The 65,663-nt window shown below is 42.2% G+C and overlaps 2 protein-coding genes and 1 long non-coding RNA gene across 3 annotated transcripts in view; 1 reads left to right on the top strand and 2 right to left on the bottom strand.

Moving 5' to 3' along the window:
• Window positions 1-9,234: 9,234 nt before the first annotated feature.
• LOC111869575 (aminopeptidase N-like) lies at window positions 9,235-35,240 on the bottom strand. The gene is given in 17 exon segments (XM_023861208.2): window positions 9,235-9,879; window positions 12,594-12,675; window positions 14,161-14,304; window positions 16,231-16,401; window positions 18,541-18,740; window positions 19,679-19,962; window positions 20,772-20,812; window positions 20,815-20,948; window positions 21,712-21,901; window positions 22,378-22,459; window positions 24,102-24,258; window positions 24,838-25,021; window positions 27,800-28,138; window positions 30,327-30,482; window positions 32,666-33,017; window positions 34,041-34,440; window positions 35,047-35,240. Coding segments are annotated over 17 exon segments (3,096 nt in total). The 5' UTR covers window positions 35,074-35,240; the 3' UTR covers window positions 9,235-9,726.
• A 16,265-nt stretch (window positions 35,241-51,505) lies between these two features.
• LOC111869576 overlaps window positions 51,506-65,663 on the top strand; it is a 22,090-nt gene continuing 7,932 nt past the window's right edge. Inside the window, exon 1 of the long non-coding RNA XR_004513572.1 lies at window positions 51,506-51,831. This is a non-coding gene — a long non-coding RNA (uncharacterized LOC111869576). The remainder of the gene's footprint in view (window positions 51,832-65,663) is intronic.
• Window positions 58,656-65,663, bottom strand: part of LOC111869574 — a 10,372-nt gene continuing 3,364 nt past the window's right edge. Inside the window, exons 3-4 of the mRNA XM_023861207.2 lie at window positions 64,887-64,980; window positions 58,656-63,034 (exon numbers count right to left, since the gene is read on the bottom strand). Coding sequence (XP_023716975.1) covers window positions 58,782-63,034; window positions 64,887-64,980 — 4,347 coding nt within the window. The 3' untranslated portion in view covers window positions 58,656-58,781. The remainder of the gene's footprint in view (window positions 63,035-64,886; window positions 64,981-65,663) is intronic.

Below are 65,663 nucleotides of genomic sequence, written 5' to 3'. Positions count from 1 at the left end.
GTGTCTACAGCGCCCTCGCGGACGGAGGGGTGGCTTTGAGAGGAAGGAACGAAAGGAAGAAGAAGATTACACAGATAGGAGCTTTATAATTTGTATTGTGGACGCCTACAGGAAGGGCCGCAAAATAGGTGTCTGTCTTAGGAAAAAGACAAAAATTTCAGAAGAAAAAGGTAATGTACCAAAAATTAAAGAAGAAGATTGAAATTATTGCCAAAAGTCATAGTATTCTACATACTGGAGCTGGGATAGCGCAGAACCAAAATGTCGGAATTCGAGTTCCGGTAAGGAACAAGAATTTTCTCTTCTCCAAGTCGTCAAAACCGGTTCTGGGACCCAACCACCATACTATGCAATGAGTACAGAAGTGCTCTTTCCCCGGGGTAAAGCTGCCGGGGCGTGAAGCTAACCACTCAAATCCGGCTTGTGTCGAGGTCAAGAAAACATGGATATATACATCCACTCCTCCATACGCCTCCATGGCGTAGTGCTTAGTTAAGCACATTGATAACTTTACCTTTTTTTATTCTATCTACTGCAGGGTGATTAATAAAGATATCCATATAACGGCCTGAACATAAGTTTATAAGCTAATCCTCTGGCTATCCCCGCTGGAAGGAATCTTTTGTGAAATTAGACCCCCTGGACGGGTGATCAGCCCCTAGCAAGGCCGTTACGTACACAGAACAACACAGACAGAATAAACGCGGGCAGACATCATTGCCTCGAGCGGGATTCGAGCCGACGATCCCTGTACTCGAGTAGGCGAAGACGTTGGCTGCGCCAGTTTTGCTATTGACGAGGTATTCAGATGTTTGAAGGAAACATCACGTGTTTTAACGGGAATATCACTTGAGATGATGAAAATGATATTATTCGTAAATTTTATGTGGAAACGTGTATAAATATTATGACAGGCAGACCGCTTAGCAGAACACGGGATATGTTGTTTGTTTGTTTGTTTTTTCTTGTTGAGTGTTTCGATCCTTCTTTCAGCCCGGTTATTAATCTCCTGTTATTGAATTCTCTTGGAAATGTTAACAAAAAATCGTTATTATGCTACAGACTCAATTACAGAGAAACAGGGCTGTCAAAAGTTATGAAACGTGTCATTAATTATTGATTATTAAAGTGTTTATTGATCTGATCTCTGATCTGAGATGATTATGAATTGAGAATTTATAATAATTAGGAAGTAGGCATTCGTGGACTACTTCAAATATTCTTTCATTTTGTGTCAGCGGCCAGACTGTGTGGCGTCAAAGGTCGGATCGATTGATGAATTATAAATTCGAAGGAATCAGTCGTGACGTAATCGACGTACTATCCCAGAATTTGCTCGAGTGACTGAGGTAAACGCCGATAAATTTCCGCCAGGACACCCCGTGTCCCCGGGCAAGATACGAACAACGGACTTTTCGACTACAAGCCTATACAATTCCTGCTGCGCCACCTCATTCAGCTTGCTTAATTAAGCACCATTCAATCAAGATGTATAGGGGAGCGTAGGTATAGATCCATGTACTCTTTACCTCATCACTATATGGAGTTGAGTGTAGAACTTCACACTCCGGTCGCTTTGCCCCTGGCACATCTGAAATGGAAGGGCTCGGGTGTCCCAAGGGAGGGATATTTGTGCTGTCCTTGCTGAGGTAACAATCCTGATTCCTAGGTCGCCCAGCCCGGCGATCTAACAAACTCCGTGCATTTAGTCCGCAAGCGAACTATACTGACCGAGCAACCGCCGCTTGTCGGCGAAGATAGTACCAACTTTAGCGGACAGAGGGTGTCGTATGGTCAGCGCAACGAATCCCCACGGCCGTTACTTTCGGTTTTCTAGACCGGAGCCGCTATTTCTTTGAGGAGCCGCTATTTCTTTGAACTAGCTCCTCAATTATCCTGACGAGGCTGAGTGGACTCCGTTCCAGACACACTACTTCTCAGAAAAATATTTGGTAGTTCCGGGAATCGAACCCGGATCTCTGGATCTGTAGCCAGGAACGCTGACCACTAGACCACAGACGGTCCACGGCATCATATCACAGAATGAAATTAACATAGTCACCACTGCCTTAACTTCTTATCTCGTGTGTATTCTTATAAAGTGTGGAGTTTATATTGATTTAAGTTTTTGACAGCCCTGCTAATGTTTGTGATGGTAAATGGGTTGGCTTCGTTCACGATTGATGACCCAGTGTTCATTTATTTGCCGTTGTCAGCGCGGCTGAGGCACATTAGAGCGTCGTGAGGCTTCTTAGTAACTGTTTATTGATTAGCCTAAGTTCCTCTTAGCTACTGAAAATTATGGCAAGGCGAAGCCCGGATGTCGTGACGCTTAATCTAAAAAAAGGGCATAAAAACTTCTTTCATATATTAATAGAGGTTAGGTGCCTGTATGCATCGTTAGCTACGCCGGTATAGTGAATCAGGGGTTTCACAGTGTAGACTTGTAGCATGGAATACCACCTAGCTGGTTGGTGTAGCGTCATAGTTCTAGACTCGTATTTGCAGGCTGTCCCTTGCAATTTATGTTGTGAAACCGAGCGTTCTGACTGATTTCCCTCAGAACCTCAAGAAAATGTGTGAATATTTTTGAAATAGGTCACAACCGGTTCCATATATATTATTCCTAACTCTTCGTTCATCTGTTACGTTACCCTCCGATGCTGTATAACGCAGCTATTGACAACGTCGTTAAATAACCAATAAAGAAGTGTGGGACACCTTCATAGACTTCCTCCCTGTGGATAGCAAGATAGCTTGCATACATCCCCCATTCCATATCATCACATCTCCTTCTACGTCTAGTCAGTTACTGTCTACAAGCTTGTGGTGTTTAAAAGCGTAATTGAGTGACAGGTCTGGATCTACTGCCCTGCAACTGCGCCTGTCTTAGCCACCAAAAGGGAAACGGATAAACAAGGCGAGAATAAGGAAGAAACAGAGTACAAAAATATGAATGAAATAAAAGAAAATTAGGAAAAAGATCGCGTAATTGTGCAGGTCACGTCACTGAAGAAGGAAGAGCAGAGAAAGCGGAACAAGATTAAGAAGAATACAGTGAAACGACAGGGCGAGGAAAGAGATGAGTGAGCTAATTAGAAGATTACAAAAATGTAGTAGTAGCAGTAGTAGTAGTAGTAGTAGTAGTAGTAGTAGTAGTAGGACCGCCTCTGTGGTCTAGTGGTCAGACTTCCTGGCTACAAATCCAGAAGTCCCTGGTTCGATTCCCGGCTCTATCAGATTTTCTGAGAAGTAGTGGGTGTGGAACGGGGTCCACTCAGCCTCGTGAGGATAATTAAGGAACTATTTCAAAGAAATAGCGGCTCCGGTCTAGAGAACTGAGATTAACGGCCATGGGGATCTGTTGCGCTGACCAAGTGATACCCTCTATTCGCAAAACTTGACACTAACTTCGCCGACAAGCGGCGGTCGCTCGGTCGGTATAGTTCGCTTGCGGACTAAAATCACGGAGTTCTTGTAGTAATTGTGGTACTACTACTACTACTAGTAGTAGTAGTAGTAGTAGTAGTACTAGCAGCAGTAGTAGTAGTAGCAGTAGTAGTAGCAGTAGTCGTAGTAGTAGTAATAGTAGTAGTAGTAGTACATTAAGTATGAGATCCCATAAAATGAGGGGCAGTTTAAAATGGGCGGGGAAAATGAAAAGGGAAGATGGGAAAGAGGCGAAAAAAAAATACGTGTATGATTGGAAAAGATTAAGAGGAAATATAGAAGAAATGTGAGGATTAGAATTATGTAAAGAAGGTGATTATGAATAGGAAGAGGAGGGGGAATTAAAGAATTACTTGGATATGAAAGAGATTAAGAAAATGTCGCAAACCTGACAGTTCACTGAATTCGATGCCCGTTTAAGCAACATTGTTTACGTATTTCGTTTGTAACTTAAGTTGCTTATTGCTTTGAAATCAGGCGATTGACGGTTGGGTTAAACAACATTAAAACCCTGGATTAATGAAGGAACTAATTGATTCAAAAACTCATTTATAATAAATAATATCTTAACATTTATTATCTATTTTTTTATAATTACAACTGTGACATAAAATGAAAATATACACATTTGAGAACAACAAAATAGATATTTTTTTTCTCTCAATACTTCAGTCAGGATATCTTAACATACTTATATTGTGGGTAATTGGTCATATTTTAAATATGAAATGAAATTATATAATCTTAAAATGAACAAAGATGATCTTGAAGCAAATATTTGAATATATATTCATGTACACATTGAGTGATACTTTTATCTAGCAATGGATGGCAAATATCTGTAAGTTAACTGTGTTGGACTTTGTGTTCTCACAGGTGGAACTACGTGACGAAGAGTAGTCTGTTAGTTAGACATATCAGAGGAACATATCACCTCCATATTCAGCACAGAAGAGTATACCAAACAAGCAAACCGGCAAGTAACATATTTCATTTTATTTTTGTCAGATTTTACGGTGTCAGAATATAGTAATGTTTAGAAGTAAGTTAAAATCTGAGTATTACAGTATATAACATTGTTACATGGCCATCAACACAGAAAACTTGTACGAATTTGTTGTGTTGACAGTTCTGTAACGGTAATATAGAAATAGACAACAGGATGAAAAAAATGAAGAAATTGCAGTATAGACTGGTAGAACTCTACATACGTTTCAGAGAAATTTCTTTTCTGCATGTTAAATATATCCTGAAGATGGAGGCAAAACGGCCCTCCAACCTCATAAGGTAATAAGCGTCATAGTTACCGTTATGAAAACAGCAGATATCTTCAGTATAAGTTCTCTCTCTCTCTCTCTCTCTCTCTCTCTCAGTGTCTCTCACTTTCTTGCCTATACAGGATTCCATTTTGAATACAATACTCCCTTAATAGAAATATTGCCGCATAACACAGAATCACACAACATGTATTTGACGTTGCGTTGCACCTGATGTGGGACAAAATTTCAATTTCATCTTTCAGTTTCATTTCATTTAATTTCATACGCGTGTTCATGTGAAAGGTAATGTTATGCTGGTTTTTAATCAAATAATTGATTCTATATTATTGTCGGTGTTTCCGTGTCATATAAACAGAAATTCCGACAATAAATTAGAATCACTCTGTGTAATTGTATTATCCTTAATTTCAGCACCAGGTGCAACGTGTCTATTTCCATGTATTTGAAATATTTTATGAAACTTAATACATTTAGACCATCTTCTAAATTTTGTTCACTATGTTTATTTAAGCACCACTACATGAAGTGGTGTGGGAGTGTGGAGGGAGACCTCCACGCATTCGTAAACACTGTGCTTGATGCAGGTGGCTATATATTTTCACGCCCGTTTCCTTTACTACTTTGTAAAAGTCACCCAGTATATTTCGTATTGGGTGTTGGATAGGCCCGCACTTCCCGTCTGAACACTGTGTAGAAGTGAAAAATCTCTGGAATCGAAACCCGATTCCTTGGTCATTCAGTGAATAGTCTAATCGGTGTACAAAATAAATTATTCTTTTTTTTTAGTTATTTTGATATATGTTTTGTTCTCGTGACCATATTTAAATTTATATGTCATTATGTGTTTTAGATAAGAAAGCAACAATTTTATTTGATTTATTGAAACTAGACATTCAAACTATAGTTTTAAACAAAGTACAAAACATGTTACAACACTCCTCGAATTCGTGTCATCTAGTTTTATGTAATTATATATACAGTAATGCGCAGAATTTTGTCCTGATAGGAACAGTAACCAAAGGACAATTAAAGCTATTTAAAAATTGTTTGTAGCAGCGTTACTAGAACACAATCCAAGCTTTAACAAATTCACTTGAATAAAATAAACCATATAATATAAATTTGCAATTAGGACTGTTGTTTTTAAGATATATACACTTGCGAATTAGTTACTCGTAGTAATAATGTATATTTGTCAGATCCATTTATCTCTCAATACATTAGAAATAAAATTTGTGCGCTGCAAAATTAATACTGTACATGTGACTGTCGTTATTCTAGGTTTCGCATATCCGTGGTTTTAATTTAGTGTCATGACCAGGGCCCGGATTTTGCTGACCTGAAAATATTGAAAAATGACCGAAAAAATCCAGAAAAATGACCTAAAGGAGAAAAGAAAGAACACTTCGCTTCCATGTTATTCATACATTCATGTATTTCAGAAAACATATGAAGAAAAATTCCCTAAAATGGCCAAAAATGACAAGAAATACCCTTAAAAGTCCAAAAATTTACCAAAAAATTACCCCCAAAATGAAAAAAATGACCTTAAACCTAAGAATGTCAAAATATGACAAAAAATTACCTATAAAATTTACATTTCTGTAACCAGCAGCTCATATCCGAGATTTATATATTTAAGAGCATCGCATAGGATACAAGGAAAAAAAGATGACATGTCATCATAATCCGGGCCCTGGTCATGACGTAAATCGGTAATCTCTAATTTGTCTCTTTAGAAGCCGCCGCGCATGTCCAGTGAGTTGCGCGCGCACTTTCCGTGACTCGTCCAACCATTTTGATTCGGTTATGGCGTTTCCATCTCTTCCACAATGATAAGTATTCGTTGTGTTTCCCGTTTTACGCGTTTTCGATATACGCGGAAATATAACTGAATCATTAAATGTTTTAGTACCTCGAAATTCTTTTTTAATATCAATTAATTAACGTTTTGTTACTGTTAGTATTCTGTACTTCTAACCCTATCATGTTTCATTAATCTTATAGCTTCTTTATTTTCCAGATTTATTAATTCGCGTGTCGTAATATGCTCCTTCAATAAAATTAAAACTCTCGTGAATGTCTGTCCCAGGCACAAGTCCAGCACGGCTGCAGAACTACCTTGAAACAAAACGGTAATGCGGTGTCAGCATAGGGTGCAACATAACACGGTACACGCACGTCCAAATGCTTAACCCTTCCTGTTCTATAGCGTTCTGTGTTCTGGGGCATAAAACCTCGTAGCGTGGTGAAAGCCAACCGACGTTTCGGAAGTACCATTCTTGTTTATATTTAAAGATACTTTATTGCATTAATTTATTTTCATATTAATGTATATTTCACGTTGTTCATATGTTAGAATTAATTACACTTAAATTCCGAGAGCTGTCGGAACATATTTTTTTACCGATATTCTCGAAAACCAAGAAATAAAGACAAATATCTAGTAATTAAGCGAGATATATCGTGCGTGGAATAAAAAGAAGTAAAAAAAATGGCACTTACATGGCACGGAGCAACGAAATACAACGTAATCTCTCATTATAATCTGGCAAGTTTCTGTTTAAGTGCCTGGAGAAGAAAGCGTAAATTGTGGTTTTAAAAACGTTTCGAGCACCCTGTACAAAATAACTATTAACACTGCCTATAGAAAATAGAAAATATTAGTCTTAGTTTCATATCATGATTCTCATAACTGTAACCTGAACAGGGATGTGACACCGTGTAGTCTGGTAGAAGGATCCTAACATCTCTTCAGGGCTGAAAAAGAGGCCAACCACCTTTTATCTGTTTCTTGCTGGTTGTCTGCTTGGCTTATTCTTCGACCCTGAATATGCAGGCAGAACGTTCCTTAATAACATACTTGAACTATTAGACTGCACGGTGTCAACTCCCAGTAGGTAGTACTTTTCATAGTAACTGTTGTGAGAACATTAGATCAAAAATTAGAATAACAGCGTTAACATAGAAACAAGTAAGTTGTTCATGTACTTAACCAAGCACTAAGCCATGAAGGCGTATGGGGGAATGGATGTATGAATCCACGTATTCTTGACCTCGGCACTATTTGGAGGCGAGTGATCAGCTTCACTCCTCGGCCGATTTACACCCGGGGAAAAAGTTCTTGTTTTTAATTGGATAGGAGGTTGGGTGGGCCACAGAGCCCGTCTGAACAACGTGGAGAAAAGAAAATTCTTAATCCTACCGGGACTCGAATTCCGACCCCTCTGTCGTCCAGCCTGTGGCCAGTCGCTATACCGACTGAGCTCTCCCGGCTCTTACTGAAAAAAATTGGATGCTTTAATGTATAGCAATTATAAACTGACATCAAATTATAGATGCAACTCCAACTGGATTTGAGATTCAGCATAATGGGTTATGTACATTCGGATTATTCAGTTACATGAATGCATTTAATTAATGTAATTATGGGTGTAATAATCGTTCAGAATTAAAGGGGAAGCCCCATCATTTATTGTATAAGCTTTCGTACTATTAACATCCTATGCTCCCATATTCCTTTCCAGCCCCTACATGTTATCGGGTGATGCGTCGAGGCCGACGTTTAACGCAATCCCCAACGAATAACACGCACAACTACTCGTAAACCGTCTGCTTAATATGGTTTGTTACATTTGTCGCTCTATATCACAGTGTTACAAGTACTCACAGAATAGACACGATAAACTGAAAAAAAGTAGTTTCGCTCGTCCCCTTCTTACTACATAACTGACGTTCATGCAACATGTTAACGTTTGATAATTCGTTGCTTTCGTAACCTGAAATTGTATGCTTTCGGAGCATTCGTCTCATCATTACATATATAGTAAACCCTCGCTAATCCGGACTGATTGCAAGGGAAGTTATCCGGATTAAGTGATAACCCTAAAAGACAACAAAAGAAACTTAGAAAAAATAATTATACAGATAATGAAGATGAAAATAAATAAAAAAATATCGCTGCAGTAATTTCTTCCTCTGTCTNGAAGTTATCCGGATTAAGTGATAACCCTAAAAGACAACAAAAGAAAGTTAGAAAAAATAAATGGAAAAAATATCACTGCAGTAATTTCTTCCTCTGTCTGAAGCTGAAATCCAGGGTCTCCTTCATCCAGCTGAAGCCAATCTTGGATATTTTCTTCCATGGTTTCAGTCTCTCCAGCTGCCCTCAGCACAGTCTGAAACTCCTCTTTGCCCTACAAATCCCACGTGTCTTTTAAAGTACGTACTCAACCTTAACATAATTTTTATTTCTTTTTATTTTTCGATCCTGAATAACTGTAACAGGATTAGCGAGGGTTTAGTGTACATATAGAAGGATGTTACGATTAAACGTGTATAACTACATTACTATTTTATGATTTTATTTATGTGTTCCAATAGACGTAATTTTATGTTTAAGGTAATTACAGATATTCTTATAACTAAGTGCACATGCGAGTATGTGTATGCATACATAGAAAGCTCAGTATCGGTGAGCGGAAATACTTAAAATTATTAGCAGATATATACATTTTCCCACGCGCTTATATCCTGTATCGGACGTTGACCTTTGCACAGGGCTTTAAGTAGAACTATAACCATACCGTGCCGGGTCACAAACACGGAACTACTTTTAAAACACTAACATGAAAAGTAAATTTGCCATAACTTTAAGCGTATGGTCTTTTGGGCTGCAATACAGTATATATAGAAGAGAAACCAACGTTTCGGAGGAATATATAGCTTCCATCTTCAGGGTCGAAATGTAAGCTAACATGAAATAGAAGACGGCAGGATCACATCCACTTCTTAGTTATATATTTGCTTCAGAGCAAAATTCTTTTAAGTCGTTGTACAGCATTTGTGTGTAGAGTTTTAGGACTTACCATTCTTCATACGAAGTAATTTATTTGGGAAATTTACACCGACGTAAAAATGTCCGGTGTCTGGCAGGGTCACATGAATTGAAGTCGAATATAAGGCATATAAACCAGACTTGTTCATTGTGCCCTTGTTACTGGTCGTGGTATTTCTGGAGCCAGGATGCAACTGTGTTGTAGTTCTTGTGATGCCAGTCTACACGTAGTGTCAGTTCTTCCAGTTCCTGTTCCATCTTAAGTTCAGCGAAACTAAATTTCCCTTTGTTTGTCTCGTAAAACTCTTTGGCCTGAAACATATAATGAAACTATCATAAGGAAATATTCACTGTCCGAATTGCGTCTCCCTTTATATCTACTACTTTTTCTGTCACGTAATAACATCACGGTCATGTCCAGGGTCGGTCTAGAGTTTCTTGCACCTGCTGGGATTCGAGCCCCGATTGATCGGCTATCGAACCCCTCTCTATACCGATTGAGCCATAAACCGCGGAGTGCCAATAATTTATTGGAATTAGAAGCATCATTAAAGTTTATATCCAGATATTAGTTCCACCATCCACTTAACTTGCTCCCCTGCTTCTTAATATAATCCTTAATATTGGACTTAATGAGAATTCCTTCACGGTATGTTTGCTGCGTGACTAGATGGAGTGGAACGGGCGGACTAGAACTGACACGGCGGAAATAATACAGATGAATCTCATTACGCTCGTAATTACGTCCTTGAAAGCGTCTAAAACGGAAAAATCTCACCTCTCGAACAATTATAATATTGCAGAAGTATTAAGGAATAACATGAGTGAGTCAAAATAACAGGACAAGTCAACGGGTTTGCGCGCGCAGCTCAATGAGCCCGCGCGGTAGCTTCTACCATTGCTACGGATAGGATATTTATGTTCTCGTTACACTGAGATAACGAAAGCGGCTATAATGAGAGTTATCGGCACTTTGATAATTGTATTTTATTAGGTAAGCACATATATCGTATGCTTATCTGAGTCATAACGTAAATACAAAAAAAAAAAAATCCTGGTTGTACGGAGATACATGCTAAAGAATTTTTCTTATGGTAATTTTATATAATTAAACGCAAACTCAAGGCTTTGACTGTCATCCGAACGGAAACTCACTCATCCGAAAGCCCTTCCGAACAAAAATGAATACATTGGAAAGAAAACGGATACCATATGAACGCCGAGTCAGTTCGAAAGTACACTTTGCTTTTTATTTGTCTATGTTTTAAAACATTTTGCTACTTTTCAACGATTTTAACAAATTTGTTGCTATTTCTGTAGCGTAATATAGCTTATAGCATGGTATGTTCCATTTCAGGCAGTACAGTTGTCGATTTCTATTTTCTGAGTAATTTATTTTTGTCTTTTGCGAAAGTAGCCGCTAGTTAAAACGTTGCGACTGAAGATTCAGATTACAAAATTTTGTTTCACTAATTATTTCCGGGAACGTAAGTATTCCTAAGATCGGGGGTTGGCTGTAGAAGATCTATCCATTTCCAGAACTCACACTTAAGTTGAAATAGTTTTGCCACTCAGCAGATACTAAACATATGAAACTCAGTTTACCAGAGTTTGTTCCTGACAGATCCACTAACTGGTCAGTTGTGGCTTGCTGCTTACCTAAACGATGCCTAAGCAAGGGAACACTTGCAATTATTCCAGTCATTAAATACTTAAATGGCGTCGTGCATCTTAAGTAATCAAAGTTTTCATGATGGTGAATATTAAATTCACTCTCTTCTGAAATGTGAAGTGTACTTCTCTACCCTGAAGATGAAGACAGTATGTTCCTCCTAAGTTTGGTACCAAACGACATGTGATCACGTCCGTTCCAGAAAGCCGCAATTATTCATTTCTAATTGAAGGGACTGTATCATGAAATTAGTTTAGTAATCACGGCCATGCCATTTTGACAACAACGGTGCATGGAGGCACGCATTCAGTAGTCTGCATCGTAATATCTGTGATCCTCATTCCCCTGGGCTTTTCTATTGATCTAGGGCACCTGCCTTGTTCTGTACGGCAACATCTCTCTAGTGCTGAAATGGAGCAGCTACATAAGTCTTAAGTCGAGTTCTAAAGTGGAGCGTCTACCTAGTTTTGATGTGGATCACCTATGTTTTGTGAACTGGAGCGTGTACCTAGTTCTGGAGTAGATAGTCTGCCTAGTTTTGAAGTGGGGCTCTACCTAGTTCTGAAATGAAGCGTCTACCTAGCTCTGAAATGGAGCTCTACCTAGTTCTGGAGTAGAGTGTCTGCCTAGTTTTGAAGTGGATCATCTACTTTTTGTGAACTGAAGCGTCTATCTAGTTCTGAAGTGTGAGTCCTACCTTATTCTGAACTGGAGAGGCTACGTAGTTCTGAAGTGGAGCTCTACCTAGTTCTGAAGTGGAACGTCCATGTAGTTTCGAAGTGTAGAATCTACACACTTCTCTCTGAACTGGAGCATCTGCCTTGTTCTGAACTGGAGCTCTGCCTAGTTCTGGAGTGGAGCGTCCATATCATTTTGAAGTGGAACATCTACACAATTTTTTCTGAACTGGAACGTCTACCTAGTTCTGAAGTGGAGCTCTGCCTAGTTCTGAAGTGGATCTTTACCAAATTCTGAAGTGGAGCTTCTATCCCGTTTTGATGTGGATAATCTACTTTATTGTATACTGGAGCGTCTACCTAGTTCTGAAGTAGAGAGTCTGCCTAGTTTTGAAGTGAAGCTCTAACTAGTTCTGGACCGGATTATCTGCCTAGTTCTGAAATGAAGCGTCTACCTGGCTCTGAAATGGAGCGTCTATCTAGTTCTAAACTGGAACTTTTATTTAATTCACAAAACTTACCCCAAACCCTGAATTTAAGGTCTCAGTCACCGCATAAACATTTCCGGAAGCTGATAAAAATTGAAATTAAATCGTTGTTACAGCTTGTGTTGAGCTTGCGCCTCATTTGATCAGTTTCAAGCCCAAATTAATTTCCGAGAGACGTGTAATACTTACGTCTTTACTGTCGCGCTCTGTTGTGAGTCCGGATATTGATCCGTGAAGGATGTCGGCCATCAGGAACTCGTCTTTACCAAATCTGCGGAAAATATTTACAGTTTAGTGATATCAGCTGTTTATTATAGTTCCATGTTCTAGGATATTACACCGTGTAGTCAGTTGAAAGTTAACCAACATTTCGGAGGAACTTATTGCCTCCATCTTCATGATTCAAAACTAACTCAAGCAAGAGCCTTCATGTTCGTTTCTTACTTTGCTTACTCTTCAGCCCTGAAGATGGAGGCGATATATTTATCCGAAACGTTGGTTGACATTCAGCATACTACACGTCGTTATAGCCCAGAAGATAGAAATCTTAATAATGACCGTAGTGAAAACCTCAAATCCTACAAACATTCATTGATTAAATTTGAATGCTCTATCAAACAAAAAACACAATCTGTGACCTGTAGTCCGCAAGCGAACTATACCAACCGAGAGACCGCCGCTTGTCGGCGAAGTTAGTGCCAAATTTTGCTGATAGAGGGTGTCGCGTGGTCAGCGCAACCGATCCCCACGGCCGTTAATCTCGGTTTTCTAGACCGGAGCCGCTATTTCCTTGAAATAGCTCCTCAGTTATTCTCACAAGGCTGACTGGACCCCGTTCCTGACCCACTACTTCTCAGAAAGTCTGATAGCGCCTGGAATCGAACCAGGGACCTCTGAATCCGTAGCCAGGATCTCTGACCACTAGACCACAGAGGCGGTTACATGCTGTATTAGATGGTTTATTATTAAATTCAGCTTATGAAAGAATAACAATATCTGTAAAATTAAAGAATTAATCGATGTTAATTTTACTATATAGTGCAACTTAAATACCAAGACAAAGACAGACGCGTCCATAACAAGGGCTTACAGCGGGAGAGAGCTGTAAGTGGGGATGTCAGAGAACGTTTGGAAACAAAGAAGAGGACAGAATAAATTAGACAGTACCAAAGAAACTGGAAGGAGAATCCAGAACCTTACCATTACAAGGGACTTGCTCTAGTCATGCCGGAAGACACGAAATGAGACGAACTAGGAAGAGATAGAAGGACAGGAAGAAATTTATCGTCGGAACGGGTAAAAGGTAAAGTTGTACCTGTGCTTATCTAATTAAGCACTAAATCATTAAGGCGTATGGGGGAGTGGATGTATAGACCCATATTTTCTTGACCTCGGTACTAGTTGGAGGTGAGTAGTCAGCTTCACGCACCGGCCGCTTTACCCCCGGGGAAAAGGGCCCCCAGTATGTATTGGATAAAGGTTGGGTGGACACCAGAGCTGGTCTGAACGACATGCAGAAGAGAAAATTCATGGCCCTACTGGGACTCGAACTCCGACCTCTTCCAGTCACTATACCGACTGACTTATTCCGGCTATTCGGAACGGGAATTAAGCCAAATATGTGAGACGGTCTAATAAGAAGTAAAGTTTATGATGAAGCCGGAACAGGCGTATTCTTCAAGTTCTAAATAATGGGACAATTTTTCATGTTAAAACTTCTACGAAATATAAAAAATGATGTTGGCTATAAACTTACTTGTCGTAGATGGTACTCCAGTTGTTCCTGATGTAGTTGAATGCCACCCTGGAGCCGACGGCATTGGATGATATCTCATCCCAGACAATGATTGCGTCCTGGAGCCGTATGTCTCCACCAGTCTCGAGACTTTTCTCCAGCAACCTGTAGTTCAGCGACAAAGCAGAATCTCGCCTTACTTTTATGTGTTTTGTCATTTGTAACATGGTCCCCGCGCGTTCTAAACCTGTTCCATATTGTATGAACCAGACGATGAATACGTGTGGGTTCGATAAAGTTGTTTTCCTTTAAATCCCCTCTGAGGGACTCTTATTCCAATTGTAAAAATTTTAAATGAAAAAAAAATTGTAACAAATGTACGCAGGTGTCTCACAGGTTTCATTTTCCGTACATCCCCCCCCACATTTCTCTTCTGCCTTTTTCATATTTTTTTTCATTTTTATATTCTTTAATGTAATTTTATTATTTCTTCTATCTTCCAACGAAAAGAAGGGAAAACAAGAAATTGCCACGTATACTGTGCAAACTGAAAACATACGCTTGATTTCCGGGCGAGTCATGCTGTTTCATAAACTCCGTGGCTTTAGTCCGCAAGCGAACTATACTGACTGAGCGACTGCCGCTTATCGGCGAATTTACTGCAAACTTTAGCGGATAGAGGGTGTCGCATGGTCAGTGAAACTGATCCCCACGGCCGTTAATTTCGGTTTTCTAGACCGGAACCGTTATTTCCTTGAAATAGCTCCTCAGTTATCCTTACGAGACTGAGTGGACCTCTTTCCAGACCCACTATTCAGAAAATCTGGTAGCGCAGGAAATCGAACCCGGGGCCTCTGGGTCTGTAGCCAGGAACTCTTGACCGCTAGACCACAGAGGCCGTCAATGCTGTTTCCTAGTAACATTTAATCTTAATTTTACTGAAGAGGCAAAATTTCAGTTAGGTATTCTCATTATTGCCTCGCCTATTCTTCGTTAGAGGACAGTAATGTGTGAACTGCTGATGACAGTTCTGCGTTACAGAGCGCCTCCGTGTCGGAATGTTTGATACAAATAACTACATTGATGAATGCCGATTTCTGGGACGTGGTGCCGTGTAGATATTTTGTAAACCGACGTTTCGGGGGAACGTATCGCGTACATCTTCAGGGTATAAAGATCCTCGAGCGAGGAACCAGCGTGAGCAGATGACTGCAATCTGCATTGCCCTGAAGATGGAAGCAGAATATTCCTCCAAAACGTTGGCACCCATTCACCAATCTACATGGCGTCACATTCCATGAGACCTTACTTCTATACTCGTATCCGTGATAACCTTAAATCTCACATGACGGATGTGAATTTTAATTCAACAGTTCTCTTTCTCAGAACAGATTGGTGTAGAAATAATGCTCTAGACTTGAACTCAGGAGGTTCTTGGATCGAATCTCTGTAGGTTTATGACCATCTGAACTGAGATTTTTCATCTATTCCCTTAGACCCTCCACAAATATTCCGGGATAGTACCTCGAATAGGCCACGACAATTTTTTCCTTTCATATTCTTTATTCATTATACATTCTACCGTCCGACTCTGTATAGGCTTGACACTGTCGTTAAATAACCTACTGAAAGAAGAAAGACTATCACGTGTCCTCCATTCACCTCCATACTCCTTTATATACTCGTACAGGTTTATCACCATACACTAAATGTACACGTAGTTCGTGTATGCTTAGGCTAAAACATATCTGAGGTTACATCATAGTTTGAGGAGGCAACCTTACGGAAGAAAACTCCCGTGTATACAAGAAAATACAGGATGCTCAATCAAGGAGGAAATTTCGCAACACCGCTGATCGGGCCCAATATTCCTCACAGAATGCTACTGTAACTGTAACGGTGCGCGTTTATCAGCGCTAATGGCTCATTCTGCTATCAGCAGTTACAGCAGCAATCTGTGAGGAATGTTGGGCCGGGTCAGCGGTGTTGCGAAGTTTCCTCCTTAACTGAACGCACTGTACAATCTAATATATTTCTAGTGCTTACACAGCAATATACGTTAATGTATTAAGCCCCTCAAAGTTTACTCACGTGATGAGAAGCCATTCCTGATGCGTGCACACTAGACTTGAGAGAAGCACTTCCGCTTCGGAAGGTCTGTCCTCAGCCGCCAGGTAGCGCTGGAGTAGGAAATTCCATTCAGCGCGGCCTCCAGACCTTACAGCGGTGCAGTACACTACGCGCCTTACATCAACGCGGATTCTGCAAAAACACGCTCGCATGTACGTCATTCGGACAGACTGTGCTTTCAGGCTTATCTGGATCCGCACATTCTGACAGGAATAACTTTGTGATCCAACTTAAGGGAGAGTTTTGTCTGGACATTCAGTTCGCAGCATTTTACCTTGTCGTCTGCTGTCTGATAGCGAGAAGAGGTAAAGTTGACCCTGTGCTTAACTAATTAAGCACTACGCCATGAAGGCGTATGAGAGACTGGATGTATAGATCCATATATCCATATATAGATCCATCCACGACACTAGCTGGATGTAAGTGGTGAGCTTCAAGCCTCTGCCGCCTTAACCCATTGAGTAGGAGGCTGGGTGGACCACAGAGCCGGCCTGGACGACATGGACAAGTGAAAATTGTTGACCCTACTGGGACTAGAACTCCGAACCTACGGTCGTCCAGCCCATAGCCAGTCGCTATACCGACTATCCCGGGTCCGAAGTTTAAAATATACAAAAGTATAATTCTACATGTAGTTTCGTACGGGTGTAGAACTTTGTCTCTCACAATAGGGGAAGAAAAATAGGGTATTCGGGGAGGTTATTAAGGAAAATACTGTTTGTAAATGGGGGTTGATTTAGCAGGCTGCTGGAGAGATGTACCCAGTGAGGAATTTCATAATAAGATCTGAAAGTTTGTGACGATGGTACATTAATACAAATATTATGTGTCTGGACATTATCCATCGTCCTGTCTTTTTCCAAAAGCACCGTCTTGTTTATTTTTCAAAACACGACGTTTCGGAGACGATTCTCTCTCCGTCTTCAGGTAAAACCTACTCAGTTAGGCCCAATCAATAGAGCTAGTACCTATCTCCGATCGATTGGGCCCAACTGAGTAGGAACTTCATAATATGTACTTACCACCAAATATTATTTTAACAATCGAATCAAGGAGGATGTGCTAGACATGTAACACGCATGGGAGGGAAGATATAAGCTTATATAAAGTTTTAGTTCTAAAACCTGAAGTAGAAAACCACGAAGAAAAGTAATAGAGGCAAATCGGAAGATATTATTAAACTGAATTTTAGAAAAAATAGGATGGAAGGGTGTTCAAATCAAAATTAGATTCAGGAGGAAGTTAAGCGGAGACTGAATTAGGGAAATGCCTGCTACTATTCAGTCCAGAACCTTTTAGGATATACAAAACTATAATTTTGCCTGTGGTTCTGTATGGGTGTGAAACTTGGTCTCTGACAATAAGGGAGGAACACAGACTGAGGGTGTTTGAGAACAGGGTGTTGAGGAGAATATTTGGACCGAAGAGAGATGAAGAGACAGGAGGTTGGAGAAAACTGCATGATGAGGAGCTTCATAACTTGTACTCTTCTCCAAGTACAATTAGAATGGTCAAGTCAAGGAGGATATGGTAGGCAGGGCATGTAGCACGAATGGGGAGAAGAGGAATGTATATAGAATATTGATGGGAAAGCCAGAAGGAAACATATGACTAGGAAGACCAAGATGTAGGCGGGTGGACTATTAAAATGGATCTTTGAGAGAATGGGATGGTATGGACTGGATTGATCTGGCTCAGGATAGGGACCAGTGGAAGGCTCTTGTGAACACGGTAATGAACCGTCGGGTTCCATAATATTTTGGCAAGTTCTTCAGTAGCTGTACAAACCGTCGGGTTTTCAAGAAGAGCTCAGCTCCGTGAAGTTAGTTAGTCGCTTGAAACACGAATTTTGTATTTTAACAATTTTGGATATTATGATTGAATTCTGAGTACCCGCAGCAAAGCCAAAGTGAAAAAAAAATGAGCCATGTTAGGGCAGCAGTCATTCAGTGAAAATACAGCAAGAAATGTCGATAAAATTAACACACTTGTTGAACTGTTTATCCTTTAACTGTTCAATAATTATTAGCTGAACCATCGACTCTGGAAAAAGCATACGAATAGTTCCAAATGTTTATCAAAAGATGGCAGTGTATATACAATTTGTCGCTGATCATGCAGCATTCATATGAATGCGCAGGTTAGAGAACGGGTTATTCCGGGAGTAATAGGCAAAGAGATACATCATGGAAAGGTATTTTAATTGAACATGTAGGAGGAATGCATCTGATGATAAGTACAACATAAGACAATACGAGTTTTTACACTTACGGATTTTCCGTGTCTGGACTAGATGAATTGGTCCACTGTTGAAAGAGATCCTTCGCCCAAGTGACCACAGCGGGGTCACCCATCCTGCTTAGCCATGCGAGGACATTGGGACGTAGTAGGGTCTGTGGCTGGGTTTCGTTGGGTGTGGGTTCAAACCCCATGTTGTTCTTCAGTGTCGCCAGGGCCTTGAGCATGTAGTCCTGAAATGGTAGTGCCAATTACAGTAAGATGCATTGAATTTTTCAATTGACCTAATCCTTCCAGCCGCACTGTGGCCCCAGGGGTCGACTCAACCTCTAATAGAAATGAGTACCAGAAATCATCCTGGAGGTAAAGGGCGCCCGGCACAAAAGGCCGACAACCTCAGCTCCATCTGTGGGTCATTGTCTAGAAAATGCGGGTGCCTCAACGTCTCACAACCGTATGGGCCTCCACCGCCTGTTAAAGGGATAGCTTTACCTTTTTTTAGGATGCATATTTTGTGTTTTGTCTGACGTTTTCAGCCTCTAGGTATTAATTCTTTTGGGGGCTATATTACCACTTTGCCTACTTTAGCTGATAGACGATGTCGCGTGGTCATCGCAACGAATCCCCACCGCCGTTAATTTCGGTTTTCTAGACCGGAGCCGCTATTTCTCCATTCAAGTAGCTCCTCAGTTATGTTCACGAGGCTGAGCGAACCCTGTTTCAAACTCACTACTTCTCACAAAATCTGGTAGCGCCGGGAATCGAACCCGGTACCTCTTTATCTGTAGTAAGGAACTGTGACAAGTAGACCACAGAGGCGGCAGTAACTTCGTCTTAAGCGGCGGTCGCTCAGTCGGTATAGTTCGCTTGTGGATTAAAGCCACGGAGTTTGTTTGTATTACAACTGTGTGTGTTTAGATGTAGCGTTGAAAGGTTGAGCAATGAATTGGGGATGATTTGGAAACTGCCTTGGCGTAATTGAGGCAACTATCCCGATAATTACTTGGAGGGCCTGAGAAAATTAAGGAAAACGTCATTCAGAACGTGTACCATCCGAGATTCGAACAGATCACCTGCCGATTACGAGCCTGGAGTGTTGCAGTCCACAGAAACTCGGTACTTGCTTTCGATCTGTTAAATGGAATTTTGATATGGGCTGAACTTGCAATACCTGGAAAAGGCCGTACGCCGGCGTCTGCCTCAACATGGTGTTCAGGAACCTCATGTTGTCAAACACGGCCTTCCACGGCACGTAGTGGTTCTCTCTGGTGGCGAGGTAACGGGTCATGTTGAGGGCAACATCGTAATCAAGAACTCCGGCCCGGGCGAGGTTGAGGGCGTCATCAAGTAGCTGGGCTCTAGTGCTGGCGGACAGCATATCCTGTGGCGGAGAGCTGAGCAGATACGACGCCAGAAGCCTCCAGTTTTGGGTGTCATAGTTAACACGGTAGTAGCCTGAGGAATTATAGACAGTTGTTGACGCTGATATGATTGGTACGTTGTGTAATTATGTCCTTTCGGTTTTAGAGGCAGAAATAATAAACTGAGAAAAGGGAAGAGATGGGGGAAAGGACGGAATGAATGAATGAATGAATGAATGAAGAAATAGGAAGAGTATGTGAGGGCGAATTTAAGGAAATGAACAAAGGGAGAACGGAGGGTGGAAAGAAAGAAAATAAAATAAAACGAAGAGAGAGAAGAAAAGAAAGGATTTAATGAAAGAAAATGAGGTATGACGCAAAGAAACAAAGGAGGGACGCCGGGAGAAATGAAATAAAAAGAAGAAAGAAAGGAAAAAGAAATAGCAGAGAAATAAAATAAGGAAATAAAGAGGAATGAAAGGAACTAATAGAGGAAGAAAAAGGATAATGTTCAGGAGACTTGAAGTAAATAAAGAAATATAGGAGGGACGACGGGAGGAAAGAAAGAAAGAAAAGAAAAATAGAAAGCTATGGAAAAAGGATAAGAAAGAAGAACGAGAATAGAAAGAAAGAAGGGAGAAAGCGAAACGTGAAGTAAATAGATCTGGTCTGGTAATTTTCGATGGCCCTCGCCAGCACAGTCATTAGTGGTTTCGGGCTCCGCGGCGCCCACGACGATTCTTGACTGAATCGCGAGAGACCGACTGAATCAGAAATAAATATATATATATACATATAAAAGATTTGGTGCAATAGATCCCCGGGCAGATGGGTGGGGGCTGGTGCCCCGTCCTGGATAATAGGGACAGGGACATTGGCTAGGGAAACTTATGCAGAACGTACCTGTAGCATCGATGTTAAATAGCACCCAGTTCTTATTGTCGACTCCTGTTTAAGCCATATTCTTGGTAAAGTTCTCCTGTCAGAGTTGGCAGCATTGTTCATCTCCTCTTGCGTAACATAGCTGACTGGGATGTACCACAGTGTGTCGGCTGAGGAATTATCCAGGGTGAAACGAACCTGCAATGGAACACAAAATATCCTGTGACCGCTGTTGACAATTCAGCTAGAACTCGTAATATCTGTTACGCGCATGCGCCGCACATTTCTGCCACCATGTTAGGAATCACCTGGACAGAGAGATGGCAGTGGTGGACCAATTGCTTGGCCTCATAGATCGCCAGACTTAACCCCAGTGGATTTTATCTTGCGGGGTTATGTGAAGAACATTGTCTACCAGGTTAAGATCAACGACCTTCAACACATGAAAGCCCGCATAACGGATGCTGTGGCTACGGTAACACCAAACATGCTTCAAGACTGGATATTTGTCGTGCCACCAAGGAAGCCCACGTTGATATTCATTGAGAAAGTTATATACTCAGATAAAGCTTTGCTAGCTCCCTTCGTAATGGTGTAACCCATTAATGTGCATAATAAATGCTTTCTGAGGTAAGTAAAAATAAAGTTATCCCTGTAACAGGCCGTGGAGGCCCATAGGGTTGTGAAACGTCGAGGTTCCCACATTTTCTAGGCAATCGGTTCGTAGATGGCGGTTAGGTTGTCAGCCTTACCCCTAGGGAATGAAACCATTTTGTAGGAGGTTGGTTGGGGCCCAGAGTCGGCCTAGATGCTGTTCACGACAGATAAATCCCTTGCCGCTGGCTGGAATCGAACGCCTAGCCTGTAGTCATCCGCTATACCAACTGATCTGGCACTGGGAAAGTTTAGTTACGGGTATGACCGTCGTCATGGCACGCCAGTGTTGATATGTGTGTCTGACCTGAGAAAGAACGGCCGAGCCTGCGCTGTAGTCCCGTGTGACGGTGAGTACCGGGTAACCTCCTTGCAGTGTCCAAGTGTCCATCACTTGCTTCACCGTCACGTTGGGCGGTAAGGAGGAAGCGGCCTTCTCGCGAATCTCTTCCGTAAGAGCTTCCCACAGGTCGCCTTCTTCAGCATTTCTGTACTTCCTTTAAACAGCAACAATAAGGGCAACAACAATCGTGAACGAAGGAAATGACTCAAAATTACATCCACGAAGAAGATTTTCGTATCTCGTCCCCAAATTTAAGAACTTATTTACTGTGACAAATAGAACCGTTTCTAGGCAACGGCCAGAAAGACGCGCACGCAACAATAGAACCAGCGTCGCAATGAAATGTCCTTGACTATAATCGATTACATTGAAATGGAGAAAACATATCTGTGGGATGCACGGGTATATATGAGCGCATAATATTATTTAAAATAAAAATGTAGGTTATGGATATATAGATTTGATTCGTTTGGCTTAAGATAGAGTCAAGTGGAAGTCTATTTCGTAAACAAACTATTGAAACTTCAGGGTTCATAAAACTTTGGGAATTTGTTAAAAAGTTGGAAGATTATAAGCTTCTCAATAAGGATCCTTTTTCAAGAAGTTACTTACTAAGGAAAGTATCCTTACCATTTATTTAGGTAACGTGTTAATCCTTTCCGTAGGACATCTTCCGTCAAACTGTTGTTCAGCATTCGTATAAGTGATGCACCTGTCGGTAAGCAGAAGGCAAATTGCATAATTAGGAAGAGAATCAGCGGTCAGGCCCATAGGGTTGTGAGACGTCGAGGTTCCCACATTTTCTAGAAAATTGGCTTACAGATGGCAGCAAGGTTGTTAGCCTGACGCGCCGGCCCCCTTTTACTCCAAGAACATTCCAAGAATATTCCTGGTACTCATTTCTGATAGAGGCTGAGTCGACCCCAGGACCAAAAAGGGGGTTTTTATATTAAATAAATGTATAACACTTTAAACACTGAATTTATTCTGATTAATATATAAGAATTCAGTTCGTACCTCACAGGAAACACATTACGTCTCCGCTACAAAGCCCAACCGTTTAATGCTGTTTAGAAAAACAGTATCTGTTTATTGTGAGAATCATACGAAATACACAAATACACTTTTTTTGGCAGAATGCAGACTGTGTTAAAGCAGGTGGTATATATAGTAACCACTGTGATTTAAAGGTTAAACCTTTCCCGAAACTGAACGTTTGTGTCCCTGAAACAGATACGTAACACAAAATATTTAACTCATTTTCTAGCTCCTATTGGAATCTGCATTTTTTCGGCCTTTTTGAACACTCACATGAAGAAAACAGGAAATTAGTGAATTCCGACTTCTATTTCAGTAAGGCGCCCTCTTAGGCCGCGCCATAGCTCAAGCGGTTAGTCGCTGGCTTCCCACCACGGCGGCCCGGGTTCGATCCTGGGTCTGGTCAAGTGGGATTTGTGGTGGGAAAAGTGGCGCTGGGGCAGGTTTTCTCCGAGTACTTCGGTTTCCCCTGCCAATCTTCATTCCACCAATTGCTCCACAATCACCCTCACCTGTCATCTGGGGCTGGTACAATATGCCAGAAGTGGCCGCAGTACAAGGGACTTAGTCCCACCCCACTAGCAATAAAAAAAAAGGTGCCCTCTTAAGTAAGCTCTGGTATTACGTTAGAGAGAGACTGAATCATAGGCTCCTTTATGCTATTGTCCTCCAGTACTTCCAAATTGTCAAACCGTCATGCAAAAATTAAAGTTATTTATCCTCAATCAAATCAATGGCACATTCGATTTTAATCAAAATACATTAAATGTGAGTTCAGGTTGACTCACTTTGGAAAGGCCCCGAATGAGAGACTACAAAACGCGCAATAATTTGCCTAAGAAAATTATATTTATTAATTATATATGGTTTTCCACACTGACCAGGTGCCTGCCTGTCCGGTTAGCGTCATTTCCTTCAATCTGCCATGTTGGCTGCAACATTCGAGAAAATGAAGCCTCGTGTCCGTTTGCGTCTACAGGTGGCTGGAAACTGATCTCATCATCTTTTGTGATCCAGTTACCTGCACTTTTATAAAGGTATGTACTCGCCAAGTTTTGTTTTTATCCATAAATTATTCCGTGATTTATAATTAGCGAATCGTGTCCGCTTCGTAATGAATCACCCTGTATAATAAGGATTCTCATGTATTCTTTTGCATTAATATGTAATATTGAAGTCTTTCTTACTGTGTAAAAAGGGTTAAACGCGATGTTAAAAGCCTCTCAGTTAGATGAAGCGTGTGCGGGGTTGTCAGACGCTGATTGCCCCAGTCAGCCGTACACTCATGGACGAAGGTTGCGTGGCAGTACACTTACCTTTGCTATATGAAATAGCGTCGAAAACTTCTGAGATCTGGCTTGGATTTTGAACCTTGCTCGACACGGGATGTGTAGATCTCAGGGAGTCCAAGGCCATGGCAGGTTGTTGCTCGTATACCAGGAACTTGTCCTGCATCTCCCAACTCGGCTCAACCTGAAGCACATAACAATATTATGGTATTAGAAACCGTTGCTAGGCAGTAATATGGTATATTTTGTTACGTCTTGTATTCTGATAATACCAGACTTTGAGAAGAAAGAGTAGAAATGGTAAAGCTATCCTTGTAAAAGGCTCTGGAGGCCCATAGGATTGTGAGACGTCGAAGTTCCCATATTTTCTAGAGGATCAGCTCACAGATTGCGGTGAGGTCAGCCTTACGCGCTGGCCGCACTTTTACCCCTAGGAAGATTCCTGGTACTTATTTCTGTTAGAGGCAGAATCGACCCCAGGGCCATAGTGCGGCTGGAAGGATTAGGTCAATTGAAAAATTCATTTACTNCGGTAGGACTCCTTGGGCGAGTGATCAACTCGTCGCAAGGCCTCTACCTGTAAACAAACACAGAAAAACGCACACAAACATCCATGCCCTGAGTGGGATTCGAACCCACGATCGCGGCTTCCGAGCGAGCAAAGGCAGTGCATGCCTTAGACCGCTCAGCTACCGTGACCGGCCGTTCTTACATTCCGAAAGCCCGTATTTTTCGTGAAATACATGTTTGAAGCTCTACTCACGTGGTTTGAGCCCACATACTGCATATATGTGGCGAATCCCTCATTAAGCCAAAGGTCGCTCCACCACTTCATGGTGACCAGGTTGCCGAACCACTGGTGCGCCAGTTCATGGGCCACGATAATGACCACCTTATCCTTGTCGGACATGGGGGAGCTGGCCGGGTCGTACAGCAGATTGCTTTCCCTGAGATACAAGACGAGTGACCTTGAGACGCCTACTCTGACATCCATAATGAAGTATTTGCTTATTAGTTTGTATCGAAGTTGGCTCAAATGGTAACTATTCTTATTTGTATTCCGGTGTTTTCCGGTTCGAATCTCGACCAAGACACTTACTTTCCTGACTGATGTATTACTTGGTCTTTTTCAGCCCTTCCAGACAATTGTCTGGCACCTCAAGTTATACAACCGCCGTTTCTATCAACATCCTTTTCATTTCATTACTCACCAATCGCCAGAATATCGCACAGTGTACAAGTGTAGTCTGTATTACTGAAAGCATTCTTACGTAAACCATAAATAAATATGTTATTATCATCATTATTATTATGGCTCTAAAGCCCTTTGTTGGGCCTTGGCCGCTTTTTCAGTTTTCTTGATTCTATACACGGTAGGACTCCCAGGACGGGGGATCAGCCCGCCGCAAGGCCCCTATCTACACACAGAATAAACGCACACAGACATCCATGCCTTGAGTTGGATTCGAACCCACGATCCCAGCGTTCCAGCTAGCGAAGACAGTTCATGCCTTAAATCGCGCGGCTACTGTGATCGGCCATTAACATATTAGAATAGGAAAACGTTGGGACACAAAGGAAAGTAATACTAGGGTTAATGCATTCGAATCACGGCGATGCGTATTTAGATTTCATGAAGGCACGATTGGGCGACTATCAGCTTCTGAGGCAAATGTCTACTCTGTAAATTAGTGAATGATACGTTAGGACATTTAGTTATCTTCCTGTGCTTCGCTTTAGTTATTTTTCACGTTACTTACATATTGCCTTGCAACTTGTTTAGTACAGGGTGTTTAATGAAAATAGCACACAACTCGAACCCACATTAGATGAAACGTAAACATCAACAGGGGAGAGATACAGGATGCTGCAAATCATAAAATCGACAGCATTTAAGAAGTACGATTTAAGTGGCAGTGAGGCCTGCTCAGAAGCCAAAACGAAGCTGCTAATGGATTTATAAACAAATTGTTTTGGTAAATGTAGGTTGTCATTTACAAGAATTAACATCGAATGGTGTTTAGATTGATTCTTATCTAGACGCAAATAGCCATAGATGCTGAAGGATATGTAAACCTACTCACACTCACACACACACAAATATTTTTAAGTTTCGTCCATTTTACCCTCTGCTCTTTGTTAAGAACTCACAGGCCACATACAGCCAGTTTTACTGAAGACCTTGGAGCTGGATAGCTCAGTCGATATAGCGACTGGCTAAGGGCTGGACGACAAGAGATGTCGGAGTTCGAGTCCCTGTAGGGTCAAGAATTTCCTCTTCTCCACGTCGTCCAGACCGTCTCTGAGGCATATCCAACCTCCTATCTAGTGGGAACCGGGGCGTTTTCCTCGGGGGTAAAGTGGCCAGAACGTGAAGCTGACCGCTCATCTCCAACTAGTGCCGAGGTCAAGACAATGTTGATCTGTATAACAACTCACCCATACGTCTTCATATCACATTGCTTAATTAGTTAAGCACAGCGACAACTTTACATTTTTTATTTTTACTAAATTCCAACTGCCCTACGAACAAGGGTACGTCATTCTTTGTGTAGCCAACTTTACGGAAGAATATTCCCCTGTAGATACATCTGAAATACCACTGGCGTATGAATACAGGAAATACATAGTGATTCTAAATTATTGTTGGAGTTTCTGTTTATGGGCCACTGAAAACCCGACAGTAATAGAGAATCATCCTGTGTATTGAAAACAGGATCTAGTAACTTCGTAATGATGACGTAACGGTCTACGTCATTAACTGACAGTGAAGTACTTCTGCTCAAACCCTCTCATTGTCTCACTACACTCTCCCTTTAAGCGCAATGAGCAGCTCAAATAGTCTCAGAGTTTAAGCGGGAGCGTGGAGGATGTTGATGTTTTGTTAATGAGAACGATCCATCACTTCAAGGGCAGTTGCTGCAACTGTAAATACGAGACTGTCTTCGGCATGAAAAGGCTTAAGAAGATGTTATTTCAGAAAATGTGATGGTATTCAAACTGTCTGTGATTAGCACATTGAGCTGACAGCAGCCCACTTGGAACCCCATCAAGTTATTAATTTCAAAACAAACAACTGCTTTGAGATCTCACCCATAAAGAGAATGTTTAACATGGAACCGAGGCCCAAGGTTGTACTGCTCTCTTACTGTGATACAGGGTGATCATACATAAGTTCTTAACAGTGGTCTGTTTATTATATTGGACGTTGTCAATTTTTCGGGGAAATTTAAATTTTCAGACGGAATGGGCCAGAAAGAATAAATTTATGCCGGTTATCGCCAGCACAGTCATTCTTGATCCTGCGTGTTATTTTAAGGGAGGTGACTTTCAAAATTGTCTTTTTATTCCATATAAAATTGATAGCTTTTTCGGAAATGCACGTCTTCAGATGGAGAGCCCGAATCGTTTGCTATAGCTGCAATGGTCTGTAGTCGTATCCTGGGTGTGGTTGGTTCGAGTATTGGCCTGGGACACGAGTAATCCTGATTGAGGTCCCTCGCGGTTTTACTCAGTCCCTCAAGGTAAATTCCGGGACAGTATCTCGATTGCTAGGATGTCTTACTTCCAGATCCTTTCCAATTCATCATATATCAATCTTTCTATCTTTCGAAATTGTGTAGTGTATACATTGAAAGTATTGTAGAGTAACGTATAAAATGGTAATGAAAATAAAATTTGAGGTCAACCCACTGGTTGAGTACCATTGTTCCAAATGAGCTCACCTGTAAGTTACCAATCCCCAGTTCTCCATGGCTCCACTTCCGAAGTCAGGTATGGCCGCTAAGTCCATTTTTGGAAGCGGATAATGTATCGAGAAAAAATCGCCATAGAACTTGAGGATCCTCGGTCCAACAGACATGGCGTACTTCGCGCTATCTATCAGCCGCTTTCTGGCGTATACCCTGAACTCTGGAGAGCTCGCATTCTGCGAGTTGGTGTCAAGATAACCAGTATCTTTTATCGGAATAAAATCTGGGTTGGCTATGACGATTGCTAGAAGATACGTCGACATATTAGGCGAAACCTCATAATGATCCCACACGCGGTCACTGCGGCCGGCGCTGAAACAAGAAACAAGTACGTCATAAAGACTTCCCGCTAATAAACATCCTGTCAGTACTGTGACATATAGACCCATGGCTATGGAAGGGGTTGACATACACGTTTCCGTAGCGAATGATTCTTGGAAACTAACTCGTTACGGGACGATGTGTCCATGGATAAAGATGATCAACAGTTTTTTTTTTTTTGAATTGTTTCATTTTGGTCCGTTACACTATTAATCACCAATTGTCAATAGATTTTCCGTCAAGTGCAACAATATATATTTTGGTCACTTATTTATCTCATCTGCCTTACATGTTTCGGTTCCAAGGAACCATCTTCAGAGGCACTTACAACAAATCATGAAAACACTGGCACAGCTCAACATCCACAGTATGTAATTATTTGTGGAAACTATTACATATATCGGAGTGTAAAGCACAACACTTCCCAGTATCTTGAATGCAGGTATAGCACTTGCATCTAAAAAACCACCCTCAAACCGAGTCGTCAACGTTAAAATTTTAAGTTAAAAATTAAAAGACGTTCAAGTAAAATATTCAGGCTCCTTCTTGGTGAATCGTCCCAATGGGGGGAGGCGTCAGCACGGGGTTGTGTGGGCTTGTGGTCGGGTGTATCTTACGCGATGTGTATTGTGTACTGCAGTACACAATACTCGGTACACGACTCGGTTTGAGGGTGGTTTTTTAGATGCAAGTGCTATACCTGCATTCAAGATACTGGGAAGTGTTGTGCTTTACACTCCGATATATGTAATAGTTTCCACAAATAATTACATACTGTGGATGTTGAGCTGTGCCAGTGTTTTCATGATTTGTTGTAAGTGCCTCTGAAGATGGTTCCTTGGAACCGAAACATGTAAGGCAGATGAGATAAATAAGTGACCAAAATATATATTGTTGCACTTGACGGAAAATCTATTGACAATTGATGATCAACAGTCATTTCCTTAGATACGAGATTGAAGTTATTCTCTCTGTCGGTCCGTCACAACTTTATATAACAGGAACCAGTCGTGGTTCATAATAGAGAGTCCAGTCAGAATTGAGTCAGAAATAGATAAGAATTGAGTGAGTCCTAGGCAATGTTTGTAACGGAATGATCAATAAATCTAGTCACTCATTCCAAAACCCATTTATTATTAGTCACGCAGCCATAAATACGTAACAAAACGTTGGAATTGAGGTTCTTATATCGGTAACTGTGGACAGAATTGGTTTTCTGGGTTGTAATATCGTTTAGTTTGGAGGGAGCTCAATGTTTGGATGTTTCGGAGGAACATATCGCCTACGTCTTCAGAGTTGAAGAGTAAGTGGAACAGGAAACCCGTAAGAAGCTGGCCGAAGCTGCTTGGTTCTTGCTGACTACATGGCGTTGTAATCCAGAAAACTGCTCTTTTGAACGCGGTTTGTTCCACCTACCTATCTACCTAACTACACATCTACCTACATACAAACCTATTCATCTGTTCTTATTATTGTTGCTCCCACTTGGATCGTGGGACATCCATGAAACACTTCGTTTCACTTCAGTTTCTTAATCCAGGATTTTCAGTAGGACTCCTTGGACGAGTGATTAGCCCGTCGCAAGGCCCCTACCTAACACGAACACAGAATGAACGCAGACATACATCCATGCCTTGAATGGGATTCGAACCCATGGTCCAAGTGTTCGAGTAGGCGAAGACATTTCATGCCTTAGACCTCGCGTCCACTGTGATCGGCCTTGGTATCTTTAGTAACGCTTTGAATACAAATTCGCGTTATTCTTTCTGTAACTGCAATAAATTCGTGCCACGGGAATTGCGAGAAGATGGTGAGGTTAGAGTCCCCTGAGATGTGACAGCTTGTAGTTTGATACAGGACGTCACATCCCAGAAGACTAAGCGTTGTCTGAGGATCTGTTTGCGAAGAAACCTGCTGCTGATATCTGCTATTGTTTGAGCAAAATAACTTTCAAATTACGTCATACCTTGAGTAGACAACCTTATGGAAGAAAAGTCCTTCGTGTCCAACGAGATTTCCGGTATGATAAATTGCAGTTTCAATCGTATTTTGAAAATTTAATCTACATGACTTGAAAATCTTCGCCACTCTCTGATGGTAACGCATCCTCTGATATATTTTAGTCACTGTGTATGGTTGGAACTTATTCTCTATTCGAAAATGCTTTGGGAGGACTCACATGGATTCGTTAGCCCTGATAGGCATGTTGGACAGAGTGACCATGTCGGCTGGACGGGAAATGCTGAGTTCGAAACGGGCCTTCATGGCAGGCTCGTCGAAACACGGGAAAGCTTCCCTGGCATGCGTCGGTTCGAACTGCGTGGCAGCCATCCATCTGTAAGAAGGCAGTACCAACATGAGAAGCCACCGTCAGTTTATTTGAAGTGGTTGTAATAAAGACGCGGAGTCATGTGTGGATAGCACAGCGCATGCGACTAACTATACCAAAATATCTAAAAAAAAAAAATGCAAGGTTTACGGAGAGAAAAGTGTATTGGTCATAGAATCTGTTTTCTGTTTTCTCAGGTTACACACAGAAACTCATCATGCACATGCATAAAATAAAAAAACTATCCCTGTAACAGGGCCGCGCCATAGCTCAAGCGGTTAGTCGCTGGCTTCCCACCGCGGCGGCCCGGGTTTCATCCCGGATCTGGTCAAGTGGTATTTGTGGTGGACGAAGTGGCGCTGGGGCAGGTTTTCTCCGAGTACTTCGGTTTCCCCTGTCAATCTTCATTCCACCAATTGATCCACAATCACCCTCACCTATCATTTGGGGCTGGTACAATAGGCCAGAAGTGGCCGCAGTACAAGGGTATTAGTCCCACCCCACTAGCAATAAAAGAAATCCCTGTAACAGGCCGCGGAGGCCCATAGCCTTATGAGACGTCGAGGCTGCCATATTTTCTAGACACTGGGCTCACAGATGGCGTCGAGGTTGTCAACCTTACGAGCCGGAAAGCCTCCCTTTACCCCCAAGAAGATTTCTGGTACTCTGTTAGAGGCTAAGTCGACCCCAGGGTCATAGTGCGGCTGGAAGGAGTGCGTCAATTGAAAAACCCAATGACCTCATCGGGAATCGAACCCGCAATCTTCCAACTTGTAACACAGTGCTATAACCAACTACGCCGTGGGGATTCGTTGCACTGACCACGCAACACCCTCTATCCGCTAAAATTGGCACTAAACTCGCCGACGAGCGGCGGTCGCTCGGTCGGAAGAATCTAGGGACAGTTACGGAAAATCATGATGAGGAATATCTTCTGTGACGTGACTCCGTGTAGTCCGGTAGAAGTTCACGGATGTTTCATAGGAAGACACAGTCTCCATCTTCAGGAACTAAGAGAAGACCAAGTCAGTAACCAGGAAGTAGTAAAACACAAGCAGAGCGAACTGAGGATAGGGAACCTCACTTGGACACAAGACTGCAAAGGAACCCAGAAGAAACCATTAGAGACAAGGAAAAAGTAACGAATTCTGGCCCTGAAAAGGACAGTGATTTGAAAGATATGCGTTCTTCTGAAACGTCGGTGAAGTTCTATCAGGCTACACGGTATCACATCTCAGAAGATAATAGTCTTCATTTGGTAGCGTGTGCAGCAGTTGCTATGCAATAGACGGATAAACAGCGGTGTTATGCAACCCGTTTCTAGGTAACGGATCGGTAAACACGTTCCCGCCGCAACGAATACGAACACAACAATCGAGTTGCTGTTGAAAACGGTTTTCTACAGGGTCCGTGCAAAGTGGTTATAAGGAAGACAGTTGGGTCTACCCAGTTACACCCGTGTGGAGGCGGGGTCGAATACTTCCACCGTGACCCTGCGAGTCAGAGGAGGCGACGAAAAGGGAAGTCTCAAATCTGAGACAGTAAAATATGGTCGCGAGTCTCAAGGGACTCGGACCCGAGAAAGACTGCGCTGGCAAGGGCCAGCAGCATATATAAAAGACAGACCCGTCCTCTCGTCAGAGAGGGCGCCCCTCAAAAACAATACCGTAAATGTCAAACAGTAATAAATATGTGGTCATGAGCCCCAGATGGGGGCCCAACACCAAGACTTACTGACTGACTGACTGACCGTCAGTCGCAATGTGACTTTGACTTTGACTACCCAGTTAGTCAAGAGTTGTCAGTTGGAAAGTGAGTTCTGTACGGGAGTCTGTGAAGAGAGGATTTGAGCGCGTGAAGTTGAAGAATCTCCACTGTTAGAAGCCGTTGTCAGGGAATGACCAATAAAGACACAGCAAGCTGGAAAATGGTTTAAGGGGTGCTGTTGTTATTTGTAAAGTGTGGAAATCAGAGATAGCGCTGTAATTACTTTTATTTCCAAGTCATGTGTATAAGTGGTCAATAAATCCATTCACCAATCTGACCCCCGTCTATGATCACCCCTAAATCATGACAATATTCATCGCCGCGAGAAGTTAAAATCGAAATATATATATATATATATATCAGTTTAAGCTGTAATAAATTTTAAATAAATGCCAGTTGCTCTTTAGGCAATTAATACATACATTTTGGTACCATTTTCGGCTTTATAGCTGCTGCGGTAGAAGCCATACAAGGAATCTTTGAGCAGTCCCCTGAAACTTATATCCAATATATATGTCTGCCCCGCCTCCAGTGCGGGCTCCAAGCTTAACGTGTACATTTCCTTCCTCTGCTCGTGGACGCGTCCTGTTACGCGGGGCGGCGTGCCCAGGGGCAAAGTCGTGTGCGGAACCGGTGTTGTGGTCGTCGAAGTCACGTGACGTCGTCTCTGATGCCTTCTGAAGGAAACTTCGCGCTTATGTCTGGGCCCAGCAGTTGGAGTCGTAGTACGGGCCGCTGCCGCGGAGGCGCTAGTTGGTCCAGATGTGGTATTAGCTGTCATATAGAAGAAATGATTCGATTTAACTCCATAGCTTATATAAACATGATTGTATATCTGTACATTGAGATAAATATACAAGAGATATCCGGAAAATAAAGATACAAGTCCAGTAAAAACGCAAGGAACATAATTTCAGAAATGGCAGTGCTGCCGTGTGAGATAGAAACCGTATGACAGGACAGAGTTTACCGGCCACAGTCACGGCAACGTCGTGCTCGCAGTGTGTGTTTAAAATGACCGTGTCGATTCAAAATCCCGCTAAAAGTGAGGCTCGTGCAGTAATTCGATTTCTTCACGCGAAAGGAGAAACTACTGCTGAAGTTCATCGCCATCTTGTTTCTGTTTACAGCGAAGATATTATGAACATGCAAAACGTGGCAAAATTGTGTTGTAAATTTGCAGAGGGAAGAAGTGATGTTCATGGTGAAGGCCATCTGTTGTCACTGATGAAATAATCCAAAAAACTGATGAAAACATTCCTGCTGCCAGATGTTCAATCATCGATGAACTTCATCAAAAATGTCCAGAAGTGTCAATAACTGTTCTCCATGGCTAAGAGAGCAGGCGGGAGATTTCTACGACGCTGGAATAAACAAACTCGTTCCCAGGCTCACGAAGTGCATTGCGATCCACGGTGACTATGTTGAAAAGTAATTAAAGGTGTGTTGTAAAAGTGCTACAAGGGAATCCTAAAATAATGCATTACAAATATTTTCAGGACCTCGTATCTTTACTTTCTGTCTTCTGGGTTGTGACACCATGTAGTCTGATACATATTAACCTGAAGATGGAGATGTTTATAAGTATCTACCACATTCCATGTTATCACATCCAAGAAACAGTAATCATTATGGTCACATGGGTGATGGGAACTCAGATCTTACAAATTTATATTTTTACCTGAAGATGGAAAAAGTAATTTCCTCGAACATGTTTATAAATATCTACCAGATGCCAGAATTCTGATTGTCGAGTATGACAAGAGTACAGTAGAAGCCCGAAGGGCATCCACTCACCTGCGTCTGAGGTAGTGTTGCTGTATACCGCTGTGAATGTTGGCGCTGTTGTCGCTGTACTTGATGACAAAACGCTGGTCACCGTGGTCTTTGTGTTGGTCTCATTGGACAACGTAACGTTGATATTTTCTCCGATTTCCAAGCCCTTTGCATGGAATGACACACTGTTCGTGGCATTGTGACAGTGGATTGTTATGGACACGTGCCCCTTGTAAGTGAAGTTACTGCCATCTGATGCTGGGTCGTCTAAGTACGGATCGAGTCTCAGTCGGTAATACGACGGCGTGATGGCTTTTGGCAGAAGCAATTCAGCTATTGGTATGCTCGTGTTCTCACTCGTATTTGGTGTTTCATGTGGTATAGCTACTGACGGTTCATTTTCTGCACCAATGTCTTTACCCTGAAATATAAGATTAAAAACTAAGCGGATTGTACAGTACTATCTCCTGTAGCCTCCTATAGACTTCCACATGACGTCATATCCAAGAAGATAGTAAGGTAAAGCTATCCCTGTAACAGGCCGTGGAGGCCCATAGGGTTGTGAGACGTCGAGGCTCCGAGATTTTCTACAAAATTGGCTCACAGATGACGGTTTGTCAGCCTTAAGCTCCGGCCACCCTTTACCCCGCAGGAACATTTTTGGTACTCATTTCTGTTAGAGGCTGAGTCGACCCCAGGGCCACAGTGCGGCTGGAAAGATTAGGTAAATTGAAAAATGCAATTACCTTAACGGGAATCGAACCCGCGCCCTTCCAGCTTCTAGCATAGAGCCTCAACCAACTACTCTACCGCGTGTCCCTTAAGATTTTGAGAATTGTAATTAATTCAGTTTTAATATCAATTTCTCAAAATATCCTGTTGCCCTCTGACCATATTATTGCCCCCTCCAGGGGGGGGGGGAGAATATATTTTGGAAATCACTGATAGTATATATAACCTGTTAATGGTAGTAATAAGTTTATTTATGATGTCACACAGAAGATAATACTGTAACGGGAACTTGTACCGATTTCATCCCTTTGCAAGTTGTCATGTAGTGGACTAAGATGCCCACTAGCGCCAGGGCCAAGATGACGAGCAGTCCCAGAAATATCGCCTTCTTGGTGGACACGAACCAGCCGCCGGTGCGGCCATATTTGATTTCAGTGGCGGCTCCCAGCTCGTCCACCGCCAGGAACTCTGTTCTACTGCCCGATGTAGGCATGCNCTGGTCTAACTGCATGGGGAACCAACCGCCTCTAATAATAATAAAAAAAAAATAATAATAATAATAATAATAATTGCGATAATAATCCTTATACAGCAAATTCTCGTTATAACGGACTAATTGGGTGGGACTTCCGTTATGGCCGATATCCTTTATAACTGAGTGAAGGAATATTCACGGAAGTACACCTTAGGTAGCGTAGTGGTTAAGGTATTATGCTACAAGCCGGAAGGTCGCGGGTTCACGTTCCGGTGAGGGATTTTTTCAATTGACCTAATCCTTCCGGACGCACTAGACCCTGGGGTTTACTCAGCCTCTGAAAGAAATGAGTACCTGGAATTAATTAAATGATTTTCCTGGGGAGTGAAGCGCGGCCGGCGCGTAAGGCTGACAACCTTACCGCCATCTGTGAGCTGAGTGTCAAGGTAATGTGGGACCCTTAACGTCTCACAACCCTATGGGCCTTCACGGCCTGTTACAGGGATAGCTTTACTTTTTTACTTACACCTTAGGATGCTCAGCCAATGGTAAAGAAAGAATGTAAAATCTGTCCCTGTTCATGATCAAGCACTGCCATGAAGACATATAGAGGAGTGGAGGTATTGCTCTACTAGTTTTGATCTCGGCACTAGATGGAGGTGAGTGCTTAGTTTCATGAACCGGCGGCTTTAACTCCTGGGAAGTCGCCTCGGTATCGATTGGATAAGAGGCTGAGTGAACCCCCGGATTTGGTCTGTATGCTGTAGTGGTGAAAAACATTTTGCCATGCCAGGAATCGAACCTCGGGCCATCTACCCCGTAACTGAGCTATCCCGACTCCTGGATACATAATCAACACGCGCAATAAACATATAAACACACGATATTATTATAATAAATATTTTTATAGTAGGGTTTCTTACTACAAAATTTTCTTATTGCCTTAACGTCTTTAAAAATTCCTAAATAAACACATTCAGATTTTGCCCGTTGTATCCAGAATCCGTTACGTACTGGTCCGTTATAACGAAAATTTACTGCATATATAGAACAAGTTTCGTAAGCCTGATATGTGTCATTGTATTTGCATCGTCGCTTGTTCCAATGTTTCTGAACCCACACTGTACTGCGGACATGAAAAATGTCTGTATTTTTTACCCCGGTGCTTTATAGTTATATAAGTATTGTGGCATGTAGATCCGTTGCTAGGCAACGACTTCGAAATAAGTTAAGCTGACGTTTTGCACAGGCTAAGTAAGATATGCATGAACTGCTTTCCAAACCCTGGACTGACAGAGGACTTGTATGCAGTACAAAGGAAAGAATTTTCATGGGCAGAACATATAGCATTTGGTGGAAAGGCCACATGGAAAGAGACCACTGGGAAAAGATATATATAAGTGGGAGGATAATATTAGAATGGATGTTAAAGAAATACGTTTCAATGGTATGGACTGGGTGGATCTCACTCAGGATAGGAAGAAGTGGCCGACTGTCGTGAACCCGGTAGTAAACCTTCGGGTTTCAGAATATATTGGAAAATTCTTCAGTAGCTGAGAGTGTTGGCTTCTCAAAAAGGACTCACCTTCCTGGAATTAGGAAAGATCTCATAAGACCGGATCCTTCGTACACACAAACACTGCGTCGAATTTTGACGCCTCTTCTTAATTGCTGGTTGCATATTTATTTCGTCAGCCCCCTTCCCGCTTCACCCTCTGCCTCTCTGGTTTTAATTGCTCCACAATCACACTCACCTATCATCTGGGGCAAGTACAATAGGCCAGAAGTGGCCGCAGTACAAGGGACTTAGTCCCACCCCACTAGCAATAAAAAAGATACTGGGTAAGTTACACACCGAAGAATTGATGTGTGTAATTACATGATAAAAATAAAATAAAGATACACGAATATATTTCGTAAATGGATTTCTGTGTAAGAATAATTATTCAGAGACTGCAAGAAAAATAATAGACATCGTGGGTTATTGAATGGGGAAGACTAAACAAGCTGCAGTGTTGAGATTAAAGTGAAAGCTTTTTTGAATAAGTAGAAAAAAAAGAAATGGGAAAGTCGAAGGAATAAATAAATAAATTAATGTATGTGATATTGCGAAAGCAATTACTGTTTATTCCTTAGGAGAGGAAAGTGTAATTAATGTACTAGTGGTAGCTTATATAACAGATGAATTGTATAGTAACAGAAATAATTAATTTCAAAAGAATAGAAACGATTTAATAATTACTGCAGCGATGCCGAACAGTAATGCAGTGCACCTGGATATATGCAACCCGCACATAAAACTTTTCTCATTTTGCATCTTTGCATTATGGATACTTCCGCGCGCAACCGTAATTACGGAGCGTCGCTATTATTTGACTTTCACCATTGTGTTGCTGCCTTTCATCACTAGCTTCATTCCAGCTTACCCTGTGACCATCTTCATAGTAATGTTGGGGCCTTTTTGATTTTCCAGAACCCTTCAGGATCTACTTTCTTTCCCTCCTTGGCACTACAGCCCCAGTACGCCTAGGCCTACCTCCATGAATTTATCCGTTCACTTCGGTTTTTCTAGATCTTACACATTCGGCACGACTCCTTGGGCGGGTGATCAGCTCGTCGCAAGGCCTCTACCTGTACACGCACACAAACATCCATGCCCTGATTGGGATGCGAACCCACGATCCAGGCTTCCGAGCGAGCGAAGACAGTACATGCCTTAGACCGCTCGGCTACCGTGACCGGCAGTGTATAAGAACAATATATAAGAATTCAGTTCGTACCTCACAGGAAACAGAACCGAACCCACGATCCCGGTTTCCGAGCGAGCGAAGACAGTGCATGCCTTAGACCGCTCGGCTACCGTGACCGGCTTCAGGATCTACTAGCAATAATAATGCTTGGTTACACATCAGTATTACAGACTTGGGTATTGTATTTTATATTGTCTGGCCAACACATCTTTTTGAGACTAAATCATTCTACGAGTAGCCAACTTTACAAAATAAAATTTTCTTGTGAGCAGTTATGCCTCTGATTGCATGAAGAGAACCGAAGCTAATGCCTTTCTAACGATGACGTAACTACTTGACAATTTGATGGTGACGCAACATGAAATATGTGTTAGACGCTGCATATATGAGATGGACAGGACCTATAGAACGAATGGAGAGAAGATTAATTCATATAGGATATTAGTGGGAAAATCAGAAGGAAATAGACAACTGGGAAGACCAAAACGAAGATGGGAACAACATTAAAGTTATATTAGAGAAATAAGATGAAAGTTTGTGGGCTGGATATATCTGGCTTAGGATAAGGACCAGTTGGTGAGCTGTTGTGAACACGGTAATGAACTTCCTGTTTCATAGACTCCTAGTTAATTTCTTCAGTAAATGAGCAACAGTTAGCTTCTAGAGAAGGACGAAAATTTATGGAATTAATTTCGTCGGCGCTTCAGATAAGAAATCTTGAGCTTTAATGTGACTCTTACGAAGGACAGTCTACTTTTAGTTTCGAGGTATGGGAGATTATTAAGATGCGATATTTGATCAAGAGCTATGCCGTTGTGTACCTAGTAAGTGACTTTGTGATTAAGTTACCGAGGTTTCTGGAACGAAATAGGAGCCACGGCAACCTAAAGTCACTTTCAAGTGATTTCCCTTCATGTTGCCCCCACTGCGTGCGTTCTAATGGCTGAGTCACGCGTATTCCCGCAAATCGCATGCAATTTCGTGACGACAGAGAAGTACCGTGTTTCTAGGAACACTTAGAAGTTGCGCCCGACTTGACAGCATTAATAATACCAGGATACCAGGAATGAACCAGGAATACTTGTAATTATAGAAAAGAGTGTAATGCAGGAAACGAAGCATTGGGCACCAGGATAGGATGCAAAATATAAGAATTCCAAAAGATAACCTTTCATATGCCGAGGGACAAAAGAATTTTAGGGTGACCAAGAAATTAATGGACATTATAAAGCCGGAAGAAGCCATTAACCTAGTTCAGTAGTTCATAAATTTTTATATTAATCTCCCACCCATTACTTCTTTTAATGGAACTCTTATGTCTCCACCCCATTTTTATTAAAATAAATGTAACTCTTTGCACTGTAATTATAATAAATTAACTCGTAATTAGCATCTTACCAAAACTGTGGTTAAAATATATACCAGGCAGAGTGAGTAAATACGTCACAAACGGAAGTAAAACCGCCATAGTGGACGCAATAGGGTTTCTGTATGTGTATCACTAGGTAGCAGCACGGTCCAGCTTCATGGCAGTCTAGGTATCAGGCACGCATGCGCATATTCAGAGGCTGGTTTCAGTAATCAAAATGGCGACAGTGCTTGATGATTGTACTACCAAAGAGCAACGTCCTGTTGTGCTTCTTTTTGCATACAAAAGGACTCAATGCAAAGGATATTAATAAAGAAATGTTTCTATTTACGGTGGGAAGTGTTTGTCGCGTTAAGCGGTTCACAACCGGCTGGAAAACGTTTAGCTGATGATGAAGATGTTGAAACGGGGGTGCGGAAGTGACAGAGACAAGTCTACAGGCTTCTCTTCTGCGGGTTTCGACACACTGGTAAAGCGATGGGACAAGTGTGCCAATGTCGAGAAATAAATGTTTTTTTTAAGGTTCAACCACAAATTTTACATTTTATATCCATCTGTGATCTATCTATTGCCTCTCCCTCATAAATACAGGATGTCTACAAAAGTTCTGACACATTTTGATCTTTAATAATTCGGGAAATAACGAAGATAGAAATAAACCTTTAGCAATGGTGGAAAGATCAAATCAAAAAGTTTATTTTCTTCTTTACAGGTCACGAACGTGTTCATAGCTGTCAGTGCAGTGTCATTAGAATAATGACAATTAATAATGCAGACATAAGTTAAAATCTGTTCGCTCCAGTTTCTCTTTCTCGCTGCCTCCGTCGTGTTTGTCACTGATTCATACAGATTAAACTACCTGTTGATTTAGCAATGGCATTTACTCAGTTATTCACTGTCGTAATCTGTGATTCACAGATGTTTCACCTCGGTAGGTAATTCAGCTTGCAAAATCTTTACTTTGAGTCACGAACTCAATAGGAATGTATGTATGTATGTGAGTTGATCAAACATTTGTCTGTGTATAAACCCATGAATCACATATGCTAAGTGTTTTAACCTTTGTCGTTAGAGAATAGAATTTATAGCCGTACAGATATAGATATGAAGCACATCTAAACAGATTTAATGAGTGTTAATTAAATTAACGAAGCTGCCTCAACATTAAATTAAATGGTAATGAACTCTTCTACGAGTATAGTGTTCTGAAGGCATTGTCCCTCACGAATTGAGGAATATTTTATCTCCTCTTGCTCTCATTGTGGAGCATAGGGCTAATTTATCAGTTTTTTAATAATTTTACAGTCGGTAGGACTCCTTGGATGGGTGATCAGCTCATCGCAAGGCCTGTACCTAAACACAGGACAACACAAACACAGAATAAACACATACCAAACATCGATGCCTTGTGTGGGATTCGAACCCACGATCCCGGCTTCCGAGTGAGCGAAGACATTTCATGCCTTAGAACGCTCGGCTACCGTGACCCGCAGTGTATAAGAATTCAGTTCGTACCTCACAGGAAACAGATCCGAACCCACGATCCCGGCTTTCGTGCGAGCGAAGACTTTTCATGCCTTAGACCGCTCTGCTACCGTGACCGGCCTTGTTACTATCCCGCAATTTATCGGAGAGCATAAGAAAATTCGCGTATAACCGGAGGATAATCTGTAAAAGACCGAGTTTCGAACCGAGCACTTCACGACTACAAATCTGGAGCTTTACCATCAAACTAATCTGTTTTGTGTTAGTATCGTTGTGTATGGTTTTCTAATTTTTGCAGTCATATTGTGAAGTCAATAAATCCACGCACTGTGACGTGTAGCAGGTCGCCGTCCTTGGTAAGAACTTGTTGCTGATTCCCTGATGACACTCACCAGGAAGAGTGTAAGCAGATGCCAATGGACATATATTGCCTTGTTTACAGCTCAAAGTACAGATTGGATTTTGGAACGTAAAAAAATACGTGGCCAGGGGCCTAGGATATGCATACCGCAACTCTTATATCCCATCCGCGTATTACTTCATCACAGAACTGATTAGGTGACGCGTCGAAGTAATTCGAAATGAAGGAACTGTGTTTGCTCAGAACATAGAACAAGGAAAAGCCTGATAAAAAGTAAAGATATTCATGTAACACGCCGTGGAAGCCCATAGGGTTGTGAGACGTCGAGGCCCCCACATTTTCTAGTTAATCGGCTCACAGATGGCGGTGAGGTTTCCAGCCTTACGCGCCGGCCGCCCTTTACCCCTCAGGAAGATTCCTGGTACTCCTGTTAGAGGCTGAGTCGACCCCAGGCCCATGGTGCGGCTGGAAGGATTAGGTCAATTGAAAAAATCCACCTCATCGGGATTCGATCCCGCGACCTTCCGGCTTGTAACATAGTGCCTCAACCAGAAGGTATGACAGCGAGCTATTCCGTGTCACCTGGGCAAACAAGATAATTTCCATGCATTGATTTGCGGTCGGTCCGATCAATAGTGCGGTACTGTTCTTGCAGTCACTTTATATCGCTGTGGCATGAGACAGTGACAGTAGAGGGCCGTACAGGGGCGAAAGGGGGCTCTGAAGGAACGTTAAGCTGGTTCGCGATGAACATCCATATTGTATGAAATCTGAGGCCCTTGCGTCAGTCAATATTACGAATGCGCTTCTGCAGGAATCCTGCGCCGTTTGGATCGGTATTAGTTTCTTTTTAAGTTTTTTGGGGTGGGGTGAGAAAGTCCACTTGGTACATCGACCACTAATTGGCCTATTGTACCTGCCCCGGATGGTAGATGACGAATGTGGAACAGTCGGTGGAATGAGAATTGGCAAGGGAAACAGAAGCACCCGGAGAAAAACTCCCCCAGTGTCACTTCGTCCACCACAAATCCCACATGACCTTACGTGGGCTCGAATTCTGGCCGCCGCGATGGAAAGCCGGCTACTAACCGCCTGAGGAATGGCACGGTCTTAGATTGGTGTTAACACCTCAACGAAACCTGTATCTTCATTCTAGTTTCCTCGTATAAACTCCATCGACTGTGGGGGCGAGAGTGCGTCATGGTTGGTCAGTGACGTAGATCATGACGTCATAAAGTTACTAGACACATCTAATAAACTACTGTCTTTGTTAGTACCGGCCGCTCTCAACAGAATGTGCAGTTGATTTGTTCGAGTTCACTAATTGAGATAAGGGTTCTGGGGTGTGAATGGGTTATAACGGCCCTCAATTACAGTGGGCCACACTCCGTTTCTGTCAAAATTTAGATGCAGACACTGCCAACCTTACGGAAGAAAATTCCACTGTAAGTATGTCTGAATTTCTTTCTGCCGTATGACTAATACGAATCGTGTTGACTATACAGTCTAGTTACTTTGTAATATTGATGTCATGGTATATACATCACTAGTTGACGATGACGCACTGTTGTCCTGCAGTGGACGGAGTTTACCCCAAGGTTATATATGCTCCGGAAAGCAACGAGAATAAACTTACCGATAAATAAGATATAATGTAAGTTTAATTAAGCATAATTCAATGGATTCGTGTGGGGGAGTCTGGATTGAGATAACTGGCCAGCTTCATACCCTGGCCTCCTTACTCCTGGGGAAAGAGTCCCTGGTACCCATAATTTAAGAGGCTGGGTGAACCGAAGTGCCGGCCTGGACGACGTGGAGAAGACAATAATTCCCTTGCGTGGAATGGAACCCGATGCCCTAGTTCCGCTCACTCTAGGCTAGTTCCTGTATTGACTGAGCTATCCGACTGCTAGCTCCACTGCCACACTAAGTGAATGCTGCATACTCAGAACTCGTATGAATGCATATATAAATTTAGTCGAAAAAATCTAACGGAAATGGGCTGCTTTAGAAATAAAATGTTAGCATACTTTAAAGTACTATGACAGTATTTTCCTGCAGCGGCTGAGTAAAAGCAAGAAGAATATCTGAAGTTAGCCGATATCCCGACTTTCTGTGCTTTCTGCTTGCTTGGTTTGGTGTTCCATCCTGAAGATGGAGGCAGGATATTCCTCCGAAACATCAGTAAACTTTTACGTATACGGTGTCGTGTCCCAGAATGCATAGGGACCATCTCAGAAATGTTATCGTTTTTGTTGACTTGTCAGTACCTAAGCGTTAAGAAATATTTTATGTTGTCTCCAAAGAGAGCTCCGTGGCCTATAGTCCGCAAGCGAACTATACCGACCCAGGGACCGCCGCTTGTCGGCGAAGTTAGTGTCAACATTAGCGGGTATAGGGTGTCGCGTGGTCAGCGCAACGGATCCCCACGGCCGTTAATTTCGGTTTTCTAGACCGGAGCCGCTGTTTCCTTGAAATAGCTTCTCATTTATCCTCACGAGGTTGAGTGGACTCCGTTCCAAACCTTCTTCTCAGAAAATCTGGTAGCTCCGGTAATCGAACCCGGGACCTCTGGATCTGAAGGCAGGAACTCTGACCACTAGACCACAGAGGCGGCCGGAGAAGTTATCTATTTTGTTAAAATAAGTACATTATGTCGGTTTAACTTCCTTCAAAGCGAAACACAACCATGACGCAAGCTGTGCGGTGTTACTTGTGTTTACGTTCGAGTCACGCTAATCATCTTATCACCAACCATGGAGGCTTAAAATACACGTGTAGACGAGACAGTAGTTACAGTATATATTTACATATGTACTGACCATTTATGTTCATTACGTGATGCAGAAATTTACCACGTACTCGTCGTATTCAGCATACCACCTGAACCGAACACACTGTTAGTAAGAGTTACACAACGCACGTTTGTGAAAACCGACAAGTCGCATACTGACAACTGTTTAGTTGTTGTGGTCAAACCGGTATCCATGACAACGTATTACATTCCATTATTTATACTAAGGTCGTAAGCAGTGAAGAGAACGTAAGTGTGTTTGTATTCGCCAACTGTTACTAGTTGCCATGGCAGCGAAAATCGAACATGACTTGCACTACCAATAGGTCATTAAGGTAATAAGATCTTATATAAGTACTTAATGACCTGTAAATTCATGTGGTCTCTAAAATTTATGATTGCATTTGAAAGATATTCAGCAGTATTGTTAAATACTTCATGGAGTACAGAATATTTTGTCATTTATCTTGCAACTTTAATATGATATTACTATTTTTAAAACATAAAAAAAAACTCGGTGGCTTTTGGTTTTTTTTTTAATTTATTCTGCTTTTCATACAAACAAACAAACTCCGTGGCCTGTAGTCCGCAAGCGAACTATACCGACCTAGCGACCGCCGCTTGTCGCCGAAGTTAGTGCAAACTTTAGCGGGTAGAGGGTGTCACGTGGTTAGCGCAGCGGATCCCCACGGCCAAGAATTACCCAAAATCAGTTACAGAGCTCTTAAGGCTAGAAGAAACAAGTTTTCGGCAAGGCGTCTGTTACTTCATAAACAACATTCCTATATTTATATAAAATAGATATGTAAGAAAATTAAAAGAAGCAATTGCACTGATTATTTACAGTATACACAGATTTAAGTCGAGATCTGTATTAACAATCGCGGGACCACCGCTATGATATAATAAGATTGTTATAAGAATGTGCTACAGAAGGCCGGATGGGCATTGCCTAGGCATCTTTTGTATTTACGTTTTTTCCTTACAATTAAAAAAAAAACAAGATCCCCACGTCCGTTAATTTCGCTTTTATAGACCGGGGTTATTATTGTGTTCATGATGTAAAAATATAAGGTAAAGCTAACACTGTAACATGCCGTGGAGGCTCATACGGTTGTGAGACGATGAAGTTCCCATATTTTCTAGAGAATCGACTCACAGATGGCGGTGAGATCAGCCTTATGAGTACCAGAAATTTTCCTTGGGTTAAAGGGCGTTCGGTACGTAAGGTTGACAACCTCACCGCCATCTGTTGGCTGATTGACAAGATAATGTGGGAACCTCAACGTCTCACAACTCTATGGGCCTCCACGGCTTATTACAGAAATAGCTGATCTACGTTACTTATGGTGTTAGTAAAGAAATTACTAAATTATAGTCTTTCGGATGATTTCAGCTGCTGTAAGCAAGTTAGTTACTGCATGAAGTCTGCTGTTAAGTAGCACAAAATCGAGGCAGACCAAATATTTGCTATATTTATTTCAATTATCTCGAGGTTATGTTAGCAGAAGTTCCTATCGCTGACTGCCGTAAATATCAGAACACAAATGATTCATCTCAAGGTTATTCAGTCGCATATTTAAACTGATTATCTCGTACCACTCTGTGCAAGCCCAGTCCGCATTATGCGCAACTTTAAATGTTTTCATATTCTTTGCACGGAGCAGTTTGCCATAACAGCAACTCGCACCAACAGCGGTAGCTGCTCGGGTTGGATCGCTCCCAGTGCAACTGCAGTCCAAACTTCCCCAAGTACGTCCAACAGATCTCCTGAATATTATTACCTCAGTTAGGCCACTACTGCGTTCATTCTATCTTTCCCAATTCATTATTCATCTGTCATCTTGCAATTCCACGTTATACACAGTGTCCCAGGAGGAAAGGTCAATTTTCTAGGATGTCATAGTATCGGTCATTCTTGGCTGCGCCATAGCTCAAGCGGTTAGTCGCTGGCTTCCCACTGCAACGCCCCGGGCTCGATCCCGGGTCTGGTCAAGTGGGATTTGTGGTGGACAGAGTGGTGCGGGGGCAGGTTTTCTCCAATTCCTTCTGTTTTTCCTGCCAATCTTAATTCCACCAACTGCTCCACAATCACCCTCACCTATCATCTGGGGCTGGTACAATAGGCCAGAAGTGGCCGCAGTACAAGGGACTTAGTCCCACCCCACTAGCAATAAAAAAATCGGTCATTCTTAGCAAAAATATGTATTATTCCGAACAGTTTCCGAGATACAGCTGTTTCACTGTACAGTTCCAAAACTATTGATAGGAAAGAGATGTTACGTGCTGTTTCTAATATCGGTATTTATTGTTCAGGTGACAAAGTTAGTGCCGATACAGTAGCCGAGAGGTCTGAGGCAGAAGCTGGGATCGTGGGTTCGGACCCCACACAAGGCATGAATGTTTGCTATGTGTATACGTTTATACTGTGTTTGTGTTGTCCTGTGTTTAGGTAGAGGCTTTCCGACGAGCTGATCACGCGTCCAAGGAGTCCTAACGTCCTAACATCGACACCGAAAGGTGTGAGAGGAACGGATAAGTAAGAAAGACAAGATTGGTACACTTTATCTGATTTAATACATACAGAAAATCTGGCAGCGCTGGGAATCCAACCCGGACCTTTGGATCTGTAGCCAGGAACTCTGACCACTAGACCACAGAGGCGGTCACTGTTACTATAACCTCCCAGAATATTGACTTTTCCTCTTGGGACCCCCTGTATACTCTAGCTGCCGAAGTTCTAGAATAACCCACGAAAAAGTAACATGTATTTACGGTTTTGTTCATCTTAACCGAGGCACAGCGACTGTTTTCCTAAACAGCATTAACCGGTTGGGCTTTGTAGCAGAGACGTAAAGTGTTTCCTGTGAGGTACGGACTGAACTCTTATATATTATTTAGAAGAAATTCTGTCTTTAGAGGGTTTAGGATAATCTTGAGGACAGCTTTGTAGCAAGTTAATGCGAGTCGTCTGCCGTCACAGGTTAATGATGAAAAATTGGCATTTCGGTCATGGCTGGGTTGATCAATGCCAGGCCTCTTATGCACCGTACGGATTCTTGCTTTGAGTAGCCCAACTTGTGAACGCCAACTATGTTCAGCCGTGTAATGAATCGTCATATGTGACGTTTAATTGTCATCGGAGAAAACAGTAAGAGCCTTAATCCAATGGGTTCCTTCCGTTACTTTTCCAGAGGGATAAATTCGGAAAAATTGGAAACATTTCTGATGAGTAAAGACATTATATATAATATGTATGTAAAATTATATATTTACAGTATAATCTTCAACGTAGCTTCGCATATCTTTGGGTGATTCCCCATTTAATCTATGCTTTCATGTAAATTCAACATATTTCGGCCACACGGGGACATCATGGTGGAGTAATATCACTCACCCAACTTCTTTATGGCATGCTGCTTAATGAATTAAATAATCACAGGGATTATTTTTCATATACATGAGTCACAGGGGGTTGTTTCCTTGAGGGTAAATAGGCAAGGGCGTGAAACTGACCGCTCTTCTCCGAAGAATGCTGTAGCTATACCTTCACTCACCCCATACGTCCGTATGGCGTGATGAATAAATACGTGTACGGGTAACCTCAAGTTTTTTTTTTTTCGCTGGCTCTACAACCCCCTTGAACCCTTCCCTTTGATTTTCAAGTTTTATGATTATTTTACAGACGGTAGGACCCCTTGGACGGGTGATCAGCTCTTCGCAAGGCCTCTACCTACACACAGGACAGTACAAACAGAATAAACGAACACCCACAGACATCCATGCCTTATGTGGGATTCGAACCCACGATCCCAGCTTCCGAGCGAGCGAAGACAGTTCATGCCTTAGACCCCTCGACTACCGTGACCGGCAGTGTATAAGAATAATATATAAGAATTCAGTTCGTACCTCACAGGAAACAGATCCGAACCCACGATCCCGGTTTCCGAGCGAGCGAAGGCAGTACATGCCTTAAACCGCTCGGTTACCGTGACTATTTCTGCTTTGTGCGTTACCTCCTGTTAGGAGTAGGCGTGCTTATGCTTGCCTGCTATGCCTTGCTTGTCGCTCAAGCGAGCATAGATAAGGAGCAGCAAAATTGGCCACGTGTCAGCACGCTCTATCAGCAGCATGTATTGCAACCGTGAAAGGTTACAAGAAGCGTCCGAGGCAGAAATTTGCGGATCTAGCCTGCGGGGTGCCTTAAGTCTCTGAAACGAAATTAAGGCGTTCTTTGCATGTCGCAAATCGCAAGCCGATATGTGGGTCTACCACTTATACTTGTCTCATTCTTGACATGTTCACTAACAGGATTTCTTCCAATAAGGCGTGGAGTTGCCGGGGTAAAGATAAAGAAATTTATCCATGTAACAGGATATGGGGGCTCATAGGATTTTGAGACGTCGAGGCTCCCACATTTTCTAGACAATCGACTCACACGCCGGCCGCCTTTAGCCCTTCAGTAAGATTCCTGGTACTGATTTCTGTTAGAGGTTGAGTCGGTCCCAGGGCCATAGTGCGGCTGGAAGGATTAGGTAAATCGAAAAAATACACCTCATCGGGACCTGCGACCTACCGGCCTATAGCATAGTGCCTCAACCAACTACGCTACCGCATGCCCCAAATACGTGAAAATACCAACAAAATAAGAAAAGTACGCTAAAAATTAAAATAATTTAAAAATAAGTTATTAATTTATACTGGATAATCTAGCACTGTCAGTAAATAGTAACCTTAGGCTGCGCCATAGCTCAAGCGGTTAGTCGCTGCATTCCCACCGCGGCAGCCCGTGACCGATCCCGGGTCTGGTCAAATGGGATTTGTGGTGGGCAAAGTTGCGTTGGGGCGGGTTTTATCCTAGTACTTCTGTTTCCCCTGCCAATCTTCATTCCACCAAATTCTCCATCATCATTATCACCCGTGGCAGGCTACAATAGGTCAATCAGTGGCCGCCGTGCCGAGTGGACCCAGTTGTACTCCACCCCCCACAAAGCGAATTTAAAAAAAAAATGGTAACCTGAAACAACTTAAACGTACGTTTGAAAGCAGATTCTCTGGTTGCCCCTTCTCCTTTTTAAATCTTGAGGCGCTAGTAACGCTCAACCAAAGCAAGACAGGGTCGCGTCCCAAAACACATCAATCTTCGAATTTTAACTCATAAATAATATGAATAAATTGCAGAATTCTTTTCCCGCTGATTTTTGTTTTAACAAACATAAATCGCACGGAACATACATGAAATGATTGCATGAACCCTTCGCGTCTCTTCAGTTAACACGGATAATGTACCCCGCTACTCGTGCAGACACACAGAGAGACAGGATAAGTGCTGTCTGCTATGTTCTCTGCTGCGGACTTCAGCGGAAAATACCCCGTTGCTGACGGCTGTTGTGAGGTTATTCCCCCGGGGGTGCGGGACAGGATGAAGCTTTCCCCCTGCTTGGGGTCAGTATTGCCCATGCCACGAAAACATGTACACAGGGGTCGTTACAGCTTGTATTCTCCTCGCTGAAAACATCGACTGAAAGTGAAGTATTTTTCTAACGCTGTATTGTACTCATGGGCGTCAGCAGGGGCGAAGTCCAGGTGTCAGTCCTACCAACCACTGGGCGCTGTAGCCCTGGGTGAGCCTTGGCCTCCTCTACAACCAGTGCGTACTGCCATAGGAATGGATCCACGCATGATGACCCGAGGCTGGCTGTTAGGTTTCTGAACAAAATTCTTTTTACAGGATGAGGTTGTTAGGCCCATGCCCAATCCCCAGCTTGGAGTACCAGGGTATATCTCTTACTCTGGACTCTACCCTTTGATCTTTCCTGCATAAGTGACCCTACCGATAGTTAAACTACCGCCGGCATAGCTCTCCAGCTCATAGTCACGCATGCCCACCACCACTACAAGGTGGAGACACCTTTTGGGGGGAGGTGTCAGTATTTTTTTAATGATATATGTGACATAAAAGGTAAAACGGTAAGGTAAAGTTAACCCTGCATAGACTCACATTTTCTTGACCTCGGTACTAGTTGGAGGTGAGTGGTCAGCTTCACGGTCCGGCCGCTTTAGCTCCGGGTAAAGAGCCCCCGGTACACATTAGATAGTTCTGGCGGATCCCAGAGACGGTGTGGACGACATGGAGAAGTAAAAATTCTTGACCCCACCGGGACTCGAACTTCTAATTCCCGGTCCTCCCCACATATTAATAACAAAAAAGTTAATTTATTTAAAAAGATATTCTCATATGTTGAATACTCTAGGAGAGTGGTTCTCAAATTTTGTGAGACAGCCGCCCGGTAAATTCTTTCTTTATAAGGCGAGGGCCCGGTACCGGACTGCAGTGTCACAAAATTTGAGAAACCCTGGTCCAGGGCGATCAGAGAAAATTGTTTTTAACAGCGTAAACGTAAGTTCTAAACCAAATTTTCAGGATTCCATCTCCGCGGTTATATTACGCGATATACATGACTAACGATCACTTTTGGCTAGCAGTACAGGTCTTCCCAAATCCATTAAAGCCATGTCTTATAGCATTTTAAAGCTTAAATCTATGAAATTACTTTTTTCTATGCCCATTTGGTACAGATTCGGCCATAAAAGCTGACAAAAATTCGGCTTATACATCTCAGATATTGCTTAGGTGTAACATGACTGCCGCTTCAGTCATGGGTACCTATACTACACTTAATACATCCACATCAAAATGTTACCAATACTCACATAATAGACACGATACACTGTAACAAAATCATCTCTCTCGTTTGACCCTTCATAATTTATCGCTCATACAACATATTAGCAGAAATAGGGATAGCTTAGTCGGAATAACAACTGGCTACAAGTTGGAAGTCCCAGGTTTTATTCCAGGCAGTGTAAGATATTTTTTATTCGCTACAGTATTTAAGCCGACACAGACCCACCCATCCTCCTATCCAATGGGTACCACAGGCTATTTCCTTGGGGGTAACGTGACAGAAGCGTGAAGCTAACAACTCACCTCTATCTAGTGCCGAGGTAAAAAATGGTGGAGCTATACCTCCATTCCCCCTTACAGCTTCATAGTATAATGCTTAATTAATTAAGCACAGGAACAACTTTATAGTACGTTAACTCGAAATGGGGCAGTGACAGTGATAAATCCGATCCGTACAGAACTTCCTTTTACATATATAACCGGAAAACAGACGGCATTTGTTAAGGTGTAGCTGAAACACATATTTTATTTGACAGAAAGGCTCATTTTACAAGCAAAATTACTTATGCAATTATCTTATAGGCATAAATCCCACTTACCCGTACCCTATCGCCTCACACCTGTGTAACAAGAAGACCTGTTGTTTTCGCACTCAACAAATTGCACTTATCACTAGCTGAAGTCCAACTGGCATAGTTTCTAAGCAGCTTCGCATGTAGGAAACTTTCACCTTCGAAACTGCTACTCCTATTGGCTTTACTTAAGAAATTAGCAGGTATAACAAGAAGAAGAAGAAGTAAAAAGGAGGAAACTAATATGAAACTCACGTGGGACAGCAATGCTGATGTAAACACGTCGCTTCTACGTCCTGTAAACACAGTTCCCTCCTTCGCTGTTGAAATGATTCACAAATATCCTTAAAGAAAGATTTATAATATGTTTTTTCGCCAATGTAAGATGTCCTCATATGTCTTTAAGGTCATACGCATGCGTATAGAAAGCACTGTGCGCCGTTGTGAGACCACTTTGCATTGCCTCAAGCCCCGTAAGACTTGAGTCAGTGTATTGGTATGCTCGCACTGTGATCGGAGGATGTTACCTTGGTTCTGATGACCTCCAGAGAGGAAGGAAGGGGAAAGGAGGAGGCGGGCTGTATACGTACGTAAACTCTTTAATCAAACAAGTTCCTAGTCATAAATACCGAGAAATGGCAACATTTTTCCTGATGAAGGCTGTTACACACCTCACGAGGCGGTGATGCATTCCATATAATATGGAAGCTAGAATACGTCATCGTAGGTTAGTGACGTATATAGTTACGTCATCAATATAAATTAATTATATCCAATTTCAAAATATGTTTTCATATTCATACGCATGTGGGAATTTTAGAGGTACACAGGACTACCATATTGCAAGCTTGGCTACGTAGAATATGACGTACCATGGTTCGTTGAACCATATGAAACAATTGTGGAATTGTTATTACTGTGGGAAACCCAATAGACCGCCTCTGTGGTTTAGTGGTCAGAGTTCCTGGCTACAGATCCAGGCGCTACCAGATTTTCTGAGAAGTAGTGGGTCTGGAACGGGGTCCACTCAGCGTCGTAGTGATAATTGAGGGGATAATTCAAGGAAATAGCGGCTCCAGTCTAGAAAACCGAAATTAACGGCCGCGGAGATTCGCTGCGCTGACCACGTGACACCCTCTACCCGCAAAAGTTGGCACTAACTTCGCCGACAAGCGGCGGTCGCTCGGTCGGTATAGTTCGCTTGTGGACTGCAGGCCACGGAGTTTGTTTGTATGGGAAACCAAATAAATTAGGAAAACTATGCTAATATGCACTTCTTTGTGCACTGTGAAACTCAGAAGAATGATTAGTACAGAAATGGTGGAATGAAGATGTCGTGGCCTATTTTAAATGAGTATCCTAGTTTATCTAGGAACTGGAAAGGCGTAGTCGGTATAACGACTAGCAAAGGGCTGGTCGACTGAAGGGTCGGATTTCAAATCCCGATAGGGTCAAGAATTTTATCTTCTCCATGTTGTCCAGACCGGCTCTGGGGTCCATTTAACCTCCTGTCCAATGGCTAGCGGGAAGACTTTACCCGGATGTAAAGCGGCCAGGACGTGAAACTGATCACTCATCTCCAGCTAATGCCGAGGTCAAGAGAGTGTGGATCTATACATCCACTCCCCCATACGTCTTCATGGCGTAGTGCTTAATTAGTTTAGCACAAGGACAAATTTACCTTTTACGTAGTTTATCTAGAGATTCGGAAGAAAGGGTGAAAACCTTAAAGAGCATAGTGGTTTTCCAGTAGGGAAAACTGAAAAACATTAACGCTTGAACAAAGTTCCCCAGTTCCAACAGCAGGAAGAAAACTGAATGTTAATAAAGTGAATTATTTTGAAGCGTACAGTTTTCCTGGGTGTAACGCCGTGTGGTGGGATAGAAGTTTACTAACTTTTCGGTTGAGCTTTCCTCTTCCATCTTATACGGCTTATTCGCCTCTCTCTTGTCTTATCTTTTTTTCCCCTCTTGGTACTACAGCCATAGTGGGCCTAGGCCTACCTCCATGAACTTCTCCGTTCACTTCGGTTTTTTTCTAGATCTTACACATTCGGTAGGTCTCCTTGGGTGGGTGATCAGCTCGTCGCAAAGCCTCTACCTGTACACAAAGACAGAAAAACGCACACACACAAACTAAATATCCATGCCCTGAGTGGGATTCGAACCTACGATCCCGGTTTCCAACCGAGTGAAGACAGTACATGCCTTAGACTGCTCGGCTACCGTGACTGGCCTTGTCTTATTTTACGGCCTTAAAAATGGGGACCACATGGCATTACATTCCTGAATACCATTCTCTTCCCAGACATTACTGGGAGAATCACAGATGTCACGTAAGTTACTTCGAATGATATCCGTGGCGTCTTTGAATGCTCAGTCACATTCTACAGGCCCGGTGTGTGAAGTCCATCTACTGTACGAATCGAGAGCACGTCACAGTTTCAATAGGCAGCCTTAGATGTTATAAAAAGAAGGTAAAGCTATCCCTGTAACAGGCCGTGGAGATCCATAGGGTTGTGAGACGTTGAAGCTCACATATTTTCTAGACAATCGGCTCATAGATAGCGGTAAGATTGTCAGCCTTACGCACTGGCTGTACTTTACCCCCCAGGAAGATTCCTGGTACTCATTTCTGTTAGAGGCTGAGTCGACTCCAGAGCCATACTGAGGCTGGAAGGATTAATCTTCTCTCGCTCCCACTTATGGAGTACAGGGCTGATTTCTCCGTTTCATGATCATTTTACAGGCGGTAAGACTCCTTGGACGGGTGATCAGCTCGTTGCAAGGCCTCTACCTAAACACAGGATAACATAAACGCGGAATAAACGCATACATATACCAAAAATCCATGCCTTGTGCGGGATTCGAACCCACGATCCCGGTTTCCGAGCGAGCGAAGACAGTACATGTGTTAGACCGCTCGGCTACCGTGACCGGCGCTCGAAGGATTTGATCACTTTAAAAATCCAATAACCTCACCGGGAATGAAAACCGCGACTGTAGCCAACTACATTACCGCATGCCCCACAGATGGCAAACCTTACGGAAGAAAATTCCCGTATGTGTCCGGATTTCCCATAGGCGTAAGAATGCCGGAATTATGTTGAAAATAGAATTAATAGCTTCCTAATGATGACGTAAGGTCTGCGTCACTCACGTGACTATGACGTACCGTCGATCTTATGATAGACTGGAGTATACCAGATTGTTTGCTCAGCCTCCAAGACACTGCAGTTTCTCGTCATAGGAACAGTAAGGAAAGTTAAGTAGCCGGCGCACATGTTTGACAACTGATATTTAAAGTACAAAGTGTTCCTTAGAAAGCTGTTACGTTACGCAGTGCATGGGACATACCTTGTATAACCGGAAGCTAACAAACTTCTCACTCTTTCAGTACAGTTCGCATTTACTTCCTTCAGAAACAATGGGATTCTCCGCGTTGACTGCTGAAGAATTTCCGCCCAGGAAAAATAACTCCCTTTTTTAATGTTATTTTCAGAAATAATTCGAAATACCCTTAACAGTATAGTGGCTCGCTGTAGCTTGGTTGGTTGAGGCACTGTGCTACAAGCCGAAAGGTCGCGTATTCGAATCCCGATGAGGTCATTGGATTTTCCAATCTACCTAATCCTTTCAGCCGCACTATGGCCCTGGGATCAACTCAGTTTCTAACAGAAATGAATGCCAGGAATCTTACTGCAGGTTTAATGGCTGCCGGCGTGTAAGTCTGACAACCTCAACGCCATCTGTTGAGCCGATTGTCTAGAAAATGTTGGAACCTCGACGTCTCACAAATCTATGGGCCTTTACGAACAGTTTACATGGTTAAGTAGGATTTTTCTGGGTTGTGAAACTGTTCAGTTTGGATAGTTAGACGTTTCGGTGGAACATGCCTCCAAATGCAGGGCCGAAGATCGATTTTTAACAAAAATAACACTGGCAGAAGCAGTGAGTCAGGGTATGCTGAGTCAGAGGGCGGTACAACACAGATCATAACCACCTTGTGAGAGACAAAATCCAACAAAATATACGCCATGGTTTCAGGATAACGGCCCTAAAATATTAATCCTAAAGTAGACCGCAAGATTGTAACCGTAAAGGAGAATACTCGTGTCTACAGGTACGTTCAGATGACTCTCACCTTGGTTACGTGTGTTTACTCTCACTTTAAGTTGCGCAGGAACAATTCGTACACAGCGGGGCAGCATTGGTAAAGTATAAGCAGGTGGAAACCAGGCCTAATCGGTGTTATAACTCAGAAAATGTTACTCTTCATAACTACCGTTGTGAGAACCTGGAGTTCCACATAATCTTAAATATTTTCATGACTTCTCACCTGCTTTCACTCTGGTATCTTGCTAGACTTATTCGACTCTGAAGATTGAAGCGATATGTTCTTCCGAAACATCTGTTGAATTTCAACGGGCTACACAGTGTTGTATTCCAGAAGATAGAACTCTTCATAAATAGTCTTAATTTTAAGTCTTTTTGTTTTATTGCTAGTGGGGTGGGACTAAGTCCCTTGTACTGCGGCCACTTCTGGCCTATTGTACCAGCCCCAGATGACAGGTGAGTGTGATTGTGGAGCAATTGGTGGAATGAAGATTGCCAGGGGAAACCGAAGTACTCGGATAAAACCTGCCCCATCGCCACTTTGTCCACCACAAATCCCACTTCACCATACCAGGGATCGAACCCGGGCGGCCGCGGTGGGAAGCAAGTTACTAACCGGTTGAGCTATGGCACAGCCTCAATTTTAAGCCTAAATATATATATTTAGTTAAATATTGCAAGTGACGCCTAAATAGAGTAAACCCTCGCTAATCCGGATTAACTGGGGGGGGGGGGCCCTTAGTGAAGCGAAAGGTAGCCCTAAAATAAAAAAAAAGGAACAGAAATAAATGGAAAATTTAGTGATATATATAATGCTGATGAAACAAATAAGAAATATTACTGTATAGTCTTTATTTAATAACTATAAACGGATAATACATTTATTCAGTGATAGAAAACTCAGAAATTGTACTTTGTTTCTGAACGTCGTAATTATGTTTGGAAAAACTATGAGGTTTTTCTTTTCTGAACTGAAAACCGACTCATAAGTCACGTGTCTTTTAGAATACATATTCAACTTTGAACCTTTTCCCGGGGGTAAAATGGTCGAGGCGTCAAGCTGATCACTCACCTCCAACTACTGCCGAGGTCAAGAAAATGTGGATCTACACTTCCACTCCCCCATACGCCTTCATGGCATATTGTTTAATTAATTAAGCACGGCAAAAACTTTACATTTTTTTAACTTTTGCTCAACTTTGAACATAATTTTTCAATTTTCCTACTTCGATTCGAATTATCAGAGATTTATATTAACTGTAACTGGATTAGGCGAGGGTTTAGGCTGGGGCCACACGAGCGCACGAAGTACGTCCGTTGCAACGAACGTACTTTATAATGAACGTTGCTGAGGACACCACACAGTTGCAGAATGCGGTGCGTAGTTTTTTGTCTGCAATGGAGCCAGAAGAAAACGTAGCATTCGCCTCTCTTGTTTATTTCAACAACGGACGTCACGATATTCGTTACAGCGGACGCATTTTGTGCGCTCGTGTGGCCCCAGCCTAAGCAGTATCGGGTGTATCCTATCCCACAGTAATAACTTTCTTTAATATAGGGTACATATATAAAATCAACATCATATCCAATATGTACCGGGAGCTCTTTCCCTGGGAGTAAAGAAGCCGGGGCGTGAAGCTGACCAGTCACCTCCAACTAGTGCCGAGGTCAAGAAAATCTGCATCTATACACTCACTCCCCCATACGCCTTAATTTTACCTTACAACTATAAAATACTGTGAAAAATAAGTATTTATCTTTCGAAGCTAGGCAACATGAGTTCAAGAACCCTTTCATTTAACTTGTAATCGAAAACTTTAAATTGTCTAGGAATAGTGAAACCAAACACATCACAAACACAGACTCCTGATTTCCACCTGAATATTATCTCTACTGGACCCCTGCCTCCGTCACTGATGTCTGGGATATGACACCGTGAAGTCGTTTAGAAATTTACCAATGTTTCGGTAGAAAGTGCTGACTCCGTCTTCAATGTAGGTGGTACCTCCTGCCTCTATCGACAGCTTACAACCTTGTACACACACGCTCGTAATATTTCGGGAAATTTCTACTAGACTGCATGGCTTAAAATTTCTGAAGACAGCACTATCCATAGTCTCCTTGTTGAGAACATCAGATATCAAATAAATTATAAACTGCATTGCAGTGTTTTCACCAAAATGACGGTGTTTGAAAGAAGGTTATGTTGTACAGTTGTGGAAGAGCGATTTATCGATCTTGCTGCACGGCGTGTAAATGACAGCATTTTCCTGCCATCTACTAGATATTTGGAGAACTACAAAGAGCTGAAACCTTACAAAATGGTTCATAGCTTCTACATTCAGGGCCTATGGCAGCTCGAATTGTTCAGGTTTGACGAAATAGCAGTTTTAAAGTACTTTTATCAATATCCTGACTTCCTATCCCCGAAATCTAACAGGATGTTATATGGCTGCTTGTTTTGTTCCCATCAAACACTCTCAAACCGAGGAACACCCACAGTCTGAACACAGTCTGAAATCTCAGGTTAATATTTGACAGTGAGTGACGCTGAACTCAACTTATTGGGATTTTCATGAGGCATTTTGGAATAAATTCAGAACTTGTAGCCATGAAATTTAATTGTACCGATGTGTTGGACACGAGCCAGGATAGCTCAGTCAGTATAGTGACGGGTTACGAGTTGGACGGCTGGGATTCGATTTCCGGAAGGGGCAAGACATTGCTCTCTACATAGTCCAAACAGGGTCTGAAAATCACCCTGCTTCGTATACAATGGGGAAAGGGCTTCATTCAACGGGGTATGATGCTGACCACTCACCTCCATCTAGTGCCGACAACAAGAATGGTGGAGCCATACCTCCACTCCCCCATGTTTTCATGGCTTAGTGCGTAATTGATGAAGCATAGTCAAAATATTTCTTGTTGTGTCAGTAAACAATACAGATATTTCTAACAAGATTTTAGTTAAGCTATTGAGGAGCACCCGTTAAATTTTCATGTCATTTTCAATAATTTTCCGACAGATTTTCACCTGACGCGTCGTGAGAGTAAATTAGATTTCTTGAATAAACAAGAGTCTCAATTGCATATTTATAGATCAAGAATTTTCTGTCGACTTACTCATATTTTAAAGTCGAAAATATTTTAAAATATTGGTCTCATTCTAGTAGATGAAAATTTGAAAATTTGTAGAAACACTACTTATTTTTCTTTTTCTTTTTTCAAAATGCATGTTAACTTACATCATAACTACAAGAACATGTCAAAGTTTCGAAAACTGCGTATTATTTATTCTTTTATTAAATCAAATTTTTTATAATAGTACAGCAGTCATGTCCTTTCAGATCGTAACATTTCCACGTTTATTTCCAAGACGAATGAAAGGGCAGAGTATCTCGTCATTAGAATTTTCAGGCTTTAAGACGTCAGACTTGAAGGCCCAGGCTTCTGAGACGCCGAGATGGATGACGTGCTGGTTGACGACAAGAAGTCTGTAGCGTTGCTGCTGGCCCTGACTACGGTGTCCTTCCAGAGGCCAAGCATTGTCGTCCAGAGGTTTCTGGTTGATGGGTCACACACGACGAAGAAGAGAAACAGCACGAAGCCCTGCACAGTTCCACTGACACAGAACAAGTATGAAAACACGAACCCGGCTCCTAGCGCTGCCATCATCCCAAACAACCAGGACAATCCCAGCAAAAAGAACAACACGAAACCGAGTCTCAGTTGTTGCAGAACCAAAGGGGGACTTCCTTCGCAAATGTCTCGCCGATTTGGTATTTTTGCAATGCTGCAAATTATCGTGACGTACACTACAAGGTTGGTCGCCACGATGAGCCCAATAGGAAGGAGAATGCCGAAGTAGAGGGGAAGTCCCGACGGATAGCAAAGTATTGTTGACTCTGGAGACGGAGGGATGTAAGACGAAGGAGCCAGTGCCAAGACTAAGAGAACAGGAATGACAGGGACAACCCACCCAAATATCATTGCCTTAAGGAAGAAACGCGGGGGTCTAGTTGCGCCGAGAACTCTGACGTAGCGAAAGAACTGCAGCAAAGCTGTGATCAGCATCCACGCAAAGGCAGCAAGGATGGAATAGTGTAACAGTGCCCCAATAATGGTACAGGTTATAGTTTGTTCGAAAGTTGGACATTCAGTCTCCATAGTGCTCCTCATAGTTACAGCCAAATCATAACTGGAAAAGCTTATTTTTTCGTCCAACAACTGAATATCTAAAGGCCTCTGAATATTATTTTCAACTGACGTGTCAGCCTCCATGTAGTATTGGAGGCCGAAAGATTTTGGAGTGCATTCTTGAGGGTGTTTCTCATAACCAGATTGGACAATATCAGCACTGGATAAAATGAATATAACCATTTGTATTCCTAACGCTAACGAAAGCTGAAGGAGAATTTTGGTGCCTGGTTTCTGTCTCCAGGACTTGAAAACAATAGCAGTAACAGCGATTCCAAGGACACCGAATAGTGATAGTGAGCATCCCATAAGCGATATTATGTCCAGAGCTTTTTTGTGATGGTAATCCCTTTCTACGAATCCATACGCAGTAGTTGATCTGTCTTGAACTCCAATCAAAAGCTCCGAGAAGTGAGTCAGATGAGTGCAGACACATACGTCAAGTACGTTGAGAAGTGACGAAATATTCCCAAATTTAGTTGTGTCGGATAATGCATTACCAGCGTACACACAGCCTTCACGAGACCATCCCCCGAGGGACGAGCTGGCAGAGGAACTGTTGTAAGTAAAATCCCAAAATGTACACTGTCTCTCTTTTGCTCCGTGTATGGAGGATACGTTAACAAGAGGTCTGAAGACTATGGGTATTGGCATTGGCAAGTCAGGGCTGTACCCTGGAATCGACACGCTGACAACACGGCTCACAACAATAGAATCGTGACCATTTGAGGAGTGTTCGAAATGAAGAGAGTTTTCTGCTTTATAAATATTTTGGAAAATGTGGTCATCGTAAAATACAACGATAACAATCTTGGGCCTATTTTCAGTATTCTTTAACAAAGAAAACATATAATTTTTGCAGTCAGGAGAATGATCGTACCACGAACTGTTTTTGTCACCTTTAACATACTCCATTATTACGTCTTCAGGAACCCAAACAGCAACTTCTACGTTATTCAGATTTTGCAAGAAATCAGGATTATTATCGTTTGTCTTCAGCGGTTTTATGGTGAGTTCCTCGAAAGATTTATATCCATGTGTTGGCATCGGGGATGAATTCGATATATTTTCATTCCGTAACAGAACCAACCCCGTAACATTACTCATGATCGGATCTGAAACCTGAACAATGATTTGCGAGGTGATGGCAAGTAACAAACCATCATCTCTGTATTTTGAACCAATCGTTATTCGTTCCATTAGGCGCTGTAAGGAATCCAGCAGAATGTTCGTGGAGTTGAAGTAAGTCTGCGAAAGTTTAACATACGCACCATTCGCCTTCTGTACGTTGTTCAGTATGTGAATTATAGTTGTTAAAGAAGGAATTGTCTCCTTGATTTTGGCCAATTCATTCATTATCCTGGAAACGAAATATATATCTGCCGTAGTAAGTAACGAAGGGTTTGATACTAACGAAGCTACCTCGCCCGCCAAACCTTCATAATAACATGCATTCTTACTAGTACTTGATAAAGCCAACTCGTATAGTGAACGAGTAACATGTGAGATGTTTCTATTGATACATTTTCCTGATGGTTTATTCCATCTCGCGCCATGAATGAAGTCACCTGAGCACTTACGATGAACAGGCACTCCATCCCCTTCCAGACACAGTTCCGTAGAAACGCAGGTCGAACCCCGAAGAGTGCTTTTCCAGTTGAGTGGTTTTGATTCGTCGTATGTGACATCCTGAGGACATACTTCTGTACTGCGGAAGGAATGGAAAGTGTACATATCTTTGTATCTCTCAACAGTTCTCCTCACAATACCCATAGTTCGCCTGTAGTCGTCCAGGAATGTGGTCTTGTTACCTTGATTCGATTGAACGTGAAAAATAAACCTCAGGGTTCCATTACTGAATGCATTTATGATTCTCATTACTTTCAGTGATGCTACTTTCCTCCGCGGTATTTTGTCACTAAGATTGAGCGTGATCCTGTCTAATATGTCGGAAATTGTTGGATCACACTTTCTCATGTCCTTGCCATTGTTGCAGTTTCCATGGACGTCCAAGATTAATGAATAAGTAGGTCCGTTTTCTTGTCCAGTGATCAAGACAGTGTTACTTTTTATGATTTCAAAATCTGCGATCTTTTGCCCTTCACACCAATAGTTTCCAGAAGATTTCTTGTCGTATTCAAGTTGATATATTTTCTTATGTACATGAAAACTGAGTTTTGATTCATTTCTTTTCCCACGAAAATTACTAAGCATTTTGATGTCGTCAATTGTCCATTCCTTATTCCATATTTCTGTAGTCTGTACTTCACGTACCAGCACACCCCTAGAATCTGTAAAACACTTGAAACCTTTGTCGTCTATGGACTCCTTCCACAATTCATACGGAAAGTATACTCTGAGACGAAGTTGTTTAGTTGACGGAAAGAAATTGAGAGTAAGAACAGAGTCCATGATGTCAGCATCAGCCTCGCACACAAAACACTTCAGAGTTGAATAATCCGGTAGCAGACTCCAGGTGCCGTCTGTGAGGATGGCTCCTCGAGTTCCGAACTTCATTGCACGTCCATCTTTAGCGAATTCAGAATTCCAGTTGACAAAACGAACTTTACTGTATTCTGAATTCCAAGTGAAACCATTCATTACGCCATCTTTTCTTTTCAATCCCATCCAGCATTTAGACCCTGGTTGTGGTTTATTGATTTTCACCATTTCCAGAAACATGAATATGTCTTGTGCCGAAGAAATTTGCATCAAATGTCCATTCCTCTTCTTACGACACACTTCACTTGCCTTCGTCCAAGTAATTGGATTAGTCAAATTGTTGTGTAACCTGAAACTTCTGTTGCTGTGCCCGATATTGTGTCTTGCTACATAATAATTTTTAGGGCAGGAAATGTTTAATAGCTTTTGCTGTGTAGGTATTACCACTATGCAAAGTGTTGGAAGTTTTGTTGAACAGTTTTTGGTTTCTGTCACCATATCATTGATATTGAGGCTTGCACAATCATTGTGCAAAGACCAAGCGTTCGATACCTTAACAAACGGATGATTGGATATATTTTGAAAGCGCGTTCCCCAACGCTTTCCAGGTAGTTTATTTACTAGCGCCCCAAATGGTTGGTCTCTTCTGACTGGTAGCCAAACTGACGATATGTGATAACGTTGCAGCACCGCCACAATTGATTTGAAATCCGTTTCATCAAGATCAAGGATGCTGACGGTGTTGCCATGTTTAAAGGAGATTAATGACCAAGTTTCAGGTCCTGTGATGAGGATGCAGATTGAGGCTTTGGCGTTATCTCCAGAGATCTCCAATTTCTTGAAAGGTGCTGGGCAGTTGTTGAGAGCTTCAATTTTCATTTGCACTCCGCCAACACATCGTGGAGGGTCCAAAGGATACCATCTGCTGGACGATCCTTGTTTCAAACACCACCGAGGCAGGGGCTCCAGAGTTTCTGACAGACAAATTGGTTCCGACAGGATTCCTGCTTTGTCCATCACATCATCGGCAAAATCTGAAATTTAATTTTGTTTTAGCGGCTTCGTCAATATGACATGTTTGTTACGCGAATTATATTGTTGTTTAGGAGCGTTATTTTGAAATTTAGCCACGTCTTGGTTAATTAAAGCCATTGGCCCTATTCTGTCTTCAGACGAATGGGTTATGAAAGAAATATTCACTGGGTCGGCCCTTCCGGTAGAGCTGATCTCAAACCATGGTACCTACACCTTCAGACTAATGTATGGAACATTGTATGCACAGAAAACCGACAACAGAAAATGCNCCGAAAATCAGGTAACCTAAAACATTTTCTTGGAAATCTTCGTCGCCAATAAGAAGTCATGTCAATAAATTTGTAGAACTGATATCACAGCATCGTGAGTTGTGCATCGAACATGGGGGATCTCATTTCGAAAAATTTTGATAAATTCACTAATTAATAAAGAAATTTTCTAACGTATTTTAACGTATATTTTACGAAGCAATTGACTGACTTTTACAACACTCTGTATAATTATAAATATTTTCATAAATATCATTAAAATGAGCACTTATGACTACTAATAACCTTATTGTGACATGTTGACACATTGCTAGGCAACGACCGCGAAACAATTAGACAGTGACTTGTAAACAGCAATCGAGGAACGGTGTTTTCTGCGTGATCCGTGCCTGGATGTTATAAGCAGGACAAATAGTCAGAGTTAGTTAATGCAATGCAGTGCAGGGAAGTGAATAGTTACTTGGTAAGTTAGTGAGTTAGTCAGAGAACTGTTGCTGTTAGAAGCTGATAGCTGAGGCGCGGGAACAGTTCGAGAACCCAGAGGAAAGGGAACGTCCGGAGTTGGAAGTCTCTAGCAGGCAACGACTAGTGAAGACAACAGACTGAGAAGACTTAGTACATACTGTAGTGAGCTGCAGAGTGTGTGAATTAGCGACAGCGCTCCAGTTACTTATAGCTACGATCTGTAAGTGTTCAATAAATCCAATTACCAATCCAAACCCCGTCTATAGTCACTCATACACGTGACAATATATTTATTTCTAAGGACCCCCAAAATAAGGCGACCTTAATCGAATCGTCGCAACGAAGGAATGCACCTGCCAAACAAACAACATTGTTGCACTTCCTAAATAAAGCGTTTGAAAATGTTAATTAATAATTAGATTTATTAGTTCGTCATGTTTCGCCTATTTTAAAGTTTTATTAGTTTTTATTGTCATAATCAGTCAATCAGAGGTCAAAACCATGTGGATCCATACATCCACTCCCTCATATTTTAGTACATAATTAGTTAAATGCAGAGAAATTTTACCTTACAGTACTGTTTCCCCCCCCCCTTGGCACTACAGCCCCAGTGGGCCTAGGCCTACCTGCATGAACTGCGTTCACTTCGGTTTTTCTAGATCTTACACATTCGGTAGGACTCCTTGGGCGGGTGATCAGCTCGTCGCAAGGCCTCTACCTGTACACAAACACAGAAAAACGCACACAAACATCCATGCCCTGAGTGGGATGCGAACCCACGATCCCGGCTTCCGAGCGAGCGAAGACAGCGCATGCCTTAGACCGCTCGACTACCGTGACGGGCACAGTACTGTTATAGCACTGTTATTTCTTGGACAATAATTTGAACCGGTTTGTCCAAATTTTCGATTATCCGAACCACATTTGTCACTAATTAACTCGGATAATCGGCGTTCTTCTTCATTTGAAAGAGAAATCTTGTCTTAATTTTCAGCTGATAAGGTACCTCCAGCGTGTGAGTGATACCAACTTCAAATAGACGCCGCCCCCCCTCCCCAATATTATCTACCTAACATTCGTGATTGTCAAGTAGATCTGTGTGTCACTAAGCTGATACCTGTTGGAGTTCCTGCAGACTCCGGCCACGTGACTGTGACGACACGTCCATGAGGACCCAGTAGTGAGGATTCTTCCGCGGGACACGTCTGTACCTGGAAGCACGGAACACAAAATGCGTACGAGTCCTGATACTGCATCGGCCTCTGTTAGGACACCTTCTCTAAATACATTTATGTCGTGTATAACTTTTCTCCAATTATAATTAGAATGATCAAGGCAAGGAGGATAACATGGGCAGGGCATGTAGCATTTCGGTGCGAAAACCAGAAAGAAAAAGACGATTAGGAGGAACTAGACATGGGTCGGAAGATAATATTAAAACAAAAATCTAAACAAACTCCGTGGCTTTACTCCGCAAGCGAAATATACCGACCGAGCGACCGCCGCTTTTCGGGGATGTTAGTGCCAACTTTTGCGGGTAGAGGGTGTCGCGTGGTCAGCGCAACGTATCCCCACGGCCGTTAATTTCGGTTTTCTAGACGACAGCCTCTACTTTTCCATGCAGGTAGCTCTTCAGTTATCCTCACGAGGCTGAGTGGACCCCGTTCCAGACCCACTACATCACAGAAAATCTGGTAGCACCGGGAGTCTAACCCGGGACCTCTGGTTCCGTAACCAGGAAATTTGACCACTAGACCACAGAGACTGTCAATAATATTAAAATGTTAAGAGAAATAGTATGGGTTGGTATTGACTGGATTGATCTGGCTAAGGATAGGTGACAGTGGAGAGGGCTCCTTGTGAACACGGTATTGAACTTTCGGGTTACATAAAA

This window comes from Cryptotermes secundus, unplaced genomic scaffold, assembly GCF_002891405.2.
Source record: "Cryptotermes secundus unplaced genomic scaffold, Csec_1.0 scaffold512, whole genome shotgun sequence".
Classification (NCBI taxonomy): domain Eukaryota; kingdom Metazoa; phylum Arthropoda; class Insecta; order Blattodea; family Kalotermitidae; genus Cryptotermes; species Cryptotermes secundus.
Note: the sequence above shows the minus strand (reverse complement) of the source record. Positions and strands in the feature narration are given on the sequence as shown.